Source organism: Elephantulus edwardii, unplaced genomic scaffold (assembly GCF_000299155.1).
Source record: "Elephantulus edwardii isolate Elephantulus edwardi_28Jun2011 unplaced genomic scaffold, EleEdw1.0 scaffold00189, whole genome shotgun sequence".
Lineage (NCBI taxonomy): Eukaryota > Metazoa > Chordata > Mammalia > Macroscelidea > Macroscelididae > Elephantulus > Elephantulus edwardii.
The window spans coordinates 2296038-2368126 of record NW_006399939.1 but is presented as its reverse complement, the minus strand read 5'-3'; the positions used below and the strand labels follow the sequence as shown (position 1 = coordinate 2368126).

Here is a 72089-nt window from a genome sequence, read left to right as displayed (position 1 = left end):
AAGAAAGTGGTGTACAGTAGGCACTCATTGAATGCGTGTTGGATTGCACTGAATGGCTTGCGCAGGTACATTGGCACAATAGGGGACTGAGCGTACGTGTTTAACTGCTGAAGATTTCATTAACTGTGGCAGTGTTAAATACAGCCAGTATTACTGAGGGGGGAGTGCTGACCTGAATACTACAAAACAGAGGGAAATCCCTCATCAACTCTAGTTAGTCTTGAAATACAGTCCGTGACTCCCCCTCCCCAACAGATTTTCTTTCATGATTCTATTTGGCTTACGCAGATATTACAAGGAGCACATCCTCTCCAGCCCACAGAGAGAACCTTCCTCTCAAGGCAATCGTCAGGCTAGGCTTAAATGTTGCCAATGGGATCCGAGGATGGATGAATTAGATGATATTAAGGAATCATTATTAATTGCACTAATTGTGATTTTGATATTATTTTCGCTGTATAAGGATACATTTTTGAATTATTAAATCAGTAGCTAAAGTCAGCACAGACTATCTGCAAAGGAAAAGCACAAAGATGTGATGATACTACAGAAATAACTACAAAGGAAGTGCTTTTTGTATTTTGTTTATTTGTTTTTATATGATGAGAAAAATTTGTATTTAGAATTAGCCAGCTGGACTCAGTTTAGATGATCCCAATTTTGTTGGCAACATCCAAATCATCATAGTCAGGAGCAAATTGAACATAGGCCTTCTTCTATCAGGCCTAATCAAAGTGTTAACCTTAGCCACATCAATGTCTTAGAGCTTCTTTACAGCTTGTTGATTTGGTGCTTGTTGGCCTTGACATTCACAGTGAACACAAGTGTGTTGTTATCTTCTATCTTCTTCATAGCTGACTCAGTGGCCAAGCTTGTTTCTCCTGGGGACGCTCTTCTGGGGGTATTTGGACTGCCTTCGGAGTCTCAGCGTCTTAGGCCACCGGAAGGTGGGTGACGTGCAGAACTTTTTTTTTCTTTCTTGGCTGTGGATGCCCTTCAGGGCGCCTTCTTGGCCTTTAACGCCTTTGCTTTCTTTGGCTTCAGTTTTGGAAGGAGCAGGGACTTCCTTATTCACTTCCGATACCATCTTCACAGAAAGGATTGAAAGTGCTTCTTTGCACAAACTATTTTAGATGTATTAACTCTAGTCATCACAATAACTGTTTTGACGTAAATATCATTACCCCCATTTTACAGATGAATAAACTGGCATTCAGAAGTGGTGGTGACTAGGCAATGTTTCTGCCTGCCTACTGGGAACAGACCCAAATTCTCCTCCAGGTAGCTCCCCTCAGAAAACACAAGCTGTTGTCATCGAGTGTATTCCAATTCAAGTGTATTCCTAATGGGTCCAATTGACCCATTAGGACAAGACAGAACTAACCCGGAGGGTTTCCAAGGCTATAAGCCTTCACATCCTTCTTCTGTGGAGCAGTTAGCGGATTCCTATCACCAGCCTTTCAGTAGCCACCAAGCTATCACCCCCCCACGACTCCTTTCTGAGGTTCAAAGCTGGGACTTTACTGTGCATCCTGTGAGCTTCCTCTGCTCCAGACAACAGAAGTTGGTTTGGGTTGCCTGCAACCAACAGAGAAATGAAACTCCCCATTCCCAGACGGCTCAGCTGGTAAGGGGCAGAGTGAGGATTTGAACCCAAGGCTGTCTAATGCCAAAGCCTCTGTGGCTTCAGGTGGAGTCAAGTTCATGAGATCTCCAAGTTTAGCTTTCATTTTTCCTGTCATCTGATTTCTCCGTGTAGCAATTTTACTTTTTACTTCAATGTCTCTCTACCTGTAGGGATGTAACAATACGTCATGGCGTTAACGTATCTATATTTCCACTTTGGGCACTGTGTTTAATTTAGTGATAGCTTTAATACATATTTCCCAAGACCAACAAGCTCTGGAGGATACAATTCACTGCTCTTCACACCAGCTCCTTATAAATAGAACAACACTGATGGGGAAGCATGAGAAGGTTATCTAGTCCAATCTCCTGCCTCAAAGAGATGCTGCCATAAAATCGATAGACTCAATCATGTGACTAGAACCACTTTTGCCGTTACTGTTACTACAAGTCTTCTGACTGCCATTGGCTTAATGGAGTGCCATGGGCTCTTTTAACCCAGACTAGAAAGTCCTACAAAGACAGGATGCAACAGGGAGCTTCTGTGGATGATGGAGGTGCACAGGTTCTGCAGCCAGAGTGACACAACTTTTACCAACTGTGTGACTTTAGCTTGGCAATCAGTTACATGCTCTGAACCTCCGTTTCCTCATCTGGAAAATGAAGATATTAATAATAACCTTGCCAACCACATAGGGTCTTGAGAAGATTCAATGGGAAGGCAAAATGAGGCAGCCAGTTACACTGTAGAAGCCAACAATGTTGTTAGTACTTCCCATCCTAAATAATTTAGGGCAGTCAATCGCTTATGCCTATTTTTAAAGATCTCCAAGGAAGGAGAAACCATAGCATCCCCTGGTAGCTGGTGCCATGTTTAACAACCCACTTAGATGATGTGTGAATATAGCACAGAGGCCCACATCCAAGGAGGCTGGGGAAGGCTGGGAGGCGTGCCAAGCAGCTTGCTGGACTGCCATCCATCCTATACCTTCCCCCGCCACTGCCTCCTAAATATATACATCAGCTTATCCATCCTTCACCGCCCAGCCTCCCCCTGGAACTCTTCTGGGATGATCCCCTGGTTTGAAATGCTTTTGTTCTTTTAACTGCTATAGCACCTGTTGACACTAACAATCTGGAGGCATTTACTGAAGATAGACTGGCATCATAATGAATTCATTATCCACTTAATTCAGTAAATATGGGTTGAATACCCTCAACATCCAGGCACTCTTCTAGGCACTGGGTAACAAGTAATTTTTAAAAATAAAAGCAACAGGCTTGGTCCTTGCCCTCATATTTTACCAAGGGGGAGGGAAGGTGTTCATCTACTGTATGCATCAGAAAAATAGAACAAAGCTAGAGAGTGGAGGTGGTAGCTATTCTGAAGAGGAGGGATGGCCTCACTGACGAGGTGACATTTGAGCAGAGACTAGTAGGAAGTGAGAGGACCGCCTGTGTGTGTCTGGTTTCTCTGGGAAATCCTAAATTCCTTGAGGTTAAGGAGGGGCAGGGGAGGGAGCTCTGGTAGCCTAGTGGCAAGAAGCTTCACTGTAGTCCCAGGGGCGCGCAGTTCTAATCCACCAAATACTCTGCTGGAGAAGGAGGGACAATCTCCTCCTGTACCAATCAGATCCAATTTGATGGCACACACACACAAAATAATAAAATTTTAAAAATTTTTTAAAAAGACGAGGCAGGGGAGGGTAGTGGTTAGAGGTGCAAGCTCTGGAGTTGGGGTGATCTAGACTCAAATCTTAGTCCTAACACACCCTAGTTATATGATGGGTCCCTAACTTCTCCCCTACCACACCCCAAGTCTAAATCTCCAGTTCTGGAAAATGAAAACAAAACGGTATTTCTCTGGCAGCAATGTTGTGAAGATTCAATGAGCTTATAAATGTGCAGCACCTGGCACCAGAGGAAGATTTCCTCTGAAGCTAATGAAGCTTCAAGGAAAGTTCCTTCAATATGCACAGGACCCTTCCAAGTCCTTCCGAGGGGCCTTAACAAAGAATTCACAGGATCGTGCCTTTTTGCAACATACCTCAAGTAAAACTTGTAAACAGCAGCCACGTAAGACCATGGTTTCTGTCCACGTGGACTTCCTGCCCGGGGTCAGATACACCATAACGTATGAGGACAGCCCTCCCCACAACAGCCCTCATGTGTAGTCAGGCCCCTCAGGTTCGGTCATTCACTAGAAGGATTCACCAAGAGCCATGGTATTTGTAATTCCAATTTATTACAGGGAAGGATACAGATTAAAATCAGCAAAGGGCAGAGTCTTCTTGAGGCAGAGTCTGAAAGCTCAAACATGAAGCCACCATTGTTTTCTCCCTCGGACTCCAGATATGACACCACCTGTGACCATATGCCCAGGGTATTGACCACCAGGGAAGTCCATGCAGGCAAGCTTCCAAATTGAGAGTTTCTATCGGAGTTCCCTTGTAGAGGCACAAATTGATTGATTGATTGATTGATTGATTGATTACCTCCATGAATGATCTCAGACCCTAAGTCACATGATGGGACATTCTCATATGGACATATCCCACTCTAAGACTGTCAGGTGTGATCCCACCCTAACCAAACATAGTCTCATTAGATGTCACACAGATTACCTTTGGATGCTGAGAGCAAAAGCTAGACCTCTGTATGGGCAAAGTTAAATTGTCTCCTTCACATTTCTTTCCCATCACAATGTGCCGTGTATCAAATGACACTAAAGGGGACGTGGGCATTTCATATTCTTCATTCTGTAATCTTCTTAAATCCAAAATATGCATTCAAAACTTTGACATACTCAAGGAAAAACAGCAATGTTCAATAAGACAGCAAACAAAAAATGCTAGGGATGGTGTGGAGAGGTGGGAACTCTGGTGGGAATGTAAAATGGTACAACCACATATGGAAGGCAATTTAGGGCTTCCTTAGAAAGTTGGGAATAGATATACCCTCTGGTATAGTAAGGCCACTATTGTTATTATGTGCTGTCGAGTTGGAACCTACTCCTAGATGACCCTCCAGTGGGTTTTCGAGGCTGTAAATCGCATGGGAGGACATTGTCTGTTCCACATAACAGGTGGTGAATTCAAACTGCCTAGCTTTGGGCTGCCCTGGGCGTGCTCACCAAGTTGTGCCAAGAAATCTGGAGAACAACTTCTTGGCCAACTGACTAGAAGAGATCTATATTTGTTCCCATTCCAAAGAAGGGTGATCCCACAGAGTGTGGAAACTATAGAACAATATCATTGATTTCACATGCAAGCAAGATTCTACTGAAGATTATCCAAAAATGACTGGAACAGTACATCAGCAGAGAACTGCCAGAAGTCCAGGCTGGGTTTAGAAGGGGTTGTGGTACTAGGGATATTGTAGCTAATGTTCTATGGATCTTAGCTGAAAGCAGGGAATACCAGAGGAATGTCTATCTGCATTTCATTGCAAAGGCATTTGGCTGTGTGGATCATAACAACCTGTGGCTGACTCTGAGAAGAATGGGAATCCCAGAACACTTGATCATGCCAATGCAAAACTTATGCTTGGACCAAGAGGCAGTCTTCAGAACAGAGCAGGGAAACACTGTTCATGGTTCAAAATTGGGAAGGGCGTACCCCAGGGATGTCCTGTCTTCATACCTTTTCAACCTGTATGCAGAACAGATTATCCTGGAGGCTGGGCTCTATGAGGACAAATGTATGTGGGGTCAGGATTGGAGGAAGATCTATCAACAATCTGTATTATGTAGATGACACAACCCTGCTTGCTGAAACTGAGGAAGACCTGAAGAGCTTGCTGAAGAGGGTCAAGGACTGCAGCCTTCAATATGGATTGAGGTTCAATGTCAAGAAGACAAAGATTCTCACCATTGGGCCAATTGGCAGCATCAGGATGGATGGTGAAGAGATTGAGATTTTTCACAGCTTTAGTCTGCTTGGCTCCACAGTCAACACTCTTGGCACCAGCAGACAGGAAATTAAAAGATGTATTGCGATGGGAAAGTCTGCTGTTAGGGATCTCTCCAAAGTACTGAAGAGTGATGGTGTCTCTGGAGACTAAGATGCATCTGATACAGGCCATGGTCTTTGCTATCATGGTCTATGCGTCAGAGACTTGGACAGTGACTAGGGAGGATGGAAGGAGAATGGATGCCTTTGAGCTGTGGTGCTGGAGAAGAGTATCGAATGTACCATGGACTGCCAAGAAAACAAACAGATTCATCCTGGAGAGGGTTAAACCTGGCTGCTCCTTGGAGGCAAGGATTCTGAGGTTTCGTCTGACATACTTTGGACATGTTGTAAGGAGGTACCAGTCCTTGGAGAAGGACATCATGCTTGGGAGGGTGGAGGGACAGCACAGGAGGGGAAGGCCCTCTATGAACTGGATTGATTCAGTGACTGGGGTGATCGGGATGGGTGTGTAAGAGGCAGTGCAATTGGCCCAGGACCGAGCAGAGTTTAGGGCTGTTGTACATAGGGTCGCTATGAGTTGCAAACGACTCGATGGCACATAACAACCACCTTTGGGCTGACAGTGCAACTCTTTACCACTAGGCTATCAGAGTTCCTTAGCAACCCATTGTTGTTGTTGACTGTCATTGAGTCAGAACCAACCCAGCGGGTTTTCAGAGGCAGTTTAATTGCACTGGAGGAGACTGCCCATCTTTCTCCCACAGAGCAGCTGTTGGAGGTGAACTACATTCCTTTGGATTGTAGCACTTTCTTACCACTAGGCCCCCAGTGCTTCCTAGCAATCCCACTGCTAGGTATATAATCCAAAGAAATAAGAACTGTGACACGAATTGACATACACACATCAGTGTTTATTGTAGCATCATTTGCAATAACAAAGAGTTGTAAACAACCCAAGTGTCCATTCATGGATGATAAGCTAATGAGACTATGGTGCATCTGCACAATGGAAATTATGTATCACTTAAAAATGATCAAGAATTTATGAAATCTGTACTCCTATGTTCATAGTAGCATTATTCACAATAGCAAGAATATGGAAATAGCCTAAATGCACATCAATCCGTGAATGGATTGAGAAATTATGGTGCATTCACACGATGGAATACTATATAGCCTTATGGAACAAAGATTTTGTGGAATACTATATAACCTGGGAAAATCTAGAGAGCATCATGCTGAGTGAACTAACTAGGTCTCATGAGGACAAATATGGCTTATGACCATTGTTCGAAAAATAAAAGGATTACTAGTAAGATGTATATAAATGTCCAAAAGGAGAAGGGAATGAGGTGAAGGGGGCAGAAAAGGAAGGGGAAGGGTGGAGATCACCAGGACAACAGAGTTTAATGGGGGAAGGAGAGGAGGGGAGGGAATAGGAAAGATTCAATTGGGACTTGAAAAGATGGTGTAATAGTAGCCGAGATCAATGGAAATTAATATTATTGTTGCTGCTGTTGTTGTTGTTGTGTACCATCAAGTCAGACCAGCCCATGTTGTTGTTGTTGTTGTTATGTGCCATTGAGTCACTTATGTCTCATAGCGACCCTATGTACAACAGCCCTAAACTCTGTTCTGTCCTGTGCCAATCCCACTGCCTCTGACACACCCATCCCAATTACCCCACTCACTGAATCAATCCACCTCATTGAGGGTCTTCCCCTCCTGCGCTGTCCCTCCACCCTCCCAAGCATGACGTCCTTCTCCAAGGACTGGTCCCTCCTTACAACATGTCCAAAGTATGTTAGATGGAGCCTCAGAATCCCTGCCTCCAAAGACCAACCCATAGCTGATCTTAAGCAGGTTTTCAGAAGCAATTAATTGCACAATTAATAAGTTCACCCTTCTCCTATGGAGCAGCTGAACTGCTTGTCTTTGGGATTGCAGTGTAATTTCTCGCTGCATATATGAATGGATGGATCTGAAGTGCTTGCTGCAGAAGGTCAAGGACTGCAGTCTTCAGTATGGATTGAAGCTCAACATAAAAAAAAACAAAAACAAACATTTTCACCACTGGGCCAATTAGCAGCATCAGTATAGATGGTGAAGAGATTGAGACAGTTAACAGTTTTAGTTTACTTGGCTCCACAGTCAAAACTCTTGGTAATAGCAGCCAGGAAATCAGGAGACAAATTGCATTGGGAAAGTCAGCTGTGAGGGACCTCTCAAAAGTACTGAACAGCAACGTCAGGCTGGAGACTAAGGTGCACCTGATCCAGGCTATAGTCTTTGCAATTACATGCTATGCATCGGAGGGTTGGACAGTGAATAGGAATGATAGAAAGAGAATTGATGCCTTTGAGCTGTGGTGCTGGAGAAGAGTGTTGAATATACCATGGACTGCTAGGAGAACAAACAGGTTTGTCCTGGAGAGGGTGAAGCCAGAATGCTCCTTGGAGTCAAGGATTCTGAAGCTTCATCTGACATACTTTGGGCATGTTGCAAGGAGGGACTGGTCCTTGGAGAGGGACATCATGTTTGGGAGACTGGAGGGACAGCACAGGAGAGGAAGACCCTGGATGAGATGGATTGATTTTGTGAGTGGAGTGGTGAGAATGAATGTGTCTGAGACAGCGAGGTTGGCACAGGATAGAACGGCATTTAGAGCGCTTATATATAGGGTCGCTATGAGTCGCAAGCGACTTAATGTCACATAACAATAAATGAATGATTGTAGGAAACACAATGTAAATGAGAGATTATATCAAACACCATGTATATTAACTAAACACAATGTAAATTAATTCTTCTATGAAAACCAATACAAATTAGAAAAACATAAATTTTAAAAAATGAATTAGTGAGATCCTGCTCAATGTGGATCAAGAGAATACTGACTATCCCAGGGACTGCCAAAAGAACAAACCAATGTATCTTAGAAAAAGAGCTGCCAGAACACTGCTTGAAGGCAAGGATGGCAAAGTGTCATTTTGCACACTTTGGCCAGGTTGATAGGAGAGGGTATTCCTTGGAAAAGGATATCATGCTTGGAAAAGTGGACGGTCAGTGAAAGAGAGGAAGACCCTCAGTGAGACAGACTGACACACACTGACTACAGCAATGGGCTCAAATGTGTCAGAGATGATGAGGATGGTACAGAATAGGACAGGGCCCAGATCCGTTCACAGAGTCCCTATGAGTTGTACTATCTCCTCCTTTGTGATTAACTGCCTCTGAAAATGCACCAGAGAGTCAGCTATGGGTAGATTCTGACTCTACAGTACACAAAATCAAACGTGAGTTGCAATAGGCTTGATGGCACCTAACAACAACAACATGTTGAATGGCATAAGTCACTAAATTAATGTAAATTCTGCCAAAGGGCAAAAACCAGTCACAAAAGGACAATTACAGTATATGACTGCTAATATAATTTTTTGAAAAGAGGGTGGGGAGCTCTGGTGGCCTAGTGGTGAGAAACTAGGCTGCAATCTCGAAGGCATGTGGTTCAAATCCACCAGCTGCTCTGCGGCAGAAAGAGGGACAATCTTCTCCTGGGTGATTAACTGCCTCTGAAAACTCTATCAGTCAGTTCTGACTCAATGGTACACAAAAAAGAGCTGAACAAGCTGTGGTATATTCACACAATGGACTACTACTATGCTGCATTGAAAAACAAGGAACTCATGCAATATTATTCAAAATGGGTGACCCTGGAGGACATTATGCTGAGAGAAGTATCTCAGTCACAAAAGGACAAATACTGCATGGTGCCACTGCTGTAAAATGGGACTGATATCAAGGTTGTGATAAGACTGAGAAAAACTGGATAAATTATGTATAGTGCATTGAAATAGATGACAGAGAGAATAATTTAAAAGCAATATATGATAGGTTATTATGGTTATCACAAAATTCCAGAATTAAGGTTGCATAGTGGAGTGTACTCAGGGCGGTGGGAAGGGTGTGGGGGGATTGTATACCAAAGAAAGAATTTTTCTTTTACTTTTAAAAGAGAGAAAAGAACTGGGGGAGGGAGGGAGGGCTGGGCAGGGAGAAAAATGCAACAATGAATCAATGGAAATCCAAAATCTCTGTATATGTTCATTAAAATTAATAAAATAATTTTTTTAAAAAAGCTAAAGAGGAGGCTCTGGTGGACTAGTGGCAAGAAGCTGTACTGCAATCCCAGAGGTGTGTGGTTTGAATCCACCAGTTGGCTTTGCTGGAGAAGGAGGGACAATCTCCTTCTGTGTACCAGTCAGATCTAATTTGATTGTACACACACACAACCCCCCACAAATAAATAAATAAATTACTGTGTTGCTTTTTAAAAAAAAAAAAAGCTAAGGAACGGTTGGCATGTAGATTGAATCATTCTTTGAGGGTTAATATGGTTGAGAAGGGAGGGAGAAGGAAGCAAAAATGAATAAATAGACAAGTTGGGTGAAGGGAAAGGCAATATACAATAAGTGAGATAAATTAATTACATTAATCAATTGTAATTAATGGATGAAACAAAATATCTATGGATGACTAGATGAAAAACCAATATGATTGTAAACTTTCACTCAAATAGAAGACATCAATACAGAAAAAGCTTGAATCTGCTCTTTCCATAGGAGCAACTCTCGAGGCTGTAATTGGGCCTCTGCTTCCTCCACGGTATCCAGCCGAGTGGCCAGCACAGAGCAGGTGCTCGGTAATTATCCTCACAATAAAAGAATGATGAAGACCGATAGCCTCAGAGAGCAAAACGCCAATCATCCGACACCCTCCCTTCCCTGAAAAAAAAAAAACAAAACAAAACAGCTATTGGCAGACTGTTAGTGCCGTCCCCTGTCCCCTTGATTCCTCCTCACACCGAAGCAGAGCAAGCATGCCTGGTCCTGTACCGTCCTCTCAGTCCCTGCTGTGCTCCAGCCTGTGGTCACCGCTGTGTCAATCCGTCTTGTTGAAGGTCTTCCTCTCTTCCTTGGACTCTCCACCTTCTCAAGCATCATGTCCTATTCCAAGGACTGGTGCCTCCTGACACTTCGTCCGAAGAATGTGAGACCGACCGAGAATGTGCCCCTTTAAGGAGCGCTCTGGCGGCGCTTATTCCAAACATAGATTTGTTTGTCATTTGCCAGGTCTGCGGTGTATTCAATATACCATGGAGATAGCTAACACACCGTGGTTTGCAATACGCTACTAAAGTAGGTACCTTTATTAGGAAAGGAATCCTGGTGGGACAACAGCTAAGCACTGAGCTGCTAACCAAAAAGTTAGCGGTTCAAACCCACTCTGTGACTTTTCAGGAGAAAAACTTTGCCTATCTTCTTGAGTAAAGCTTGAAAAACAGAAAGCCCATAAACCCTCTAGGGAGCAGGAAGCTGTTCTAATCTCTCACATTAGGACTGTTGAGGCTGTTAGGAGTCGAAAGCCGCTCAAATAGCTCCCAACAACATTGTTATTAGAGGAAAAAGAGCAGAGTTAGCACCTGACAAGCCAGATTCCAACTCTATGCAGTGGAGGGTGTTGGGTGCAGGTTGTCTGAGGAGCTCCCCACAGAGCTTAGAGCTGTGGACACGTGCTAGAAGAATCCACTGCTGTCCCAAGACCTGGACTTGGGGAGGAGCTGGAGGATGGGACAGCATGCTTCCTGCCTGGCTCCACAGCACGCCCTGAGGCTGGGCTGGGCTGTCAGCATAGAGCCAGCTCCAGAGACAGGCGGCTCTGTGGAAAAGCTCTCCACACCTGCATTCAGCCTGGGAACGAGGTTCTTCTCTCTCTTGAGGGTTGAAAACAGCTCCTGACCGTCCTCCAAAGGAAAACCTTCTCCCACTTGAAAGCAGTTATGAAATCACGTCTCAGTCATTTATTTCCCAGCCAAACGATGCCAGTTACTAATACCGAAGAGAAAGGTGGTGACTCATTGATGTTCCCAGTTCTGACGGCTGGTTGCCATAAATTCGCTGACCTTCCCTCTGCCTCTCATTTCTGAATCGGTGTCGGATTACCCAATAAACGAGGTAAACCCCGGCTTGCTTCTCTTACTGAATAATCTGTAGTGAACAAATGTCACATGTTTTCACCACATCAGACAGCCGGCTGCTAGGATAGGTCTCTCTCCCAACTCCACAAAGCCTTCCTAGAGAATCGCCCTTCAAATTTACAATCCCTGGGCCAGATCACATGCCCTGAAGCAAGGTAAGTACAAATTTAGGTGTGCTTACTTACTAATCCTTTGAGGGGAGCTCTGCGGTTATTGTCCACAGACACGCTGCTCAGGAGAAAGAGGAAGAGTTTCTCGTTGTGATTTTACAGCCTCAGCAACATGAGGCAGGGTCGCTCTGATTTGGAACTGACCTGACAGCAGTGAACTTTGAGTTTGAGATGTGGTGGAAGGAGCCATGGTGATACTGCTAACCGAAAGGACAGTGGTTCAAGCCCACTCAGCTCTCCAGTGAGAGAGTGAGGAGTCCACCTCCCATGAAGATTCACCACCCTGCAAACCGGATGTGACAGTTCTATGCTGCCCGATAGGGCCATTGTGGGTAGGAATCAATGACAACAGGCTTTGGTTTTAGATGAGGTAAAACCCGTGTGCATGCTCACTACAGATTTTAGGTCAGCTTGTTGTTAGGTAACCCAGCGCTTTCTGATCATTTTCCACAACCCTCTCCAGAAGTCATCCTGTTTGGTTTGAGAGCCTGTGTATGTGCTCATGTTTATTTCTACTATGCATTAATTAGATTAATCACATGAGTGCATGCTCATGTCTATTTTTTGCCTGCTCCAATCCTCATCCTGGCCCTTCTTTCCCCAAGGTGGTGTGGCTCTTTTCTTACACTCAATGGGCCTCCTGCTCTTTGATCTTTGTTCAAAGTCTTCAACAACAGCAGCCAGAAGCACATTAGCCTGACCGTCTCCACGAAGGGCACATCTGCCCAGAAGGAGCCCAGCCCCTGAGCCCTGAGCTCTCAAGACGTCAAAGCATCAGCCTTCGTCTGCCTTCCTGCTGCCCCTCAAAACGAGAGTGGGACCCTTGGGCCCATCAGGGTGCTTGCATCTGTGGTGGGAGGGAACTCGTCTGCGGTTGACTTTTAATCACTGTCATAATAGTTTGCAATTATGGCCCATCTGTGTTAGGACACAATATTACTCTGAAAGTGTGGCGGTGTCTTGGTGAGGGGCTACCTTAGAGCAATAATGTTTCCCTCATTTTCTAGAACAGCCTCAATGGCTGGGCATGCTGTTCTTTTTAATTGAGGCAGTTTGTTAAATGTGTAATTAATTGTGATTGAAATGTATAGTCTTGTAGATACTGTACTGGGGGGGGGGGGGCGGGAAGAAAGAAAAAGGTCCTTTGTCAGATGATGTGCCCTGATTTGGGATGCAGAAAACACAATCCTGGTAACACACCACATCCTCCAGTCAGGCAGTTTCTTCTCACAAGAAACGGGCTGTGAGAAAGGATGTGAAAATACTTTGTAAAGCGCTTTCACCAGACAGATGCAAGCACTTATCTTCATCATCATCATCTTCATTAACAACAATAATTGGATCTGGGGGATCTTTTCAAATGCAAATCTAATCATGTAGGGCCTTGAGACCCAGGGCTCCTACTGTTCCTAGTGTGGATCCTAGAGTCTGGGCTGCCGCCCACCCCTCACCGGTTCCCACTGACTCCACAGCGCGCGCACGCACACACACACACACACACACACACACGTGCTGACCTTCTCTCAGCTTCTTGAACTTACCACACTCCTTTTAGCCTCAAGCTTCGCGCATCCTCCTTTGTACATGGATGAACTTTGAAAACATGCTAAGCGAAGGAAATGAATCCCCAAAGCCACATATCATGTGACTCTAGTTACATCAAAGCTTCAGAACAAGCCAATCAATAGGAAAATAAAGCAGATTAGTAGCTATGATGAGTTAGAAAAGGAGCCGTGGTGGTGCTACGTGATAAGCTTTGAGCTGCTCACTTAAAGGACACAGTTTGAACTCAGCAGCCACATCAAGAAAGAAAAATAAGGCAGTCCACTTCGCCGAAGACTACAGGGCTGGAAACCCTACAGGGCAGTCCTGCCCTGCGGTAGGATTGATATGAGTCAGACTTGACTCGATAGAAGGGGATTTTTTGAGGAGCTGGGGAGAGGGAAGTAATGAAAATCTTCTGGAATTCAACAATAGCAGCGATGGTTGCACAACTTTGTAGATACAATAAAAACCCAATTGTATGTTTTAAAACCTCAAGCTCACTGCCACCCAGTTGATTCTGACTTGGCGACCCTGTAGGATGAGCAGATCTGATCACAGGGTTTCCAAGACTAAATCTTTGTGGAGACACTCTGCACATCTCTCTCATACAGAGCGGCTGATGGATTCAAACTGTCGACCTTTTTGTTAACAAACTGCTTTCCTTTAACCACTGCAACACCAGGTTTCCCTGTATACTTTAAATGCATGGATACTTTAAAATGTAGGGCCTATGTATTTTATTTTTGTGCCCCCTGGAGTCATTGTCACATGTAGGTCATAGTAAGGGAGGTGTGTTAGAACCTGGAGGCAATGAAGTGTTCCTCAGTGTTGTTGTGATTGTTAGGTGCCATTGAGTCAACTCAAAGGCATGGACTCTTCTGCTTTATTCGTTATTCAACTTCCAAATGCATTGGAAGCAATTGAAAGGACCATGGCTTGGATTAAGTACACTTTAATCTTTAAACTGACATCCTTTCTCTTTAGTGTTGTGGAGAGGGCCTTGACACAGGTTTTCCCAATGCAGTACGGCTTTTGATTTCTTGACTGCTGTTAACATAGGAGTTGGTTGTGGATCTAAGTAAAATAACAATTTTGACAACTTCAATATTTTCTCCACTTATCATGATGCTACCTGCTGGTTCAGTATGAGAATTTTTTTCCTTGAGATGAAATGCAACCATATAAAAGGCTGTAGTCTTTAATCTTCTGCAGCAAGTGTTTCAGGTCCTCTTCACTTTCTGCAAGCAAGGTTGTATCTTCTGCATAATTCAGGTTGTTAATGAGTCTACTCCAATAATAATGCCACAATCTTCTTCATATATCCCAGCTTCTCAAATTATTTGTTCAGCATGTTATTATATGCCATCAAGTCGCCTGCGACTGAGAATGATCTTATGTGTGTCAATCCATCTCATTCGAGGTCTTCTTCTCCTACGTTGTCCCTCCACTCTTCTAAGCATGATGACTTTCTCCAAGGTCTGGTCTCTCCTGGCCATGTGCCCAAAGTATGTGAGATGGAGCTTCGAAATCCTTGCCTAAAAAATTCATCATCATCATCATCATCATCATCGCCTCCAAGGATACACTTGGTTTCACACTTTCCAAGACAGACCTATTTGTTCTCCTGTAAGTCCAATAGTCAGTAAGTCCAAAAGTCAATACTTTTCTCCAGCACCACAACTCAAAGGCATCAATTCTTCTTCTGTCAACTCTAGTCATTGTCCAGCTCCTTGACACATAGTAAGTACTTCTGTAGACCATGGCCTGGATCAGACGCACCTTGGTCTCTAGACTGACATCAGTGCACTTTAGCACTTTGGAGAGATCCTTGACAGAGAATTTTCCCAATGCAATTAATCTTTTGATTTTCATGACTTCTGGTGCCAAGAGTGTTGATTGTGGAGCCAAGAAAGCTGTAACTATTTTTTTTTTCAAACGTAACTGTTAAAAACCTCAATCTCTTCTCCATCTATCATGGTCCTGCAAATTGGCCCAGTGGCGAGAATTTTTGTCTTCTTGATGTTGAGCTTCAATCTATATTGAAGAGTACAGTCTTTGACCTTTTGTAGCGAGTGCTTCAAGTCATTCTCAGTTTTGACAAGCAATTTTGTGTCTTCTGCAAATGGCAGGTTGTTGATGAGTCTTGCTCCAATTCTGATGCCACATTCCTCCTCATAAAACCCAGCCTCCCAAATGATCTGTTCCACATACAGTTTGAAAAGATATGAAGACAGGACACATCCATGACACACTCCTTTCCTGATTTATACAGTAGGGAGAAAGAACACAACCCTGATATACACTTTGCCCGATTTTAAACCATTCAGTATTTCTTAATAAATGTTAATAAAAGAGAGAGAAAATACAAGAGTGTACTTGCAGTCGTCTTATACTAAAAAAAAAAATAAATCTAAAAACCCATAACAAACACAAACCCACTACCCTGAAATTGATTCTGGCTCAATGACTCTTCTGGTTTCCATTTCCAAGGTTGTGTTGTGACTGTAAATCTTTCCCAAGATGTGGCAAGTGGATTCAAACCACCAACCTTGTGTTTTTCAGCCCTGCACGTTATGTACTATGCTATCAGTTGGAAAATCAGAAAGGCAAATGAATGAGAAAATATCCCATTGCAGTGCCATGACCTAGAAGGCAGCCAATGTAAACAGTTCATGGTATTATCATCTTGTTTGGGTTTTTGCTGTGTTTATGTTTTCTGTGCAGGTTAGTATTCTGCTGCTTTTATTTTCAACTGTGACTTTAAAGTTATCCTAAGGATCTTTTAAAATTAACTTTCTTACCTAATTACAACAGTTATTTATGGTAGAAAATTTAGAAAATACAGAAAATTACAAAGAAGAAAATTAAAATCATCCATAATCCTACTCGTTAGGAGTAATCACAACTGACATTCTAGTGTATTTTATGTTGTCTTTTGTCCTATGAGTAAATATAATTTTTAACAGCCGTATGATAGACCAGCTAGTATCATAGATTATCTCTATTGTTGTCTAGTTAGGTTAGTCCTGATTTTTCTCTATATAAATAATGATTTAATAAATATCTTTGCACATGAAGCTTTTTCCTAAATGAGGTTATTTCCTTAGCATCTCAGAAATGGAGTTATTGGGTCAAAGACTGAATATAGTTAAGCTCTTTTTGTGTAACTTTAAATTATGTTCTAAAAGTGTTCAACAAATTGCATTCTCATTAGCAGTCAATAAGATTTCCTGTTTCAGAGGATCCACATCAACATTGAGAATCATTCTGTAAAATCTTTGGTTTTAAAAATCGTATTTGAAATAGAGTTTTAGGGTTGTTGGGGGTTTTTTTAAGCCAAGGAGAAGTAGCCCTGGTGGTTAAGTGTGTTATAGACTGAGCCACTTAACGAAAGGCCAGTGGTTCTAACCCACCAGCCAGTCTGAAGAGGATAGATAAGATAGTCTCCTTCCATAGAGATTTACAATTACAGAAATCCAGTAGAGAATTCACATGCGTCACAGTTGGTAGACGGCAATAGTTTAAACCAGGGAGAAGCGTGGTGAGTTTTGGTTTTATGGATGACAAAGCTAGTCTAAAGAGAGATGAAGGAGTGATGACCATGTTTATTTTTTTTATGACCATGTTTATTGCTGTGCTGTTCATGAGAGCAAAGGGATGGAAGCAAACCAAGTGCCCATCAACAAATGAATGGATAGAGAAGTTGTGGTATATTCCCAGAATGGAATACTACACTGCACTGAAAAACAAGGAACTCATAAAATGTTATGCAAAATGGGTGACTCTGGAGGACATTATGCTGAGTGAATTATCTCAGTCACAAAATGATAAATACTGCATAATGTCCTTGTTATAAAGCAGGACTGACAGGGGTGTTGGGGGGAAACTAAGGGGGGGAAAAAAGAGGGGATAATGAACACTGCATTGAAACAGATAAGGGAAAGAATGATTTAAAAGGAGTATATGATTAGGTAGTATTTGCATGACAACAGTCCAGAATAAGAGTTGCATAGCAAAGTGGACTTGGGGACGGGGGAGGGGGAAATTGTGTAACAATGAAAGAATCTTTTTTTTTTTTTGGTGAGAAAAATTTATTACATTTAGAATTAGCCCGCTGGACTCAGTTTAGATGATCCCAATTTTGTTGGCAACATCCAAAGCATCATAATCAGGAGCAAGTAGAACATAGGCCTTCTTCTCTCCACTAGGCCTAATCAAAGTGTTGACCTTAGCCACATCAATGTCATAGAGCTTCTTTACAGCTTGTTTAATTTGGTGCTTATTGGCCTTGACATCCACAATGAACTCAAGTGTGTTGTTATCTTCTATCTTCTTCATAGCTGACTCAGTGGTCAGGGGAAATTTGATGATGGCATAGTGGTCAAGCTTGTTTCTCCTGGGAGCGCTCTTCCGGGGGTATTTGGGCTGCCGTCGGAGTCTCAGCGTCTTAGGCCGCCAGAACGTGGGTGACGTGCGGATCTTCTTTTTTTTTTGGCTGTGGACGCCCTTCAGGACTGCCTTCTTGGCCTTCAATGCCTTTGCTTTGGCTTCAGTTTTGGGAGGGGCAGGGGCTTCCTTCTTCGCTTTCGGCGCCATCTTCGTAGAAAGGCGAAAGAATCTTTTTAAAGAACAAAATGAACTGGAGGACTAGGGAGGCAAGTGTGCAGCAATGAATGAACGGAAATCCAAGTTTTCTGTAAACTTGCATTAAAGTATTAATAAAAAATAAAAACATTTTAAAAAGACAGAAACTGTACAAAAAGAACCCTGGTGACCTAGGGGTTACATATTCAGCTGCTAATACCAGGGCTGGTGGTTCTAAACGTGAAACACGGCAAAAGGGAAGGCCTGGAGATATGCTTCTATAAAGATCACAGCCCAGAGGAGAACTCTCTGAGGCAGTTCCTCTCTGTCACATAGGGTCACTGTGAGCCAGTCATGCCTACAACAATACCAGGGAAAAGACAGCACACCCTGGCAGTGACAAGGCAAATAAATTCAAAAGATAGACCTAAGAAAGGATCAGTCACATTTGTGACTGATGAGATGCCGGCAAGGAGGAGGCCTGAGTGTCGAGGCTGCATCCAAAGGGCCTGACTTTCCAAGTGGAGTGAAGAGCTTACACAGCATTAGCCAAGACAGGGACAACGGAAGGAGGAGCAGGTTTTTGTGGAAAATAAAGCTTCCTGTTTGTGCCATGTTGCTTTGAGTGCTTTCCAGAGTTCCAGGTGGAGATATCAAAATACCCACTAACAACACGAGCCTAGAGCTTGGGAGAGAGACTGGCACTGCTTTGGGATTTCTCAGGCAAATGGTAACATAAGAGATCACTCAGGGATAAAGAATAAACTGTGGGAAATCCTACAGTGAACCAGCAGAAAGGGAAATAGGTGAAGGAGAAAGAGCTGCGTGGGACAGAGAAGACTCACCAGATACCAGGGCCCTACAGCCAGGATGGTAGAGAAGTCCATGGAGGGATAGTGGTCACCAGTGCCAAATATGTCCACTGCTTCACAGCCATGCAGACAGACCCAGGAAGGCCACTAGGAGAAGTCCCTGGACAGGAAGGCCAGGAGGCAGTACAGGAGGTCCTGTTTCAGAAGCTAAGAAGGAAATAGAATGAGGAAGATAATAAGAGAGTGTAGGATTACCCTAGGGAGTTCTGGTGGCCTAGTGGCAAGAAGCAGTGCTGCAATCCTGAAGGGGCGCAGTTTGAATCCACCAGATGCTCTGTGATAGAAGGATGAGCAATCTCCTCCTCTGAAAAGCCTGCTGGAGGGTCAGCTACGGGTCGGTTCTGACTCAATGACAACAACAGAGCTATCCTGCAGAAATTTGTGGGGTGATGGGAAGGTGAGAGAGAAGACATTAGCCTCAACGGAGAGTGATTCTTCTCATCCACGTCAATCATGGCAAAAACAAGTCAGCGATTCCTCTTTTTATTACTCATGTGTGCGCGTGTGGTGCAGCCCAAAGGAGGATTAGTCCAGGGACACCATATGCTATCTTTATGGAGCAATGTTAAATTCATCCCTGGATGATTCCAGAATCGATTGTTTCAAATCTATTTTGGAAAAAGTGCAGCCAGAGTGCTCCTGAGAGGCAAGCATGGTGAAAGTTCATCTCATGTATTTTGAAATATTATCATGAGAGAGCCAGTGCCTGGAGGAGGACATTTTGCTTGGAGAAGTGGTGGGTCAGTTGGCGAAGGAGATGAAGATTCTTAAGGGGATGGTTTGACTTACAGAGATGGACTTGAGCAGAGTGAAGATTGTTAGGATGGGGTAGGACCAGGCAAGGTTTCCATCTGTTGTACATGAGGTCTCTATAAATTGGAATCAAATCAGTGGAACCTAACAACAGCAATAACTCCTAAACAATAGCCTTACACAACAAGGGTTTGTTTGGCACTTCTTCAAAAAGTAGAACATAGAAATTCCATATGACCCAGCTATTCCACTACTTGGAGTATACCCTGAGAAAATTAGAACTGAGGCACAGAGAGTTGTACACCAATGTTCATAGCAATGTTACTCACCATCGCAAGAACAACAAAACAGCCCAAATGTCCAACCGCAAACGAATTAATTGAGAAATTATGGTACATTCACACAATGGAATACTATGCAGCATGCAGGAACAATGATTTTGTAAATTATTACCTAAGTTGGGAGGGACTACAGAGCACTATGCTGAGTGAACTAACTCAGTCCCACAAGGACAAATATTGTATAAAACCATTATTGGAGAATAAGTAAAAGAATCCAAAGGGTGGGGGGAAGCAGAGAAATGAGGATGTGCAGGGGGAGGGGGAAATTAATCATGGAGTTGTACAATTTGATGGATGGAGGGGGTGAGGGAAATTAGAAGAATCTGTTCTCAAAAACAATGTATTTTAATTTTGTAAATAAACTAGAATTTAAAAAGTCAACTTTGGGAGGGGGAAGGGAGGGAGAGGGGTTAAAATGTTGCAACAATGAATGAATGAAAATCTAACTTTACTTTGAACTTTTGTTAAAATCACGATTAAAATAAAAAATTTTATTTAAAAAGATAAAACACCTCCAAGGGTTTATTGTTGTTGTTGTTTGTTAGGTGCTATAGAGGGGGCTATGACTCACAGCAACCCTATGACCAACGGATTTGAACCTTGTCCTATCCTGTGTCTTCCTTACGTTCTCTGAAAGGCTCCAGCCCATGTCAGAGTCTCTATGTCACTTCATCTTGTTGAGGGTCTTCCTCTCTTTCTAAGATCCTCTACCATTCCTGGCACGATACAATTGATTAATTACATTAATAACTTTTTTTTTCTTTTTCTCATTGCGTACCATAGAATCAGATCTGACAGGCACAGGAGGGGATTGCCCCTTCTTCTTCAGTAGAGCATCTGGTGGATTCGAACCACTAATTACGCTAATAAATTATAATTAATGTTATAAAACAAAACATTTCCAAATGATTGGCCGAAAATGCAATGTGATTTGTAAACTTTCATTCAAATAAATAGAGAGGAGACTGCTGCCTCTCGATTTGTTACTTTCATATGTCTTCTCTTGGCCTGAGAAGGAATGGCTCTTTTAAAGCATTACTGTTCTCCTTTTCTGCACAGGATCGTTGTTAAGTCTTGGTTAATGCAATGCTTCCATGACTATGGTCATGTGATTTTTGCGCTTCTCAGGTTGTGCACTGAGATACGTTTGTATTTCTCTGTGTGTGTGTGTGTGTGTGTGTGTGTGTGTGTGTGTTTTATTTCTTTGTGTATGCTGTGTGTGTTTATCCTGAAGTGGATTTGTTGTTGTTAGTGGCAATCAAGTCAGCTGTGACTCATCACAACCTCATATGTGATGGAACGTGCTCGGTCCTGCACCAATATTTGCAGGATTGTTGATGTGCTGGAGTCCATTATTGCCGCTTCTTTGCTCCTCACAAAGGGTTTCCTTTATTTCGGTAGACTATTAACTCACCAAACTCAATGCCTCTTCTGGAGATTCTGGAATCTAGAGTTGTTGTTGTTGTTGTTGTTGTTATGTGCCGTTGAGTCGTTTGTGACTCATAGCGACCCTATGCACAACAGCCCTAAACCCTGCTCTATCCTGCGCCAACCGCACTGCCTCTGACACACCCATCCCGATTACCCCAGTCACCAAATCAATCCATCTCATAGAGGGTCTTCCCCTCCTGCGCTGTCCCTCCACCCTCCCAAGCATGATGTCCCTCTCCAAGGACCCGTCCCTCCTGGCAACATGTCCAAAGTATGTCAGACGAAGCCCCAGAATCCTTGCCTCCAAGGAGTAGCTTGGTTTAATCCTCTCTACAATGAATCTGTTTGTTTTCCTGGCAGTCCATGGCGCATTCAATACTCTTCTCCAGCACCACAGCTCAAAGGCATCAAACCTATGAATCTAGAGTACATGAAACAAAGTCTAATCCTCCTCACTTCTGAGGAGCATATGGGTATATTTCTTCTAAGTCTGGAGTTAATAATTAGCTCTTTATTCCCCCTCATCTGCTTAGTATTCTGGATACTGTTGTATCTGCTGCCAAGGATGTCTTTAAAGTGCTAACAAGCAAGGATGTAAATATAGAGACCAAAGTGCACTTGCCCAAAACCATGGTATTTCCGTCACTCCCTGTGGACAGGAATAAGGAAGACTGAAGTAGAATCCATGCCTTTGAGTCATGATGTTGGTGAAGAGTACTGAATAGCCCACAGAATGCCAAAAGAACAAACAAATCTGTGTTAGAGGAAATGCAACCAGGATGCTCTTTAGAGGCAAGGAAGGTGGAACTTTGCCTCACATTATTTGGGGATGTTGTCAGGAGAAAAAGTCCTGGGAAAAAATGACACCATGCTGGGAAAACTCAGAAAAAGGTTCTCAAGGAGACAGAATGGCATAGTGATTATAACAACATAGTGGAAATTCTGAGGATGGAACAGGATAGGGCAAGAACCTGCTCGTGTGAACCGATTGTTCATTGGGTTGTTATGAGTTGCAGTTGACTTGATGGCGCCTTCCAAGAATGGCATTCTGAATGCCTAATGATACCTTTTTCTTGCACTTTCTTACAGCTTTCTAATACTTTCACACACAAAGCAATTCATACAAACTGTCCATTAAGTTTTTCCTCAAAGAGCTCCCTCCTGGAACTCTCAGTCCCTCCCTTTCAATCTGAGCTGGCTGCATCCGTTTCCTGTCATACTCTTGTATTGGAACCCCTGTTTGCTAGATCTTATATCACTGTCTTTCTCGGTTCATTCTAAGAAAATGGGAAGCATACATTTTGAGAAATTGCATGCTTAAAAATGTCTTTATTTCCTTCTAACACTTAATTGATAATTGAGCTGAATAGAGAATTCTGGGTTGGAATCATTTTCCCTCAGGATTTTGATACCTTGCTCTATTTTCTTTAGCTTCTGATGTTTTTATGGCATAGTCTGATTGCTGATCCTTTGCAAAAACCTGCTTTTTTGTCTCACAGGAAGCTTTCAGGATCTTTTCTTTATCCCTGGGGTCCTGAAATTTCACAATGATGTATCTTCTGTCTATTGCCTTCCAGTCAGTTCCTACTCACAGGAAGCCTATAGGACAAAGTAGAATGGCCCTACAGGGCTTCCAGGACTGCAGTCTTCACAGAAGCAGACTGCCACTCTCTCCTGAGAAGCAGCAAGTGGATTTGAACTGGCAATCTCACAGATAACAGCCAAGAGACTAACCACTGCATCATCAGGCCTCATTGTTGATGTACCTTGGTGGGGTGTTGTTGTTGTTGTTGTTGTTGTTACTATTATCATCACAATCATCATTCATTGTGCTTAGAGCTCAATGGACTCTTTCAAACTGGAACCCATGTCCTTTAGTTCTGAGGAAATTGTTCATTTTTTTTACTACATACTTTTATCCTCTTGCATCTCTGGTCTCTCCTTAAATAACACAGAAAGAAGAGGTAGAATTAGTGAGCTGTACTCTTTTATATAGAGAGGTCAGGGTAAGTCTCTCGGAGGAGAAACATTGAAGACATTCAGACATCTTCCCATCCTCCCAAGGAAGATTATTACACTTTTCTTTTGTTCCCTGTGTTGTCTTTTCTGCTTATCTGTTTTCTTTCCCTGCCTTTTCAGTCTCTAATGTTGGAGGTTTGCCTCACGTGTCTGGGCTGAACAGTCACACTAAGCTAACAGGTGGCCTTTTTGAGTAAATGGAGCTCAACAACTGGTCACCAGGCACCATGTTGAATTTTCCAATAGAGAACTCCTTGTTGGAGGATTGCTTAGTTTCTCCAGAGAAGAATCTCCCAATCTCTGTCTGGAGGTGACGGAGGACAAATCACCATCATCCATTCATCGAGGATTTCATTTCATTCTCTCCACTCTGCTTTCCATCATTGCCTCTAGTTCCTGGACCTTCCCAAAACTCTGCAGGGCAAACCCGTTGGCTTCTTCTCAGCATCTTCCTCTGCAGGCCCTGTAGTTCCCGATCTCTCTATCCCATGCCTTGTCTACTGATATCCTTTTGTCCATCTTCTTTATCCTTATCATTTAAATAAAAAAATAATGAGATTTTAAGGAGGGAGCTCTGGTGGCCTAGTGGCAAGAAGCTGCACTCCCAAAGCGTGAGGTTCAAATCCCCCAAATGCTCTGCTGGAGAATGAGGGGCAAGCAATCTCCTCCTGTGCCAGACAGATCTGATTTGATAGTCCACAACAACAACAACAAAAATGGGATTTTAAGAAACTGTATATCTAAAAATCAACTCACCATGTTTATCTAGAACATCAGAGACCCTGTGAGAAATTCCAGTGAATATATCCATTTGAGAAACTTTTTTAAAAGAAAAACTCCTGCAGAATATTCCTCCTCAGTGAGACAATCTTGCAATTTTATGAGTGAAGCAAATTCAGACATCATCAAACTACTCCCACCACTTCATTTGGTGGATCTAGAAACGGAAACCCTGATAGTAGAAGCACTTGCCCAGAGCCACCGTGAGTGACAGGGCTGTCAGACGTCCCTGCATTCCCCACTTGTAATCCGGTGCCTTTCCCCTAACATCCCGCCTTCCCAGAAAGTTCCCTCAGGCAGGAGAAAGATTTTCCTTTTGATGGGGCTTCCAAAGCAAATGTCTTTTTGCCCTCTGGGCCCATCTGACCCTGATCAGTCCCATCTGGAGATGATCCTTGACAATGAACTAAACAGGGTTTCCTGGCATATTAAGCAGAGATCATTTCTTGAAGGACAGTGACAAGATAACAAGTCATCTTTTAAAACAAACCTCAAGTCAGGCTACCAATTAGCATCTAAATGTATTTAAACAGAAATAAGTTTAATTGTCTAATTAATTTTTCACCAATTAGGTCCATTTTTACATGTTGCATTTTACACTGCCTTGGCAATGAAAGTAATTGGATCAGTTTATAACCATTTTCCACTTCCTGGTTTGCTAAGTAGTTCAATGCTATTGTCTGCAGAAGATATAAATCGCCCCTAACTGGTGTCACTGCAACTTTATGAAGTTCATAAAATATTTCTACTAATGAGGGGAGGAGCTCTAGTGGTAAGGAGTTGTGTTGCCAACCCAAAGGCAGGTGGTTTGAATCCCCTCATTGCTTTTCGGTGGGGGGCGGGGGGGGCAATCTCCCCCTAAGCAATTTACAATTTCTAAAAACCCATAGAAAGATCAGCTATGATTCAATTTCTGGTCCACCACAGAGATTAACTGACTAAATGCGGGGAGAGAAGTCACTGCAAAGGGTGAGGAAAAAAACCCAAACAGATGAGGGATGATAGAGGAGATAGTTTCTATGATAGGCAGCCTCCAGGTCTTTCTCTGATCACTTACTCTGGGGAAAGCTTGGTCAGGAGCAGCCCTCTGTGAGAAGCTGAGGCCAGCTGCTAATAGCCATGTGAATGAGTTTGAAAGGCAAGCCTCCAACCCTAGAAGAGTCTTCAAAGACTGCAGTCCTGACTATGAGTTCAGGATGCTACAACTGTGTGAGAGGATAACTATTCACTGTTTTAAACTATTATGCACACTTAATATCCAGGGAAACAACAGTCAAGAAATCCAAGTATTGCAATTGCCACATTTTCTATGAAAGGACTTTCTCAAAACGCTAAGAGCAAGGAGGTTACCTTAAAGACTAAGGTGCGCTCACCTCATGCCATGGTATTTTTCATTGTTTCAAACATATGTGAAAGTTGAACAATGAATAAGAAAGACAGACGAATAATCAATGCCTTTGAATTGTGGTGTTATAAGGAATATTGAACACACTATGGATGGTCAAAAGAGCAAAAGAAACTTGTCCTGGAAGAGATGCAGCCAGAGGGCTCCTCCAAAGGAAGGAGGGTGAGACTTCACCAAACATTCTTTTGCCATCTTGTCAGGAAGGGAGAAGTCTCTGGGAAAGGGCATCATGCTTAGAAAAGTGGAGTGTCAGAGAAAAAGAAGTAGATCTTCAATGAGATGGTGACACAGTGATTGCAACAATGGCATGGAGCATAGCAGAGACTGGCACAGAATTGGGCAAAGTTTTGTTCTGTTGTATGCAGAGTCACTGAGCCAACTCTATGGCCCCTAAAAATAGGCTTTAGGGTCAGTTAATACACAGCAGCACTGGGGAGACCTACATATGACAGAAGAATTTGATACCTTTGAGTTGTAGTGCTGGAGAAGAGTACTGAACACACCATGGACTGCCAAGGGAACTAAGAGGTCTGTTTTGGAGAGGGTGAAACTAAGCTGCTTTTTGGAGGCAAGGATTTTGAGGCTCTGTCTCACATACTTTGGGCATGTGACCAGGAGGGACCAGTCCTTGGAGAAGGTCATCATACTTGGAAAGGTGGAGGGACAGCCCAGGAGAGGAAGACCCCAGATGAGATAGATTGATACAATAAGTGGGATAATGAGGGTACATAGCTATTGTGTATAGGGTCACTATGAGTTTCAGGAGACTCAATGGCACATAACAACAACAACAACAACATAGGAGTCCTACATATAAGGAAGTCCTAAATATGAAGAAGTTTGCAAATTTGTTCGCTTTGCTAAGAAAATTAGAAGAGCAAAGTTTGTATGATTCTCACATGAGTTCCCCAGGGTCAGGACTGAGACCTACAGTCAATATCAGCGGTACTCAACTTGACGACATTTATGAGGAGAAATGTGGCATCAGGGTTGGAGGAAGACTCACCAACAGCCTACGTTATGCAGATGACACAATATCTTGCTTGCAGAGACTGAGGAGGACATGAAGCACTTGCTGCAGAAGGTCAAGGGCTTTAGTCCTCAATATGGATTGAAGCTCAACATCAAGAAGACAAAGATTTTCACCACTGGGCCAATTGGTAGCACTTTGGTAGATGGAGAAGAGATTGAGTTGTCAATAGTTACAACTTGCTCAGCTCCACAATCAACACTCTTGGCACCAGCAGTCAGGAAATCAAAAGATTAATTGCATTGGGGAAAATCTGCAGTCAGAGACCTCTCAAGAGTGCTAAGAAGCAATGAAGTTAATCTAGAGACTAAGGTGGGCCTGATTCAGGCCATAGTCTTTGTAATTACTTGCTATGCATCAAAGAGCTGGACAACGACTAACAATGACAGAAAAACTTATGCCTTTGAGTTGTGATGCTGGAAAAGAGTATTGAACATACCATGGACCACCAAGAGAACAAACAGGTCTGTCTTGGAGAGAGTGAAACCAACTTTCCCCTTGGTGGCTAAGATTTTGAAGCTCCATCTTACACACTTTGGAAAAATGGCCAGGAGGAACTAGTCCTCAGAGAAGGATGTCATGCTCAGAAGGGTGAAAAGACAGAACATGAGAGGCAGATCCCTGATGAGACTGATTGACATAGTAACTGGGGTAATGGGGTTAGGTGTGTTGGAGTCAGTGGGACTGGCTCAGAACAGGGCAGGCTTCAAAGCTGTTGTACATAGGATCGCTATGAGTCACTGGTGAACTTGACAGCACATAACAACAACAATTTCACTTAATTCCTTTCAAATGAAACAACTCAAGTGAGTATAGCCAATAAATTGGAAAGCCATGCCAGTAGCATTAGACATGGTTTATTTTAAGATTTATTATAACATTGCTCAGCCACACATCAATCTTGGACCAACCTTAAACAAACCCTACGCCTTTAAGAACTGATGGGTTTAAATTGCTTTCTTAATTAACGTGTGGGAAGTTTGCAAACCTGTTAGTTTTGCTAAGGAAATTAGAAGAACAAACTTTGCATGACTGGCACATGAGATCTCTGGAGTCAGGACCAAGACCCACAGTCCCCTGAGTTAAAACAGCCCAAGCACGACTCTCTCCCACAGTCCTCTTCTTGCATGAGCCAAACTCGTTAATGGCACCACCAGCCTCCATCCTACCTAACTGGAAGCCTCTGGAATTGTCCGCTCTTCACCCCCACCCCTCATCACCAGATCCCTTGATTGCTATTTAGAACCATTTCTAAATCCACGTTTTCAATCCTCCTGTTCTTGTTTTAGTTCAAACTCTTCTCTCTCGAGTTTAAGCATTCATCAGATATTGATTGGCAGTCTGTGAGGGTTCAGAGGCTGAGCTCCAAGATGACAGTACAGTGGTGAACCAGACTGACAAGCCCTAGCCTCATGGAGGTAACAGTCTGCCTTATTCAGCTCTATGAAAACTACCTTAAGTATATGATTTAAAGCAGACTGCCTTAGCCCAAATCTTGGATTTCCCATCTACTGTGTAACCTTGGACAGTTTACATAACTTCTCTGTGTCTCTATTTCCCACTTGAGAAACAAGGATAATAATAGTACCTACTGCATGAAGATTGGAGTCCCTTGGGGGATGCAAACAGTTAACAAGCTCATCTTCTAACCTACAGTTTGGAGGTTCAAGTTCACTCAGAGGAACTTTGGAAGAAAGGCCTGGTGGCCTACTTTAAAAAAAAAAATCAACCACCAAAGACTCTGGAGAGTTTTCCTCCGCCAAAGGTGCGATTACCATGGGATGGAGTTGACCCAACAGTAACTGGTTTGAGTTCCCATGGATTTAAAAAAAAAAAAAAATCTAATGGCTACCTAGTGAGCTTTGTGGTCTAGTGGCAAGAAGCTGTGCTGCAAATCACAAAGGCACACAGTTCAAATCCACTAGCTGCTTCAGGGAGAAGGATGGGCAATCTCCTCCTGTGTGATTTACTGCTTCTGAAAACCCAATAGAGGGTCAGCTATGAGTCGGCTGCAACTCAAGGGCACACGACGACAACAACGACAATGGCTATCTAGTCAGAATCGACCAAAGCTGCTCCTCCATTGGGCTTCCAAGGCTGAAATTGCACAGAAGATTGTCCATCCTTCTCCCAAGGTGCCGCTGGTGAGTTCTGTCCTCAGACGCTCAGCGTTTGGGTTAGCAGGGCGACTTCCTGTGGGCTGTGCCTTCAGAGGCCCCTTCACATGATAGAGAAAGTTTTTTTTTTAAAAAGTAACATGCTGGGTTCCGGTCCCGTGGTGGACTCGGTCGGCAGCAGTGGCTATGGAGGAGCCCAAGATGCAACTCAAGGGGAAGAAAGACACAGACAAATTCACCGAGAGCGTGTATGTGCTGGCCAACGAGCCTTCGGTGGCCCTGTCCCGGCTGCAGGAGCATGCTTCGCTCCCTGCCTGAGCTGGCCCAGCACAGGCTGACATGCAGCGGTGGGAGGAACAGAACAAAAGGGCCATCTACACAGTGGAGCATGCTTGCAGCGCAGTGAAGAACCTTGTGGACAGCAGTGTCTATTTCCACAGCGTCGAGGGGCTGCTCAGACAGACTATCAGCATCCGGGACCACACGAAAGCCTCCGCTGCCCGGGGCCACAACCCCAAGAAGCCACCCCCACCCTCTCAGCCTGATTCCAGAAGAGACAAAAGGTGCCTGGCCTCCCCCACCAGGACTGAACAAGTATAAGAAGGATTTGATTGGCTGGAGAATTAGGGGCAAGCTTCCTGAGAATATGGTATGGGTCCCTGGATCCAACTGTACCTGATACTGGCCAGTCGCTTTTATGAGCCCATAAATTACCATTTTTGCAGAAAGAAAAAAAAGTAACATGCTGAGAAGAGTGTTCAGCGATTAGAACAACTTAGAAGAGTGTCTGTCCTTAAAACTTGTTAGTTAAATTTGTGTCTTCTAGGGTGCAAGCCCCCATGATACATCTTCAAGGATATTGTACGGCTAAGCACGATTAATAACAGTGCATCTAAATTCCAAAATCAGTCTCCATAATAGTCTATGGTTTCCTACTGCCAAAGGGGCCCTTTTAGAGTAGTGAGAGAAGATCTTCACCCTGAAACCCACAGCGTCCCTTTTCAGCAGGAAGTAGCTAAGAGAATACGCCATCCCCTTTTCCTTATGAATCAGGGTGAAGACTCTCTCAGGGAGGAGTGATAGGGAATGGCAAAGGACACACTCACAAAGGAGATTAATCAGAACTGACTTTGACAAGCACTGTGGCAATTGGACAATTAAAACAGACATTCGGATGGCGGGGGAAGAAGAACAAACTGGGGAGGAGGGTAGAGAGAATGGTGCAGCAATGAAGGAATGAAAACCCCAAATCCCTGTAAATGTTCATTAAAATTAATAAAATTTAATAATAAAAAAAGAGTGTCTATCTTAGTTATGCCATTTGATCTATTCGCTGTTTCCCCCAAAACTTGTCTCATTCTACAGCATTCCAGCACTGACTCCCCTTCCTTGACCCATGTCCTCCCACTAACATCACCACTAAGCCACACTTTGGTGTGATTCATCTGTCTTCGGTCCACCGCCCTCACCACTCTGAACCTAACTTCATCTCTGTACCAACACAAACCAGGCACAGTAGTGAGAGCACAAGATCCCTTGTGACCCAGCAGTTAAGTGTTCAGCTAATAACCAAAACGCAGACAGTTTAAACTCAACAGCTGCTCTACAAAAGAAAGACAAACCTGTCTGCTTCCAGGAAGATAACAGTTCTACTCTCTCCTGCAAGGTCACCATGTGTCAGGACATGATTGACTTGAAAAAATGCTCCCTTCCCACCCTGTGCTCTATTCCTATTAAGTTAGCCCTGTTCATCCCACCCTTCTGCCTGGCAAACTTCGACCCAAACTTCAAGGCTTCAAGACTTCTACTCAAAGCTCAGTTCAATGTCACTTTCCCAGTAAAAAACTTTCCTGGCTTTTTACAGACCTCACTACTTCCTTCTGGACCGCTATCTTCCTGCTGGACCGGGAACTCTCACCAAGCAGTGGCTTCAACTTTTAACACCTTTGGTCCTCAATGCTTTACAAAGTGTTCAAAAAATAAATGTTGACTAGACATTGTTATATGATTTCCTTGTGAAAATAAAGGATTCTTGTCAATTAATGTATGTCATCAATTCTAATAGTGACTCTATTTGACAGAGAAGAATCACCCCAGAGGACTTCCTATGTAATCTTTACAGAAGCAAATTGCCAGGCTCTTTCTTCTTCAGAGCCCCTAGGTGGGTCTGAACTGCCAACCTGTCTGTTAGCAACCATTAGCCACTGCACCCTCAAGGCTCTCAAAGCCTTGTTGTTGTTATTGTTGTACACCATCAAACCGGAACCAACTCATAGCTGACCCTCCAGCAGGTTTTCAGAGGTAATGGGAGGAGATTGCCCATCCTACTCCCAGAAGACTTCTTAAACACTTTTATTACAGTACTTTTTATCTTAGCACTATTTGTTACACAGAAAATTTGGAAGAAACATAAAGAACTAATATTTTGAAGACAGACAAATGATGGTTTGTCTTCATAATTGGGCAGTATGCTGTCATTAAAATAATCTTGTGGAAATATGCTGCTGACATTAAAAAAATGTTCTCAGTATACATTGCAAGGGAAAGAAGCAGGTTTCAAAAGAGTACTATGTACAGAATGATCCCATTTTGTGATAAAAATATAAATGTTTATGTATGCATAAAAAGGGTGTGGAAAGGCCTAGTGGTTGTCTCTGGGTGGGCGGAATTTGCATGTTTCTTTTTCTTCCTTATGCTTATAAGTATTTTGTGATTTTTCTATAATGAGCATAAATTACTTTTGTAGTAAGAAAAAAATTTTTTTAAACTACTAAAAATTGTTTTTCTGATTGCAGTGCATTTTCATTGTGGAAAAATTGAAAGTCCAAAAACTATAAAAAAAAAAGACAATTATGCATGTTGCTCTTTATCAAGAGAATCTGTTAACATTTTAGTAGATTGCTTTCTAGTCTTTTTTCTCCTCAAATAAATGTATAGATTTGTTTTAACTGGTTGTGAGCATGTAAAATGTAAGTAATCTATAATTTAATGTCTTGCCCTTTTTTTATTACAGGGTGAGCATTTCTAAAAGTTATTGCAAATTCTCTGTAAATATTAAAGGAGTAGAAAAATCAGTTATCCAAGGGGAGAAAATATCAGAAAATTAAAAAGAGGGCTAATGGCTTCCCAAACATAACACAAAGCGCTTTGAAGATTTTCCTGGGCCCTAGAGAGAGGCCTTAGAGCATATAAAGTAAGTTAAACTATTCCGTATTAACTACTCTAATTGTAAAATTTTTGAAAGGATTTTTATAATTTTGCTATTGAATTTGGCAGATAGGGCTCATTTTATTTACAACTGGCAAACAACTCATTTACTTTACAATGGGCCATCATTTCTCAGCAATTATTGTATGCATTTCAGAACTCTAGCAAGAGGAGAAAAATCCAGCCTACGAATTGTTTTCAAATGTAAAGAAGCACTAGCTTGAACAAATGAGGGCATAAATGCAACGCTGCATTTTCCAGGGGTTTAACGAAACTTTTCTTGATTGCTGCACTTTTCTTATCTTGGAACCAGTAACTTCCCCCCACCCCCACCCCGCCCCGAGATCTCAAACTTTTTCCTATGCCCTTAAAAAGTGCCCAGCCCTAGGCTTCTGGATCCACCTCATGTCCTGGAGGAGACCCTCTTGAAGTCCTGGGCCTCTGGGTGTTCATAAGCATCTGAAAATCAGATACTCCCTGCAAGAGCAGAAACCACTGCAAAGCTCAGCAACAGGGAATTCAATTCATTCAACAGAGTTGAGTGCTCCGTGTCAACTCCAAACAGGAAGACAGTGGAAACGCTTGGTGGTCAAGTGTTGTTGTTACTGTTGTTATTAGCTGCCATGGTGCCTGCCCTTCCCCTATGGCCCATGGACAACCAAACAAAGTGCTGTCCAGTCCTGCACCATCCCTATCAAATGGCTGCAAATCAAACCATTATGATCCATAAGATTTACACTTGCTGGCTTTTCGGGAGTAGATTGCCAGGTCTCTTCATTCAGAAGCTACACTGACACCTGTGCATGGGCAACAGGAGCCTGTGTTGACAGATGTGGGGGTGGCTGTTCATGAGGCAAGTACCAGGATTCAAACTTGGGTCTCCCTCATGGAAGGTGAGAATTCTACCACTGAACCACCACTGACTCACGCTGCTCAAGTGATAGTGGTGTTGCTATGGTATACAGTTGACTACAGCTCAAAGCAACCCTGTGAACAACAGAGCTGAAACGTGGCCTATCCTGTGCCACCTTCAGCTCTGATATGCTCAAGCCCACTGCCACAGTCACTGTGCCACTCCATCTTGTTGAGGGTTTTCCTCTTTCTCTGACCCTTTTACCTTTCTTAGCATGACGTCTTTTTCCAAGGGCTGCCCCTTCCTCACCACATGTCAAAGTATGTGAGGTGCAGAGTCCCCTTCCTCCCCTCTACAACACCCTGGTGGTATTCCTAGGACAGACTTGTTTATTCTTTTGACAACTATGGACTATTCCATACTCTTCTCCAACACCACAATTTAAAGGCATCAATGCTTATTCATTGTCAAACTCTCAGATATATAGTAAGGAATAGTAAAGACTATAGCTTAGATCAGGTGCACGTTGGTCTTTAAACTGACATCATTGTCCTCTAACACTTTGGAGAGGTCCTTGACAGAAGATCTTAACTGCTGTTACCATGCGTATTGATTGTGGATCCATGTAAAATTAAATCATTGGCAACTTCAATCTTTTCCCCATCTATCTTGAAGTTGCCTATTGGTCCAGGGGTAAGGATTGATGCTGAGATGCAATCCATATTGAAGGATGTATCAACATCTCTGATCTTTTGCAGAAAGGGTTTTAGATCATCTTTACCCTCAATAGGCAAGGTTGTGTCATCTACACACTGTAGGTTATTGATGTGTCTTCCTTCAATCCTGTGCCACATTCTTCCCCATTCTGAGGGTGCTAATGGCCTTGTGACGAGGAATTGTGCTGTCAATCCAAAGGCACATGGTTCAAATCCACCAGCTTCTTCACAGGATCCAAAGGGGAACTGTTCTATCATGTGATTTACAGCCCCTGCAAAACAACCAGAGGGATAGCTCTCAGTCAGTCCCAGCTCATCAGCACATAACAATAACAGTCTGCTCGAGTACAGTAGGTAAACAGAGGCAAAAGAGGAAGTGGCAAGGTGGGAATGGAAGAGGAGCAAGCTAGAGGAGAAAGGGAAGGCATGAAGGACAGGAAAAGAGAAAGAAGAAACCAGAAAAATTCACTTATGACTCAATGGCACTTAACAACAACAACAGCATGGAGAGAGGTCAGTTGGTCTAGTGGACAGAAAGTGATGCTGCCACGCCAAATGTGGCTGACTCTAATCCGTGGCCCTCACGCCTGTTTTTTATTGGTTCTGTTCAAACATTCTTCTAGGTCATATAGCCTTGGTCTGTCCACTTGCTGTGCAGAGGTAACTCATGGTTGCTGCAAAGCTGAACACTGTGACACTGATGTGTCAAATGCGCTAATGGTTACCCATGGTGGACAGTGTTTGGTAGAGCTCCCCGAATTAAACAAGCTTGGAAGCAGGAGTGGCATCCACTTCTGAAATAGCTTGCCTATGGAAACTCTATGAACCTGGAGAAAGGATGAAAATTATACAAATGTTCAGGTCTTTCATTCATAGGGTCACTATGAGTCGCCTACAACTCGATGGCACTTAACAACAACAACTATTGTTGAGACCATTCCACCTCATAATCACCCTCTAGTGGCTTTCCAAGGCTGTAAACCTCAATGAAAAGAGACTGACCATCTTTCCTGTGGAGCAGCTGGTGCACATGAGCTGCTGGCCTTTCCGTTAACAGACTGAGACACTACGCACTATACCATCTGGGACAAAAAGTCTCGTTACTTTGCTAATTATGCGCCCGGCACTCCGATGAGAGCTTTACACACCGTCTCTCTCGGTCTTCACAGTAACCCTTGGTTGTTAGATGCTGTCCAGTCTACCAAGATGCACAGAAACCCTGTGAACAACAGACCTGAACCTTGCACTATCCTGCCCTGTCCTCATGGTCTCTGCCGTGCTCAAGTACATTGCTGCGGTCACTGTGTCAGTCCAACTCCTTGAGAATCTTACTCTCTTTCTCTGACTCTCCTCCTTTCCCAACATAGTGTCTTTTTCCAAACTGTGTGAAACAAAATTTGCCATCCCTGTCTCTTGGGAGATAAGAAATAGGGGTTTAGGAAATAGGGATTATTGGCCTCCCCACTATACAGATAAGTTAAGTAATTGGTCCAAGGTGACACAGCTAGAAAGTGGCAGAGCTGGCCCAAGACTGAACCCAGAGCTAATTCATTAATCTCCTTTATGGGCAATCTCCTCCTGTGTCATTAACTGCTTCTGAAAACCCTCCGGAGAGTCAGCTATGGGTCAGTTCTGTCTCTATGGAACACAATAGTAACAACAACATATCATAGAGCTTCCCAAAGACATTGTCTATCTTTCCTCCTTGTCATAGAAAAAATAAACTGAAAATAGTTAGAGGTCAGTGCGTGTTCCCTGTCTCTACCCATCTCCCATGTCCCTGCCTGTCCCACAGGTAAGCCTTTGTTTCTCTCTCCCTGCTAAGCCAGGCTCTCCCATCTGCTTTTTCCATCCCCATGTCCCTTATGGCCACTCTACCTGGCACAGAAAATGTGCTCAGTAAATATTTGCCAATTGAGAAGGAAAGTTGGAGATGAGGCCATGGAGGTAACTTGCCTCTACTTACCCAGTAAGGTAATGGCAAATCCAGACGAGGATCCTGTCCAGTGCTTCTTGCAATGGACGGCCCTGAATCTGAACTGAGCTCTCTCAGCAGCCCCTCCAAGGAGGAAATAGGTGAGTTCTCCTCTCCCAGAGATTCACAGGTGTGGAAAGCTGATGGAGGGTCATTAGGAATCAGAACCGACCCAACAGCTGAGGGTTGGGTTTAGTTTTTTGTTTTCACTGACAGCACCTCATTTCATCCTTGTAAAAACCAAGTGATCATGATTCTATGCCCTCAGGTTCCAGACTGTCAATAAGCCACCACAGCTCTGTGTAACAATAACACAGAAGAATAACACTATCAACTATCAACATTGACTGGAAGATGCATCCTGGCTGCAAGGTATGCTGGGATGTGAAAGAATTGTCTGCTCTTAGCCACACTGTGTACATGCAGGAACTTCAGAGGAATAGAATGCTTTGTCCTGGTCATGTGCCCACCAAGGGCCAGATCTTTGTTATTCAAACCAGCTCTGGGAGATGCTGGACTCCCTCTACAACTGCACCTCTGAGCACGGGGATTAGATGGGTTTTGTTTGCTTCTTTAAATAAGGATCCTCCATATCTGGTGGCACAGCTCTGGAGTCTAAATGTTCTGTCTGAGAGTGGAAACACAGTCTCTCTACTTCACAGTCATTTTCCCACCTCCTAAAACTGTCTCCATCACCCGTCTGTCAGTTTGCTGTACTGAGATGGCTTTTGAGTTGCTCTGGTGTTGGAAGTCAGACCACTAGTATTTTGGGGTTTTTTTAGTTTTTTGTTTTTATTGGGTTTTTTTCCTTTAAATTTATTATTCATTTCAGTAAAAATTTACAGAGACTTAGGATTTTCATTCATTCATTGTTGCACTTTTCTCTCCTCCCAACCCTCCCCCCTAGTACCCTTCCCTCTTGGAAAAATAAAAGAAAAATTCTTTTATTGTTTTACAAACCCTCCCCCAGGTCCACTCCACCATGTAGCCTTCTCTCTAGACTCTTTTCATGACAAAACTACCTAATCACATATCCCTTTTAAACAGTTTTCTCCCTCATCTGTTTCAATGCAGTATATATTCTTGAACCCATCTTTTTCAGTCTCCCCCCAACCCCGATTTCAGTCCTATTTTACAACAGTGGCACCATGCAGTATTTGTCCTTTTGTGACTGAAATACTTCACTCAGCATAATGTCCTCCAGGGTCACCCATTTTGAATAATATTGCATGAGTTCCTTGTTTTTCAATGCAGCATAGTATTCCATTGTGTGAATATACCACAGCTTCTCCATCCATTCATTTGTTGCTGGACATTTAGGTTGTTTCCAGCTCCTAGCTATTGTGAGCAAAGTCGCAATAAACATGGGTGTGCATATATCTGCTTAGATGTCAGTTATGGTCTCTTTGGGGTATATTCCCAGTAGTTGAATTGCTGGGTCAAATGGTATCTCTATTTGCAACTTTTTGAGAAAGCGCCATACCGCTTCCACAGTGGTTGCACCATTTTACACTCCCACCAACAGTGAATAAGGGTTCCAGTTTCTCCACAACCTCACCAGCATTTGTTGCTTGCTGTTCTGTTAAATTTTGCTCTTCTGTCTGGGGTGAGATGATATCTCATAGTTGTTTTGATTTGCATCTCTCTCTTCATGTGCTCGTTAGCCATCTGAATGTCTTCTTTGGTGAAGTGTCTGTTCATATCCTGTGCCCATTTTTCTATTGCATTATTTACCTTTATCTTGTTATTGTGCTCAAGTATTTTATAAATTCTGGATATAAGTACCTTATTTGATATGTCATTACCAAATAGTTTTTCGCAGTCGGTGGCTTCCCTTTTTTACCCTGTTGGAGAAGTTTTTGGATGTGCATAGGGATTTGATTCTTAGAAGATCCCATTCATCTATTTTATCTACTCCTGGTTGTAGGGCCACTAGTATTTTGAATACCAGTAAGGTCACCCATGGTGGACAGTACAGTTTCCAGACTAAGCCAGGCTAAAGAGGACAGACTAGTGACCCATTTCCTCAACTCATCATTTAAAAGCCTACAGATCACAAGTGAATATTATCTGATAGAGATGAGTCTTGTCGCTTGGAAGGCATATGAAGAACAGAGGCCACATCAATGGATCATCCATTGTTGGAAGATGGTCCCAGACTCAGCAACATTTTATTCTATTGTATCTCCGATTGCTGTGAATTGGAACCAAGTCAACAACCCACAACAATGTGTCTGGTACGAAGTAAACCCTTAGGCAATACCTAACAGATGGATGGGAGTGAACTTCACTACAAGCTACCTGAAAATCTAGAAAACACAGGTCCATGTTAGATATTCACCAACAGTGGATGTCTCTGTGTTATTAACCCTGGGCTAGATGAGAGAGAGGTGAGAGTAGGCTATAAGGCCACATAGTTAGAAGGGGCATGAAAGACACAGGAAGGGACTCGAATTCCAGTTTCACTGCTAAATCTTTGACCTGGAACAAGTTATTTCATCTCCTGAGTCTCTGCTTCCTCTTGGTAAGTCAGGGTTAATGCAATACTACCTACTTTATAAGATTGTGGGAAGATTCAGTGAGGAAACAAAAATGAAGAATCACACACAATGTCCAGCACATAGGTGTTCAATCAATCCCAGTCACATGTACAGAAAAAGAGTCTGCTATGCCTGGCCTCAGGTAAGACCAAGCAGGGCATTTGGGGGTTGAGTGACAGGAATCTTTGGCCTCCGACTGGTGCACAAAAAAAGAGATGAAGAGTTTGGAAGTAACTATAGACACTGTCATGGACTGGATTGTGTTCTTCAGAAATATCTGTTGAAATTCCCACATGCACTGCCTACCTGAGACCTTGTTTGGGAATGAGGTCTTTGAAGATGCTATCAGTTAGGTTCACATGAGCTCATGCTGTAGGAGAGATAGATCTTAATCCAGGATGAGTGGTGTCCTTAAAAAAAAAAAGAAAGAAAGAAGAAGAGACACAGATAGAGAAAAGAAATCCATGTGAAGACAGAGCTTGGCATTCTGTGGTCACATGCCAAGAATATTACTGGTGACCAGCTGTCACCAGATTCTCAGAGAGAGGCATGAAACAACAGATTCTCCCTTGAAACCTTCAGAAGAAAGCTATATGGTGGTTCCTTGACTTCCTACTCCTAAAGGAGCTCTGGTGGCTTAGAGGATAAGAAGATGTGCTACCAACCCAATACCAAGTGGTTCAAATCCATCAGCTGCTGCAAAGAAGCAGCTGTGCTATGCAGCAATAACCTGCACTAAGCAGATGACACAACCTTGCTTGCTGGAAATGAGGAGGACTTGAAGCACTTGTTGCAGAAGATCAAAGAATAGCTTTCAATATGGACTGCTTCTCAATGTCAAGAAAACAAAGATTCTTACCACTGGACCTATAGGCAACATCATGATAGATGTAGAAGAGATTGAAACTGTCAACAACTTCATCTTGTTTGGACCCACGATTAACACCCTTGGTACCAGCAGTAGCAAATAAGGAGACTTACTATACTGAGAATGTCTGCAGTTAGGGACCTCTCCAAATTCTTGAGGAGTAATGATGTCAATTTGAGGACTAAGGTGTATCTAATTCAGGCCATAGTCTTTCCAATCACTTGCTATGAATCCGAGAGCTGGACAATGAATAAGGATGACAGAAGAATTGATGTCTTTGAGCTGTGGTGTTGGAGAAGAGCGCTGAACATCCAATGGACGGTCAAAAGAATAAATAAATATGCCTTGGAGAGGGTGCAGCCAGAGTGCTCTCTGGAGGCCAGGATGATGAGGCTTCCCCTCACATACTTCAGGCAAGTTGCTAGGAGGAGGTATTCCTTGGAGAGGGACATGATGCTCAGAAAGGTAGAGGGTTAGTAAAGGAAAGGAAGACCCTGAACAGGTGGGTTGACATGGTGACTGCTGCAATTGACTCTAATGTGTCAGAAGTGTAAGGATGGCACAGGATAGGACATATCTGTCATCCACAGGGTTGCTATGGGTCACATTCTACTTGATGGCACCTAACAACAACAACAAGCTCCTAAGGAGAAAAATAAGCAATCTCCTCCTGAAGGTCAACTATGAGGCATTTTCCCACTTAACAACACACAACAGTAGCCTTTACATACATTCTGTACTATACTTTCTTGCTGTAACCAAAGCAAACAAACCCAGACACCAAGCTAATTACAAGTAACATAAGCATTGACCTCAGCCAACCTGGACAAAAATGTGTCAAAGCCTGGGTAGAATGGATGATTTTTCTAGGAAAACAAGGCGGGGGAAACAGTAGCTAATTCCAGAAGAGTTTAGAAGGCCTCAAAACCAAAGCATAACATTTCAACTACCTTAGAAGAAATGGGGACTATTTTCAAAGAGTTCTACTTAGAAAAGTGTCAGGTCCAGATGGTTTCCTGGGTGAATTCTACCTGCTATTTAAATTGTTCCAGAGCATAGTGAAAGCAGGAAAATGTCCAAATTCTTTTTATGAAGCCAGCATAGAGCTGTATGAATCCTGACAAAGAGAGCTGAATAAAAGAAAGCCTCAGAAAGAGACGCGGGAAGCTACTTCTCTGCTAAGTCTGTAAACGCTGGAAGCATTTCCCGTGGCGTCAGGAGGAAAATAAGGATTTCCACTAACACCATCATTATTTAACATTGTTCTGCAAGGGCTGGCTACACAACCACCTGACTATAAGAAACAAGAAGTTTGAAAACAGGAAAAGGAGAATGCAAAATTATTGTGCATTTTGAATGCTATAAATCTGGAAAACTCAAGATAACTCTGCCAAGAGTAAAACAATGCACTATTGTTGTTGCTGTTGTTTTTGTTGTTTACATGGTATCGAGTCAAAACTGACTCATACCTGATCCTTCAGAAGGTTTTCAGAGGCAGCAAATCACACAAGAAGAGATTGTCCATCTTTCTACCTCGAAGCAGCTGGTGGATTCAAACAGCTTGCCTTTGGCTTGGCAGTGCAACTCCTTACCCAGTAGGCCACCAGTCCTCAATAAAATGACTGGCTTTATGATTGATATATAGATATTAGTCACTTTCTAAAATGTAATTTGCAACTATTTAGAAAATGGGGAGGGGAGAATTTCACACAGAAAATAAGTAATAATGGAAAGCAAATTTAGGAAAAGAAATATGCTAGCCCTCTAAGAATGCTTTAAAATGAAAGTGAAATGCAAGTGAGGGTCTTTATAATCTAAACAAATATAAAGGACACTCTATTTTTTTTAGTAGGAGCACGAACTATTATAAAAAGGGAAGCTCTTATAAAATACATAGTTACAGTAATTTCAATTTTAAAAACACACTAAAAGGATTGTCTTTGAAAGAAGGTGGGCTAATCCTAAAGCTCTCCTTGGAAAAATAAACATGCAAGAAGAGCTAGAAAACAAATCTGGGGAGAAAAAGAAAAGGCAATGAGGATTGCCTCTTTCCAGACTTTAAGACATATCTTAGATGTGACACAAAAACCCCCACAGATGACCAAGGGGGGGGGAATACATAAACTGGACTTCGTAAACATTTAAAAGCTAACTCACAGAATGGGGGAAAGTATATCTAAAACATGTCTCTCAGAAGGGACCGTAACCATCATACAGAAGGAAAACACCAGAACTCTTATAAGTCAACCACAATAAAAAAGACACGTAATCTGATTTTTCAAGTGGAAAAAGTTGATCTACTTAGCATATCTATTTCTTCAAAGAACATATAAAAATGGCCAAAATAACACAAGACAAATGTTCAACATTATTAAAACAAGGAGACTTTACACCCACTTACTTGTTGCTGTTGTTGCACTCCGGCTGTACCTCTTCTAAGACAGATGTCTTAAATATTTATGCATGCATTCCTTGAAGTGTTTATGTGTTCGTGATCATGCTGTTGTTATGTGCTGTAAAGTCAGAACCCACACAAAGGTGAACTTCCAACAGGTTTTCAGAGGCTGTAAATTGCAAGGAAGGAAGGAAGGAAGGCAGGCAGGCAAATATATTCGTTGTAGGTATATAAACTGATACCATCTCCTTGGGGTGAAATTTAATAATGAAGCTCTGGTGGATTAGTGGTAAGGAGTTACACTCTCAACCCAAAGGCACCTGCTTCAAATCCACCATTTGCTCCAAGGAGAGGGATGGGCAATCTCTTCCTGGACGATTAACTGCTTCTGAAAACCCACTGGATGGTCAGCTATGTGAAGGTCTGACTCAGTGGTTCACAACAACATGTCAAACTTTAAATTCTATACGTTTTTGCCTAAGTGGTCCATTTCTAAGAATTTATCTTACATAGACACTTCCAGATAAAAGTATTATTAGGTGTTATTGTCATGACAGGAGTCCAGAACGAAGGCTGCATAGTGCAGTGGACTTGGGGGAAGGGATTATATAACAATGAAAGAATTTTTCTTTTACTTTTCAAAGAGAAGAGTGAACTGAGGGGGAGGGGTGGGCATGGAGAAAAGTGCAACAATGAATGAATGGAAATCCAAAGTCTGTAAATTTTCATTAAAATTAATAATAATTTAAAAAAAGAAAATAAGTAGAAAGTTGCTGGGGAGAACAGTCTTGAAATTAAAGGACAAAACTATACATTAAATTTTTCTAAACTGGAAAAAAATTACTTTTATACGTGGATGTTCAGAAGCTCTGTTTGTAATTGCAAAAAGCAGGAAGCAATCTATGGTGGGCAGAATAACCAATCGGCCAGCTGTCCTTGACTCATAGTGACCTATGTGTTAAGAGAGCAATGCACCATAGCAGCTTCTAAGGCACATTGTTTGGGAAGTAGATGACCAGACCTTTCTTTAAAGGACCCTTTGGGTAGACTCTAACCTCCAATCTTTGGGGTTAGCAGTCAAATGTGTTAATCATTTGCACCACTTAGACTCTGGTAGGCAAAGTAAGAGCCCCAAAGATGTTTCCTTCCAAATTTCTTGTTGTTACATGTCTCCAAGTTGGAATTGATTCTTACCTGGCCCTACCACAGGTTTAAATGATGCAAGAGATTTCCTATGTTTCTCCTGCAGAGCTGCTGGTGAATTTGAACCACATGCCTTTGAGTTGGCAGCACATCTTGCCACGAGGCCCCCAGAGCTCCCTTATCATCCAATCCTAGAACCTGTAATATGTTACATTACTTGCCAAAGGAGAATTAAAATGACAGATGCAGTGTAGTTTACTAGTCAGAAGATCTTAAGATAGATTATCTCCAATATAATCATCAAGGACCTCAAAAATGGGTACAGGAAGCAGAAAATGTGATGGAGTTCAGAGTTAAGTGACATGATGTAAGAACTCAACCCATTCTTGCCGACCCTGAAAATGAAGGGGCTCCAAACTGAGGAATGTTGACAGTTCCTAAAGACTTCCCTAAAGATGCCAGATACCAATAACCTGCCAATATCTTGACTTTGGTGCGTGGTGACAGTTGAACCTCTGGTCTACAGAACTGTAAGGTCATAAAGTATATTGTTGTAAGCTGCTAAGTATGGGTTCAGTTGTTGTTGCAGCTATAGAAAACTAATACAAACTAAATGCCCATCTGGAGAGAACCAGCAAAATGCATGGAGGTGTAGTACCTCACAGCTTCATAAAATAACGGGATTGCTCTATGGATATGGAAGTAGTTTCAAGACATCCAGTTAGGTGGAAACAAAGGCAAAGTATGAGAAGTATGTGCATGTCACCTGTCTAAAACAGGAGGCACGGTTAAAAATCCACATACCCACTAAACCCATTGTCCTCGAGTCAATTCCAATTTGTAGTGATCCTGTGGGACAAAGCAGAACTGTTCACAAGGTGGTTGTTGTTTTTATTTTATTTTGTTTTGTTTTATTTTATTTTATTTCCCTTGTTGTGTACTGTTAAATCAGATCCAACTGGCACAGGAGGAGCTTCCCCTCCTTCTCCAACAGAGCATCTGGTGGATTCAAACTGTGCACCTTCAGGATTGCAGAACAGCTTCTTGCCACTAGGCCACCAGAGCTCACTGCCCATAAGGTTTTGAAGGCTGTAAAACTTTATGAAGCAAAGTATGTCATCTTTCTCCAGCAGAGCAGATGATGGGTCCGAACAGTATACCTTTTCACTAGTGAGCAGATGTGTGCCACCAAGCTTCTAAAAATCCACATAGATGCTACAGTAATGCACAAAGTGTTTCTGGAAGGATTCACCAGAGCCTATGTAGACACGCCTTGAAGATATTGCAGGTTCAGCTCCAGAAAGCCACATTAAAGCAAGTCACCCAGGGCATATGGAAGTTAACTTTACACTAAGTCAATTAAGTGTGAAATAGCATTATGAAAAAATTTGAAATATTATGAGAATTACTAAAAGGTGGCAGAAACACAAAGCAAGCCCAGGCTGTGGAGAAAATGGTGCCAATAGACTTGTTCAATGCACCAGGTTGACATGAACCTTCAATTTATAAAAAAAAAACCCACATTGTGTGCAAAGCACAATAAAGCAAAGCGTAATAAAATGAGACATGCCTATAACATTTCCTGTCTCCAGAGGAGAATTAGGTCAAGGGGTCTAGCTGGGAGGGGCACCCAATTTCAGTGTATCCCATTTGATTTTCCCATCATTACATTCCATTCCCAGGGCTGCTATCACAAAACACCACAAACTGTGAGGCTTATGAGAACAGAAGTTCTCAGAGCTCTGGAGGTTAGAGGTCTGACTTTAGGTTGTCTGAGAGCTGTGTTCTCTAAATTTTTAGAAAATCCTCTTCTATCTCTCTCAGCTTTTGGCATAGTCAGTAGCAAGTTGTGCTGCTGAACCAAACACTACATCTTTCCAGAGATTTGGACCCATTTCTCTCTGTTAGCTCCTGGTAGTCCTAGGGATTCCTTAACTTGTAACTGCATCTTCACATAACCATCCTCTCTCTCTACTCTCTCTCTCTCTCTGGACCCTACTTAGACCGGGTTAGGACCCATCCTACTCCAGTATGACATGATATTAACTGATATTAATTCCCAGTTCCCATCAAGTCGACTTCCACCCGTGAAGACCCTGGACATGCAGAGTAGGTCTGTGTTCCATAGCATTTCAAATATCTGATTATTTTTTCATAAGTCGTTTGCCAGGTCTTTCTTCTGAGGCACCTCTACATAAATGGAACTTCCAAATTTTCGGTTGGCAGCCAAGGACATTAACAATTTTTACTACTCAGAGACTTCTGTTTAACTCATAGCATCTTCAAAGATCCTATTTCCAGACAAAATCACATTAACTGGTGTCAGGAATCAGGATGTCAACATAAATTTGGGAGAATTCAGTTCAGTCCCTAACAACCATATGTAAGTATTTAATCAGAAAGAAAATGAAGGGAAAACAGAAAGAGTGAGCTCTGTTGTCTTAAACGAATGTGTGATGTTTTGTCTTTTTAATAAGCATTGATGGCAATTAAGCATGCTCTTTCACATATTTTTCTAGTTTAATCTTCATAATAATCCTGATGTTGTTGTTAGGGGCTGTTCAGTCAATCGCTCTTCGGTTCCTTGTGACTTCTATGTGACGGAGCAGAACTTCCCCATAAGATTTTCAAGGCTCTGATCTTTATAAGAGGGAGCTCCGGCGGCCAACACAAAGGCAAGCAGTTCAAATCCATCATCTGCTCTTCAAGAGAAAGATGGGCAATCCCTTCTCGTGTGATTTACAGCCTCTGAAAAACTGCCGGAGGGTCAGTCATGAGAAGATGTCTGACTTGGTGTCACACAATGAAAACCGTAACAATCTTTATGGGAAAGGAGCCCTGTTGGCATTGTCCTTGTACCTGACTAAAGTCAGCAGCTTAGAATCCACCAGCTGCTCTGTAGCAGAACGATGGCCAGTCTCCTCATGGAAAGCTTTATAGTCTCAGAAACCCAATGCAGGGCCAGGATCGACTCAACAGCAAGGGGTAGTCTTTATGGGAAAAGATCTCTAGGTCTTTCTCCATAGAGAAGCCAGGTAGATTTAAACTAACAACCTTTCGGTTAATCAAGCTCTTAATCATTGCACCAATAAGACTTAACAACCCTGACAGGTCTGTGCTGTTATGTCCACACACAGCTGTGGTGCAGAGGCTCAGGGAGTCTTACTGCCCCACACTGCACAGCCGAGAAGTCTTGAAGATTTTAAATCCAGCCTCTGAGCTCTGCCCCCAACACCACCTGCAGACATTGTTGCTGGTTCTAAGGCTGCAGCCAGAGCCAGCTTAATTCAAAAGAGCTACCACACGGAGAAGCCAAGCAGGAAAGTCAGACTCTCCATTCCTCTTCTGGTCCCCTTCCCAGCGCTCGGAATTGAGGAGGTCAGCTTCCCAGAGGCCCAGGCCCTGCCGTGGTTGTTTCTGATGTTCAGCCCACCTTCTCCGGTTACAGCTCTCAGCAAAGTTCCCCTCGGCTGGTTAGCAGTGGGGCTTTCTGAGGAGAGGCCTGCCTGGCGGTCACTGTGACTCTAATTGTTCTCTCTGATGGGTTCACATTGCAGTGGGCCCAGTGCAGCCACCTGCTTTTCTCCTGCATTGATGAAACCCTAGAGGTGACAGGGGCCTCCGCATAGTGTTACCTCTGGACTGGATAAGGCAGCCCTGAGATTGATCATTCTCGTAAAGCCCCGGGCCGAAGATGAAGGGGGTCTTTGAACAACACCAGGCCTTGCCCTCTCCCAGGCTTTCCCCCCCACATCTGTCAGTGACTTATAGCTCTGGGCAAACAAATCCACCTTCCAGGCCCCAGTCTAGTCAAGCGGAGCTCATATTCCTTGGGCTGCCTGGAATCGCATGGTCAGGCCATTTACCTCTCAGAGAGCTTTGCTTCAAAATCGTCCCAACTCTTTCATGTTGAAGATCTCAAATGAGTAATGAATTTATTTTCTCCACCAGAAAAAGCCAGAGTGATTATCTTCATTGTCTAAGTCGATCAAAGGTCACACAATCAGTGGCAGATGTAGGAAACAGATGTAAGAATTCTGCCTTTGTCCCTGTCTGTAGTTGCCAAGTCCCACCTCACCTATCGCTGACAGACCTCCTCCCTGCTCTCTGACTTTGGGCCAAAGCCCTGGCATTGGCTTTTATATGCTTCCACTTAAAGTTTTGAATTCAATGGCTGGTTCATGTGCTTTTGATATGTCTGGAATGTATAAAAGAAATAGAAAAGAATGCTATTTGATGCTTTTCAGAAATCACGTTGGGACTGAACTGTATATTGTGGGTCAAATGTCAATAAAGGAAAGGAGGTGAGGGAGCTCTCTCTCAATAGATTTTCAGGAAGTTAAGCAGAGTGTAAGGCAGCCCTGGAGGCCTAGTGGCAAGGAACTGCATGCCTTCAGATTGGCAGTGTTTCTCTAGACGGACAATCTCGTCCTGTGCAGTTTACTACCTCTGAAAAGCCACTGAAGGGTCAGCTACGGGTCGGTTCTGATTCGAGGGTGCTTAACAACAGCAAGCAGAGTGTAGTCACCAATATCATGACAATGATGATGATGATTGCGGGACTAAGTCACCACGTGTTCTCTTAGCAGCTACTTTGTGCCATTTATACGTGTATCACTTGATTTGCACAAACACTCTAACAAAAAAGAAGAGGAAAGTCAGTCAACAAACAGCCCCATCCTGACTTCTGACTACCCAATGGGCGCAGAGCAGAACTACTCTCCTAGGTTTTCAAGGCTGTGGGCCTACTGAGTGCTGATTTCCAGGCCTTTCTTCCGAGGTGCTTCTGCAGAGGTTTGAGTGGGTTTCCAAACATTAACTTCTGGGTTAGTAGTCAAGTGGCGCTTAGCCGTTTGTGCCGTTCAGGAACTCGCGCACACACACAGAGACCACTATGACTCACAACAACCCCATCCTGCACCATCTTCGTGCTCTTCGATGTCCTTGAGCCTGTTGTTACGGTCACTGTGTCAATCCACCGTGCGGAGGGTCTTCCTCTCTCTTTCTGACCTTCCACCTTTCCTGGCATAATGTCTTTTCATAGATAAATATGAGCTCAGAGAGAGGAGATGGATTGAGGAGAAAAGAAAGCAAAAGCTCAGAGGAAAAAAGGAAATTTATTCGGCAAAAACGATTGAATGTGAACTCTGTGACAGAGATGCTGGGAGAGGAGGAAGATACCAAGATGAATGAAATATCACCAGATTCTTGCTGTCTGGAAGCTGACATCTTACAATGTGCAGAATTCAGCACACAGGAACCCTGTGAGGGGGTGAGGGTGGAGACTGAGAAGGTAAACATATAAAAAGGCAAATAGTTTCGATCCAGTGCAGTACAGGAATACTATTGGAGCTCCCAGTGTGTATGCAGCACTATACTAGGTGCCAGGGATGGTCTCTTTACTCATGGAGCTGATAGTCTGGCAGTGGTGGTGGTTGTTGTTCTTATTGTAGTTAGACGCCATCTTGTCAAGTATGACTCATAGCGACCCTGTGAACAACAGGCCTGGACCTTGTCCTATCTGGTGCCGTCCTCATCATCTCTGAGACACTCGAGTCCATCGCTGCAGTTACTTTGTCAATCCACCTGGTTGAGGGTCCTCCTCTCTTTTGCTGTTCTTCCATCTTTCCAAGTATGATGTCCCTCTCCAAGGAATAACTACTGCTAGAAACATGCCCAAGTATGTGAGATGAAGCTTGAGTAAGGATGACAGAAGAATTGATGCCTTTGAACTGTGGTATTGAAGAATAGTACTGAATATCCCATGGACTACCAGAAGAAAAAACAGAAATGTCTTGGAGAAAGTGAATCCCGAATGTTTCTTGGAGGCAGAGAAAGTCTAATGGGAAAGTCAAATATTAATCCCTTAAGAACACTGATTTAAAATTGCAATCAAGTGTAGTGAAAGACACCTTAAATTAAGTGAAGAGATGAGCCACACCCCGAAAGAGGATTAGTCTCCAAAGCACATAAAGAATTCCTGCACATATGAGTTGTGCTGCTAACTCAAAGGCAAGCAGTTCAAATCCACTTACAACTCCATTGGAGAAAGAAAAACAATCTTCTCTTATGGGATCAAGAGCCTCTCAAAACCCACTGGAGGGTCAGCTATGACTTGGTTCCAAGTCAACAGCAATGGGACTAAATGAGCGATCACAACGAGAGACAAATGAACTCCAACTCTCATTGCCGTCAAGTCAGGACCCACTCATAGCTGGCCCTCCAGGTGTAAGTAGCATAGGAGGAAAGTGCCCCCTTTCTGCCTCAGAGTGCCTTGTGAATTTCAATCAGCAGGGACATGTCCCTTTTGGATTAGCAAGGCAAACCCCTATGAACTATGCCGCTCTGGCTCCACTGTCAAATAAACCAACCTGGTTTCTGAAAAAGAGAAAAGGCAAATAAATAAACAGATGAAAACAAACTCAACTTCACTCATCAACAAGGAATCGTTAATGAAATTATGGAAGTAACAGGTCACGCCCTTCAGACTGGCAACAGTTTTAGTCTAGCATTACTAAGTGTAGTTGAGAAGACCAGGCATGTGAACTATCCTGTATTAATACTGAAGTTTAAATTGGTACAACCACTTTGAAAAACCATGTAGCCTTGTCAAGTAAAGCTTGATAAGCTTTGCATGAGCCAAAACTAATAACTCTGTTCCCAAGCATCTATCCAGAAGGCTCACTTGTATATGAGGGGACAAGTATGAAAAATATATATTAGTGGTAGCATTGTTTCTCAGAGGAAAAAAAACATTTCCTTTTCTTTATTCATCGTTGCATTATCTGGTCCTTCTTCCTTTCTCCTCCCGCAGCCCACTCCGCAATGCACTCCTTGTTCCAGATTGTTTTCATACATAAAATGCATAATAATATATTCCTTTTGGACAGTTTTTCTCATCTGTTCTAATGCAGTGTTCATTATCTATTGACCCTTTCCCCTCCCTCGCCCCTCATGTCTGTCCTATTTTATAACAATGGTGCTATGCAGTATTTGTCCTTTTCTAACTGAGATATTTCACTTAGCATAATGTCCTCAAGATTCCCTTATAAATTGTATAATGTTTTACTATTTTGTTGTTTTTTCAATGATGCATAGTATTCCATTGTGTAGATATACCACAGTTTCTCTACCCATTCTTTTGTTGATGGGCACCTGAGTTGCTTCCATCTCTTAGGTTGTTTCCAACTCTTTGCTATTGTGAATAATGCAGCAATAAAAAGGGGTTTGCATATATCTGTTTGAGTCATGTCTCTGCTTTCTTTAGAGTATATTCCCAGTAGTGAAATTGCTGGGGCAAATGTTATTTCTTTTTTTTTTCCTTTTATTATACTAGTTTATTTACAAAATTCTAATACATTGTTTTTCAGACCAGATTCTTTCAATTTCCCTCACCTCATCCCCCCCCAATTTGTATTCCTATTTCCAGCTTTTTGAGAAAGCACCAGACCACCTTCCATAGTGGTTGTATTATTTTATATTCCCACGAGCAATGAGTAAGAGTTCCAATGTCTCCACAACTTCACCAGTATTTGTTGTTTGCTGCCCTGATGAACTTTGCTATTGTTGCTGGGGTGAGATGATATCTCATTAGGTGTTTTTGTGTTTTTGTTGTTTTTATTTGCGATAGCTGGGCATTTTTAACATTTCTTCATGTGTTTGTTTTCCATCCAGATGCCCTCTTTTGTGAGGTGCCTATTCATATCCTACACGCATTTTGTGATTTGGTTGTTTACTTTTTTCCTTGTTGAGGTGCTGGAGTAGTCTATAAATTTTATGTAGAAGTCCCTCATCATATATGTCATTTCCAACTATTTTTTCCCAATCTGTGAGCTTCCTTTTTACTCTGTTGGAAAATATTTTTAATGTACATAGCTATTTGATTCTTAGAAGCTCCCATTCATCTATTTTATTTTCTTCTGGTTGTGGGATTGGGGGGAATTTCAAAATGTGAAAAGAAACTGAATTCCCTCTAGACAGAGATGAGTAGATAAGGTGCTGTGACTTTTTATAGTGGAACCTTAGTCAGCAATGAAAAGGTATGATGATCTAGAGGAAAAGTAGAGGGTCCGCAAAAGAGAGGAAGACTCAACAAGGTGGATTGGCTCAGTGGCTGCAGCATTCGGTCTAAGCACAGCAGAGACTGTGGGGTCGCACAGAATCCAGCAAGATCTCATTGTTCTATTGTAACATAATCTGGCTTATATTGGAGCCATCTAAAAGACACCTAACCACAAGAGCTACATGTTCCAGTGTGGGTGCACCTAAAAAACATAGTGCTCAGATGGCCAACAGACACATGAAGAAATGTTCAAAATCACCTTCAATAAGAGAGATGCAAATCAAAACCACAATGAGATACCCTCTCACTCAAGCAGCAGTGGCAAAATTTAACAGGACAGCAAATAATAAATATTGGAGAGGCTGTGACAAGATAGAAACTCTTATACATTGCTGGTGGGATTGTAAAATGGTACAGCCATTCTGCAAGGCAGTATGGTACTTCATTTAAAAAGCCTGAAAAAGGAAATTCCATATGACCGAGCTATTCCACTGCTTGGAATATACCCTGAGAAAATGAGACTTGTATACCAATGTTCATAGCAGTGCAAATGTCCAACCACAATCAAATGGATTGAGAAATTATGGTACATTCACACAATGGAATACTACACAGTGCACAGGAGCAATGATTTTGTAAATTACTACCTAACTTGAGATGGACTGGAGAGCTTTATGCTAAATGAATTAACTCAGTCCTATAAGGACAAATACTGTATAAGACCATTATTGTAGATTGAGTATGAGGATCCAAAGGGGGTGTAAGGTGGGACCAAAGGGTTGAGGAGGGGCAAGGGCAAGGGTTAATCAAATGGCAAAGATCCAGTGTGATAAACAATGTATAGGAACTTTGCTAATAAACCAATATAAAATAAAAAATTCATAAAAAGTAAAATTAGAAAATCAAACCAAGCATAAAAAAAATATTTTCAAAAACCTATAGTGCTGAGTAAAAAGGCAAGTTTTAGTCTGTGCCAGGACATTTGGAAGACAGCTACCTGGCTACCTGACTAGAAGAAATCCATATTTGACTGCCACCCAAGCAGATATATACACACCCTTGTTTATTGCTGCTTTATTCACAATAGCAGAGTTGGAAACAACCCAAGTGCCCATCAACAAACAAATGGATAAAGAAGCTGTGATATAGTCTCACAGTGGAATATTATGCAGCACTGAAAACCAAAGAACTCATGAAATATTCTACAAAATGGGTGACCATGGAGGACATTATACTAAGTGAAATATCTCAGTCACAAGAAGACAAATACTGCATAATGAACAGGACTGACATGGGGGTTGAGGGGAACTAAGAAAAGAGGGGATAATGTACATATCATTGAAACAGACAAGGGAGAGAATGGTATAAAAGGAGTATATGATTAGGAATTATTGGCATGACAGGAATACAGAATAAGAGCTTCATAGTAAAGTGGTCTGGGGGGAGGGGAATGTAAAACAATGAAAGAACTTTTTTTTCCAAAGAAAAAAGCAATCTTGGAGGTGGGGAGGAAGGGAGAAAATATGAAACAATGAATGAATGGAAATCCAAGTTCTTTATAAACTTTCATTAAAATCTAAATAAAAAAGAAATCCAATATTTGTTCTCATTCCCAAGGAATGTGATCCAACAGATTGTGAAAATTATCAAACACTATTATTAATATTATATGCAATAAAATATTGCTGAAGATTCATCCAAAAATAACTAAGACAGCACATTAGCAGAGAACTGCCAGAAGTTCAATATGGGTTTAGAAGAATACATGGTACCAGGGATCTAACTGCTGATGTCAGATGGATCTCGGCTGAAAGCAGAGAATACCAGAAGAATATCTATTTGTGTTTTATTGACTGTGCAAAGGCATTTGACTGTATGAATCATAAAATTCTATGGCTAAGCTTAAGAAGGATGGAGATTCCAGAACACTTCTGTAGTCTGAACAGAGGACTGGAACATTGAAGAGTTTTAAATCAGGAAAGGAGTGTGGCAGTGCTATATCTTTTAACCATAGCTATTCAATCTGAACACTAAAAAAATCATTAGAGATGACAGACTTTATAAAGAAGAATATGGCATCAGGATTGGAGGAAAACTCATCAACAACCTGCATTATGCCAATAGCACAATCTTGCTTGCTGAAGGTGAGGACCTGAGGTGCTAGCTGCAGAGAATCAAGGACTACAGCCTTCAATATGGAAGACATCTCAACATCAATAAAACAAAAATCCTCACTACTGGGCCAATGGCCAATATTATGAAATTGTGAATGATTTTGTCTTGCTTGGATCCACAGTCAACACCCTTGTACCAAAAGTAAGGAGATTAGAAGACATATAGTATTGGGAAAGACTATAGCCTGAATCAGATGCACCTTAGTCCTCAAATTTATATCATTACTCCCCAATAATTTGGAGAGGTCCCTAACTGCAGATTTTCCCAGTGAAGTGAGTGTTCTTATTTCCTGAGTGTTTGTACTAAGGGTTTTAATTGTGGATCCATGAAATAAGAAGTTATTGACAGTTTCAATCTCTTCTTCATTCATCATGATGTTGCCTATCAGTCCAGTGGTAAAAATTGTTCTTTTTTAGACACTGAGATTCAATCCATACTGAAGCAGGCCATAGACTTTTTGATCACTTGTTATGTATCTGTGAGCCAGACAATGAATAAGGATGACAGGAGAAGAACTGATGCCTTTAAGCTGTGGTGTTGGAGAAGAGTTCTGAACATCCCATGGATGGTTAAAAGAACTAATAAATATGTCTTGGAGAAGTTGCAGCAGGAGTGCTCTTTGGAGGCAAGAATGATGAGGCTTTGCCTTACATATTTTGGGCATGTTGATATTCATTGAAGAGGGACATGATGCTAGGAACAGTGGAGGGTAGGCAAAAGAGAGGAAGACACCCTTCACCAGGTGGATTGAGACACTGACTGCCACAATGGGCTCTTGTGTGTCTGGAGGTGTGAGGATGGCACAGGATAGAACAGGGTTCAGATCTTCTGTTCATAGTGTTGCCATGAGTCATACTTGACTCGATGGCACCTAACAACAACAATATAATATTGAGAAAGCTTCTTGTCAAAGTCGGCTGAAAAGAATGGGGTCAGTTTGAAGAGGAAGGTGCACCTGATTCAAGCCACAGTCTTTCCAACCATTTGCTATGCATCTGAGAGCTGGACAGTGAATAAGGATGACAGGAGAATAATCAATGCCTTTCAGCGGTAGTGTTGGAGAAGAGTGTTAAATATTCCAGGGGATGCCAAAAGAATAATTTCTTGGAGAAAGTGCAACCAGAATGTTCCTTGGAAGCAAAGATGGCAAAGTGTCTCATATATTTTGGACATGTTTTTAGGAGACATCGTCCCTTGGAAAGGGGCATCATGTTTGGAAAAGTGGAGGGAGAATGAAGGAGAGCATACCCTCAACAACATGGATTGACACAATGTCTGTGGCAATGGGCTCAAGTGTGTTTGGGGATCATAAGGATGACACAGGGTCTGTTGTTCATAGGGTCACTATGAGTCATACTCAACTCGACAGCACTTGACAACAGTAAAAACACCACCAATGTACATAAGGAGCTCTGGTGGCCTACTGGTAAGGAGTTGTGCTGCCAACCCAAAGGCACGTGGTTTGAATTCAGCTGCATGGCAGGAGAAAAATGGGCAATCTCCATCCATGTGACTTACTTCCTCTGAAATTCACTGGATTATCAGTTGTAAGTCAATTCTGACTTGATAAGAAATAATATATTTTTCATAAATACACACACACAGGGTGTTCTGGTGGCCTGGTGGGTAAGGAGTTATGTTGCCAACTCAAAGGCAAGTGGTTCAAATGCTCAAAGGCAGAGAGGGGCAATCACCTCTCATGCTATTTGCAACCTCTGAAAACCAGCAGGTCAGCTACGAGTCAATTCTGATTCAGTGACTGTGAGGTGAGGGGTATAAATGACATTTCTTGATTATTTTAAATGTGCCAGAGAATTCTGTAAAGTGTTTACAGGCAAAAGTGTATGTAAAGGGGCAAAGGGGTGGGAATATCATGGCAAAGATAAATCCCAAACATAGGACAGTGGTTATCTTAGGGGAAGAAACAGGAATTAAATTAGAGGGATTCTACCTAGATTTGCGAAGTTTTGTGTCTTAACAAAAAAGATCTGGGAAAAAATATGACAAACACTGAGTTTTGACAAATGGGAGCAGCATAGGGGTCGGTACCAACTAAATAAGTGTTAATATTTTTCTCCGTAGGTTTGTTTATAGAACTCTGGTGGCTCACTATATAATAAAACTCAGCTACTAATTAACACATTAATGGTTCATACCAGTGATTCCACAGGGAAAAGATGTGATGTTGTTGTTGTTGTTATGTGCTGTCAAGTCGCTTGCTTCTCATAGCGACCCTAAGTACAACAGCCCTAAACCCTGCTCTATCCTGTGCCAATCGCACTCCTTCCAACACATCCACCCTGATTACCCCAGTCACTGAATCAGTCCACCTCATAGAGGGTCTTCCCCTCCTGTGCTGTCCTTCCACCCTCCCAAGAATGATGTCTCTCTCCAAGGACCTCTCCCTTCTTACAACATGTCCAAAGTATGTCAGACAAAGCCCCAGAATCCTTGCCTCCAAGGAGCAGCCTGGATTAACCCTCTCCACGATGAATCTGTTTTCTTGGCAGTCCACGGTCCAGTCAATACTCTTCTCCAGCACCACAGCTCAAAGGCATCAATTCTCCTTCTATCCTCCCTAGTCGTGGTCCAACTCTGATGCATAAAGATTTTCGGCCTTCAAAATCCTACAGGGTAATTCTGCTCCTCCCTATAGGGTCGCTGTGTTAGACCTGAGTGATGGATTTAGGTTTGGTTTTTCTTAATCCATGGAAGATTTTACTGAGTCAGTGAGGGGTCAGGCACATGTTTTGAATCCACCAGCTGCTCTGCAGGAGAAAGATGGGCAATCTCTGCCCAAGCAATTTACTGCCTCTGGAAATCTGCTGCACGGTCACCAATAGGTTGATTCTGACTCAATGGTATTTAAGAACAATGATAATGAGGAGTCAGGAAAAGCTTCTGCTTGGACTGACAGCTGAAGGTTGAATAGATAAGGAAGGAGAGAAGGTGTTCTAAGCAGAAAGAACAGTAAGCGCAAAGGCCCTGGGGTAGAAGGCCTGCAGCAGCTGGGTTGAGTACAGACCATGCCTGGTCTCAAAGACCAATTTAAAGACTTTCCTCTCTTCATCAAAAGCATCAGGGATGGAGAGATTTTGGAGCCCAGGACTAACTTGTCTGTCATGTTAGATGTCCCTGGAAGGTGCCATTAGTTAATGCTGTCACCAACTAATAGAAAAGTTGAGAGTTCAAGCCCACCCAGAGGTATCTTGGAAGAAAGGCCTGGAAATCTACTTCACAAAAAATCAGCCACTAGGCAGCAGGTTGTCAAGAGTGAAAACTGACTCTATAGGCAGCTGCTTTTTGAAGAGGAGGCATTCTTCGGCATTCTTTTAGATATTTTAATGTTATTTTAATGAAAGTGCTCAAAGAAAATTTAGTTTCTCATTCAACAATTTATACACCTTTTGTTTCATGACCTTAGTTACAATCCTTGCACTGTAGCAGACCTCTTCCCCCTTCTTCCCTGAGTTCCCCTTTTGCACTCACCCATCTTTCCAGCACTTTCTCGCCATCTAGGAGCAAATGCTGCCCTTTCTGTCCTGTAAGAGGCATTGTTCGAGGAGTGTCTTCCTCACAGGTGTTATTGTTCACTTTATAGACCTGTCTATTGTTTGCCTGAAAGGTGATCCATCCCGGAAAAGAGAGGGTTGAGGAAGACATTCTTAAAGAGGTCATTCACATTCTGAGTTTTGCAGAATTAGTAAGAAAAACCAGTTAAAAAGGAAGTGGGGGTAGGAGTGAGTATAAATTACCTGATTAGAGACCTGGACTAGCTCATCAGGTGTGAGATAGGAAATGGCAGACCAAGTGTCTGCAGCGGGCTGTGGGTAGTTGACTCTGACCACGTGGGGAGGGGTTCGTGAGGCAAGAATGCAGACTACCGGGCCGTGAGAGGAATATATCACCAGCCAGATGGATGAAGCCAAAAGGGGAGGGCTGAAATCAGGATGTAGAGGTGGGGTGAGGAGTGCCTGGAAAGGTATTTAGGAGGAAAGAAGCCGAGATGATGGGGTGGGTGGCGGCGAGTTCGAAGTAGTGCAGAGCAGGCCAAGTGGAACTGTTCCCCAGCGGTGACTTGGGCGCGGCTGCAACTCAGGTCAGAGCCTGGAGCTGCAGGGAGCTTGGGGGCGGCGGCGACTCCTCCAGCTGGTTATTAACTATACTGGGAGTATGTGAGTTGGTTCCGAGGCAGGTGGAGCGGGAAGAAACTGAGCCTGGAAGGCAAGACCAATGGCGTCGACAAGGTGGAGAGAGAAGAACAGGCCCGGGAGGCTGAAGGGCCGCGAGGAGGTCAGGCTCGCGCCGCGCAGAGCGGGCACCTGGCACGGAGCAGGCGGTGGCATCTCCAGCCTCCCTCATGGAGCGGCAGGGGAACCCCGATTGGACCCCGCACAGGCCTACCGGGAGGGCCGAGCCAGGCCTGTATCATCCCGCGGCTCTCGGGTCGCCAGGGTAGTGGCGGCCCGGGAGGGGCCGGGACGCCTCAAGCGCGCTGGGCCTCCAAGTCCCGCCGCGCCCCTAGCGCGGTTTCTCCCCTCCGTCTTAGGTCTCCGGGTCCGGCCGCGCCCCCAGCACCGCCCCGCCCCTCCGTCTTAGGTCTCCGGGTCCGGCCGCGCCCCCAGCACCATCCCTCCCCGTCCTGCTGGGTCTCCCGGCCCAGCCACGCCCCCAGCCCCGCCCTCCAGGCCTCGGGTCCGGCCGCGCCCCCAGCACCGCCCCGGGCCGGCGACGTCACTGCGGCTCTGCCGCTTGCTAATGGAGTGCCCCGCGCTGGCGCAGGCTTCCTTCGGGAGGTCCCGGCCCTAGAGGCCACGGCCGCGTCCTTGGCCCTCCTCCCGAGGAGTCTCGCTTTGCCAAACTCGGGGAGGCCAGCTGCCCTTCGGCTAGTGCTTAGGACGCGAACGCACGGTAATTTCACAATGCCCGGAAAGAGCCGGACCCACGAAAGAGACTAATTATAGCGGCCAGCTAGAGCTCTGCTCGGCGCTTTCCAGAACAATGATAACGACAACAAACATTATAGCCACCATTTATTGGGCGCTTACTCTGTGTCAGGCACTGCTCTAAGCGATTTGCAGGCAACAACCCTCGCAGGTAAGTGCTGTTGTTATCAACCCTGTTTCGCGGGAAGCTGGGGCACAGAGAGGTTAAGCACCTTGCCCAAGGTCACACAGCTAGCAGATGTCAGTTCCAGAATTCCAACCCAGTCTGTCAAATCCCTTGTAATCCTCATGGAAAACGCACTGAAGTCCGGATTATTTTCTCCATTTTAAAGGTGAGGAGGTAAGAGCACATGGAAATTGAGAACCTTGCCCAAGGTCACCTGGCTGGAAAATGAAGCAGAAAAGCAAGCGCAGGGTTCCTCTCTGTCCGCAATCTCGACCATAGGCGATGCCACCTCCGACGGCCCAGTAAGCTTTGGCCCTGGTTCCAAAAGACCTGCAGAAGTTGGGGTGGGTTGTGCGACCTTCAGTTCCCGGGTGAATGAGGTGCTCGTGAGCATCGTCCCTTTTTCAGCCCGCAGGCATCGGGTTTCCGGGAATCCGGTCGGGATTGCTGCGCGGTCTTTAGGATGGGGTGGAGGCAGAGGCAGCGGGAGGAATCCCGACCCCACCTGCAGAGCTGCAGACTCGGCACCGGGTTGGCCGCCTGCCCCGCACGGCCGGCAGAGGGCGCTGCCGCACGCGCTTCAGGTCCCACAACCATCTGAGTCCCAAAGCCCAAGCCTTTTTTCCTGGAGGCTGGAACCCTGCTTGTCCCTGATTCTGCTTTCCCGAACCACTTTTTCCCATCTTCTGTGTTCCTGTCACCCACCTTCAGCCTTTTAGGCTTTCGAAGTCCCTGCACAGCTAGTTTAGTACCTTCCTGCATTGAGACAGGACAGTAACACCTTGCACAATGACACAGGTATAACATTGATTCTCATCTCATAAGAGGGCCCAGGTGTTTGCAAGTCACATTTGCCATGTCTGCCTTTCTGGTGGACTCGTTAGTGATTGAAAAATGTAGAGAAATCATCCACTTGGAATTGATAACTAATTTTGTTATTATCTCCAAAAAGAGAGAGAAGCATTGCTTAAGGAAGAAGCAGATTAAAGGCTCCATCATCGTAATCTTTATGGTGTATTAAGTGGTCGTTTTGTGCCAGGCATTGTGCTGAGTCGTTGATGTGACTCATTAATCCTCATGAGAGCCCTGAATGGCTGACAGACAAGGTCACAAGACTGCTCAGTGGCAGAGCTGGGAGGGTTTGATTTTAAAGCGCTGCTCCTATCCTCCGACATTTGCAAGCTCACATGACTGAACAGAAGTCAGGGACAATGTAAAAATGAGCCCACGTCCCTTCCCAGAGTGCTTAGAAATATCACATAGGAGTTGGGGGCTTGCTTGCATAGTGTGTGGTGATCAAGGAATTGGTGGTTGGAGCCTACCAACAACTCCTGAGGAGAAAATTGAGGCAGTCTATTTCTGTCAAGATTTACAGCCTCAGGAACATTATGGGTCATTCTACTTGTCCTACATGGTCAGTATGGGTCAGAATCAATTTGAGGGCCATGAGTTAGGTGTTGTTTTTTCATATATATGGATATCCATCTCAATTTGGTCTCAGTCTCTCAAAGAGAAAAACAAAACCTAAAGATGCAATGAAAGGAGAAGGGGGGCTTGCAAGCTGCTGCTTGGAAGAACATCTGAGAGGCCCAGTCACTTTCTGTGTCTGGGCTCTGAGGAAATAAAGGTGGTTCTAGGAAAATCTGAAAAGTCTGAGAGAGAAGAAGAAAAAAAAATCCCTTCTGTGGTTTGTACTTGAACCAAGCCTCATTTTTGCTATTTGTGTTTTATTTTAAAATTAATGTGGCTCTCTCCACCCTTTAAATTGGCACCTAAATGGCAAAAACAGAAGGAGGACCGGCTATGAATTTAAAATGTGGTGGGTTTCTGAGGAAGGAGGTGCATGGCTTGAAGTGGAAATGAGCATTAAATGAGGTGCCTTAAACATTTCAAAGGCAGGCTTTCCACAAGGAATTTAGATCATAAGCCTTTCTTAGCACAGGAGTTTCATCTGGGTCTGGGTTCAGTATGGTGTCTAGATTCTCTGAGCAGTATGGGGAACGTATCACAGTATGTCTGCATCGTCTAGCCATCTGCCACCACCTTCGCTTATGGTTTTAAAGTATGGCTGGGCAGGGGGGCCCAGTCTTCTAGCATTCAGTCACACACTTTCCCTCAGACCCCTTGCTTTTCCAGAAATTTACTCTGGGAATTCAGTCAAGATTGAGGCAGTAGTTGTTGAGGTCACTAAAAAAGAAAAGCAAAAACCTACTGCTGTCAACTCAATTCTAACTCATAGTAACTAGATAGGACCGAGTAGATCTGCCCCCATAAATTCCCAAAGCTGTCTTTCAGGGGATCAGATGACTGCATCTTTCTCCTTCAGAGCAGCTGATGGCTTCGAATCACCAACTTCAAGGTTAATGGACAAATGCTTAACCACTCCACCACTAACTTGATGTTACTCAAAAATTCATTGCCAATGAGTTAGAGCCAACTCATTGCTGACTTTTCCAGCAGGTTTTTGTGAGGCTGCAAATGACATGAGAGGAGATCGCCCATCTTTCTCAAGCAGAGAGCTGGTGAATTTGAATTGCCAGACAGGTGCCAGCCATCTTTAGCACAATTCTGTTGACTGTGCCACCAGAGATCCTTCTTGATGTCACTAAAAAAAAAAACAACTCAAATTCATTGGCATTGGGTTGGAACTAACACATAGCAGACCTGCCAGCAGGTTTTCAGAGGCTGTAAATCGCACAGGAGGAGTGTGCCCATCTTTCTCCCATGGAGCAGATGGTGTATTTGAACCACTTACTTTTGCACTGGCAGCACAACGCCTTACCCCTTAGGCCACCAGGTTTGATTCAGTAGAAAAGCTGCTCTGCTCTGGTATTACATACCAGAAAGTTTTCCAAACAGGGAAACAAAGGCAGAAGGGAAGCTCAGAAGAATAGTCACCAGTTTTCATGGTATTGAACTTTAGTATGATGACCAACATGCCATAATTCTTAAACCACTCACTTCTCCAGCTGGGGGCTGATTATCAGGCAGAGCTGTTGTTATTGTTATGTGCCATTGAGTCGCCTGTGACTCATAGCGACTCTATGCCAATCAGCTCTAAAAGCTGCCCTATCCTGCCCCAATTTCATCATCTCTGACAGACTCCCTAAGACCACACACTTGACCCCAGGATCCCACTTTCCAGTGTCTACTAAACTGTCCCTCCTGGAGAAGGTTTGAGACGTACTAGAAACACTTACCTGCTAATTAAATTAGAAGATCCCTTGGAACCCACCAGCTACTCTGCAGGAGCAAGATGTGGCAATCCGTAAAGATTTACCGTCTTGTAAACTCTAAAGGGCAGTTCTACACCATCCTATGGGGTCGCGATGAGTCAGAACTGACTTGATGGCACCCAACAGAAACAATACCCTCAGAAGCACCACCCAAGAATGTCCCCACTCCCGTTCTTTGCAGCCACTCCTTAGCACCTTTTTTTTTTTCTGGTTGTCATTCCTTCTGCTCATAAGCACACTGTTGACTGTGACCAAAATAGCTTGAGCCATATTTATGAAGCATCTCTTCCAATAAAAATCCCTTAGTGACATAATACTCCATTGTTCAAAGGGAATTGCTGGCTTAAACAAACAAGAGTGACTGTCTGGCAAGGAACACATCGGCTGATCCTTAAGAGTCTTTTGGGTCATTTTTAAAAAATTGAATCTGAGGATTGAATGATTCATAAGAATGAGGGCAGGGAGGAACACTCGGCCTGTTTTAGCTCTCAAGATTCTTGAAATGGAATAGATTTGCACCATCAACACCCGAGAAAAGGCTGAATGCTGCAGGTGAATTGCCAGCTTTCATCTTTCTGGAAAATCCATTAATACTGAATGGTCTTGGTCTTGACTCACTCCAAACAAAAAAAAAAAAAAAATTAGGGCTTTCGTTCTTCTGGAATATTACACACACACACACCCCAAGACTGTCCCTGTCAACCTAGATAAAGTATTGTTTTCTTTCCCCTGGAGGAAGTGGCCCAGCTACAAAGAGTGAGGAAGAGGAAGGATAGTTTTCCACTAGTCTGAGCCACAGAGCCTGTCCACCCTAAGGAGGTTAATCCATGTACTGGGTTTCCTTGGCTAATGTCCAATTTCTATTAACCTGGGGGTCTGAGATATGCCCAAAAAAACAAGCCTGTTTATGTAGGACGAACGACGTGTGTGCACCCACCCTTAAGTTCCACGTGGCCGGGGTTACCCCCAGCTGACGCGCTGTGTGTCCAGCTGCTGGGGGTGAAGAAATTTGGAATCACTTCCACCGCTGTTGGGTCTTCTCCAAGCCCTTTTGGGAACCGGCAACAGTGCTTGTCTGGGGAAATTAGTTTTGCACTTTCACAGAGTGAGAAATTCCTCAGGGGCATTCTTGTACTTGGGAAGTGAAATCCATCCCAGCTCATTCCTGCAGGGGCCCTTGCCGTGCACTCAGTCCAGCCTGGGGCTGTGGAGTGGGGGCAGGAGCCGTGGAATTGTGCCAATTTCACCTGTGGCCAAAGCTTTCTCTCGACTGGGGCAAGCGGGAGGTTTCAGGGGCTCGTGTTACCGGCGTGTAAACACTCTGACTGACGGCCAACGCTCCCAAATTACCACAGGGAATCTCAAACCCTTCCTATCTTCCTAGAAACCCCGGCCTCCCGCCCGGCTGCGTGCAGTCTGATGCAACAGTTTGCAACACAGCTCCGGGAGCCGAGCCCCGCGGCCGGGCGCCGGACATGCGCGCATGCGCGAGCCAAGGCCCCGCCCCGCCGGCCGCCGAGAAGCTTTGCACCAGATGTGCTGGGGGGGCGGGGCGCGGTGCGCAGGCGGGGAGACCTTTGGCAGCCCGCGAGGCGCGATCTGAGCTTAATTAAACTTCTCCCGAGGCATTGGCTGACTGATTGACCCAGTGATCCAAAAAAATCAGAGAGGCCCTGATCGCGCGAGGAGAGTGCAGTTGGGGAGTTAGCTTTCGTTTCCAGAGCTGGGCCTCTGGCTTTGTCTTCCCTTACCCAAGCCCTCCAGTCCACGAGGGTCTTGCTTCCCCGCTTCCGCAAAGCCCTCTGTTGGGGAAGAGGAGGAAGACGAGGTTGCGCCTTGGTCAACCTTCCCGGCCTCATTTCCCCAATCAGAAGATCTTACCAACAGGAGGCAAACTGTTAAGCCTAGAGCAGTTCGAACTCACATAGAGGTGCTTGGGGGTGGGGTTGGGGGGGAAGGCCTAGCGATCTGTTTCCAAAAAATCACAACCATTGACACACCTGGATTCACAATGAGTAGCAATTAACTGACGAGCAACTAATATCAATAAACAACATCATAGGCCATTTCCCCCATACTTTAATCAATTCTAGTCTTCATGCCAGTTTCCAAACACCTCCGCCTATATTTTCTATTGACTTTATTTTCTCTTATTAGCTTTGCTATTTCTTTCACTTGAAATGGAACCCTGTGCTGCCTTGCCCCAAGCAAGAGCATGCAAGAACTTGCAGTACTGTTGTGCTAGTCATATCTTTTAAAACAGTGGAAAACAAATTTGTTGACTAGAAGCTGCACCACAATCCCGAAGGCGTGTAGTTTGAGGCCACCAGCTGGTCCGTGGGAGAAGGATGGGTAATCTCCTGCGTTGCTGGAAACCTGCTTGGAGGGTCAGGTGTGGGTCAGTTCCGACTCTACAGTAGACAACCACAACATTAAAGTAAAAATTGTGCTTATGGTAGCTGAAATTATCTGGGCTGCCACCTTTGGAGAAAAACTGCAGCGGTTATAGCTGCTAGAGTAGATGGCAATGATCATTCAAAGCACTTCACAAATCCTCAGTCACTGACTCAGTGAGAGAGAAGAAGACCCTCAGTGAGATGGATTGACACAGTAACAATGGGCTAGAACATATTAGAGGTTGTGAGCCTGGTGTAGAATAGGGCAAGGCTCAGATCCGTTGTTCACAGGGTCACTTGTAGTCAGCTTGATGGTACCTAACAACGACAACAAATCATTAAATCCTTCTGACAGCCATAGGAGGTGAGTGTTTCATGTTGTTGTTATTAGGTGCTGTGAACTGGGCTCCAACTCATGATGGCCTTCTGGGTAATAGAATAAAACATTGCTCAGTCGTGCACCACCCTTACGGTAGTAGATGTATTTGAATCCATTGTGGCAGCCACTGTGCCACACATCTCTTGTTGTCCCTCCTTTTTTGCTGACCATGATTCCCTCCTTCAGGGATCAATTGGTTCTATGTTACAGAAGAGGAAAGTGAGGCACAGAGAGGTTAAGTAATTTGCCTAAGAGCACAGAGCCGGGATGCAGACTCCACCAGTTTGACTCCAGGAGCCTACATTGCTGACCTACCCCTCCCTAAGAGGACCCAAGGATTTGTCTAATTCCTACTCTTCTTTAAAAATCATGCTTGATATCAGGTTGTCCTGGAGTCCAAAGCACAGGATAGTGACTAAACAGGAGTTAAAGTCAGGTCAGCATATTCAAATACGAGGTCTGTCACTGCTTATTGTGTGATCTGAGCCTTTTCTGTTTTCTCATCTGGACCCAGGGCACAGTAATGCTTTCACCAGCCCTTCATGAGAAAACTCGGCACTTTTTCTCCCACGTTTCAACGTCTCATCCTCAGGAAGGCTCTGCTTTCCCTTTGCAGGTTGTGATCAGGGCCCCTCCAAATTCTGGCATTTGGGATTTACTTGGATTATGATTGTTGTTGTTGTTGTTTTTAGGTTTGCTTGAGTCAATTATGTCTCGTAACAACCCTATGAACAGTTCTGAACCCTGCCTTATCCAGTGCCATCTTTATCATCTCTGACACACCATTGCTGCAGTTACTGTATCAGTCCATCTTGTCAAGGGTCGCCCTCTTCTTCTCTGACCCTCCACCTTTCCAAGTATGATGCCCCATTCCAAGAAACAGCCCCACCTAACAACATGCCCAAAGTATGTGAGACAAAGCTTCACCATCCTTGCCTCTTAGGAGCACACAGCTTGCACTTTCTCCAGGACCTGTTTGTTCTTTTAGCTGTCTCTACTCTTGTTGAGCAACACAACTCAAAGGCATCAATTCTTCTTTTGTTATCCTTATTCACTGTCCAGCTCTCAGTTACATAGCAGATGATTCAAAAACAGTAGCCTGAATCATGTGCACCTTATTCTTTAAACTGACATCATTGCTCTTGAGTTCTTTAGAGAGATCCCTTACTACGGACTTTCCCAGTGCAGTGTTTCCTAACTAATCTCTTGACAGTCAGTACCAAGGGTGTTGATTGTGGATCTAAGATGAAATTGTTGACAACTTTAATCTCTTCTCTACCTATCATGTTGCTTATTGGTCCAGTGGTGAGGATTTTTGTCTTCTTGAGTTGCGCTGCAATCCATATTGAAGGCTGTAGTCCTTGATCTTCTGCAGTAAGCACTTCAAGTCCTCCTTGCTTTCAGCAAGCAAGGTTGTGTCACCTGCATAACACAGGTTGTTGATGAGTCTTCCTCTGATCCTGAAGCCATATTCTTCATAAAGCCTAGCTTCTTGAATAATTTGCTCAGCATACAAATGAAATAGGTATAGCAAAAGGATCCAACCCTAACACATACCTTTCTTAATTTTAAACCATGTAGTGTTCCCTTGCTCCATGCAGACAACAGCTTCTTGGTCTAGATATTAGTATGGGCATACCTAAGTGTTTTGAGATTTCCCTTCTTCTCAGTGTTAGCCATACTTTGTTGTGATCCACACACTCAATTAATGCCTTTGCACAGTCAATAAAACAAATAGACATCTTTCTAAAATTTTCTGCTTTCAGCCAGGATCCCCTGGGCTACTAACTAGAGATCAGAAGTTTGAACCATCAGACACTTCAAGGGAGAAAAATTTAACTGTTTCCCTAAATATTTGCAATATTGGAGACCCTAAAGAGAAGGTCTACTCTTTCTTTGCAACGCTTCTGTATGTGGGAAGAAATGTCGTATCAGTAGGTTTTCAACTGTGGAAGTTAGAGGCAAGGATGGTGGAACTTTATCTCACATCCTTTGGGCCTGTTGTCAGGAGGCATCAGTCCTTGGGAACAGACATCATGCTTGGAAAAGCAGAAAGTCAATGAGAGGGAGGAAGACCTTCAAGAAGACAGTGTGACATGGTGACTGCAGCAGTGAGCTCGGGCATAACAGATATTGTGAAGGTGACGTCTGTTCACGGTGTCACTGTGATTTGCAGTTGACTTGAATGCACCTCACAACACAACACTAAAATCTTTCTTGGCACATGAGCACGTTGGGTCCTAGACAAAGAAGTCTTTCCATTTCCAGCCTCAGAGCGATAGATCCAAGCATACAGCAGGCAGAGGACCCACTAGCTTCCCACACTGTCGGTCACAAAAGGCCTCCATCACACAGGGAGCATTCTATAACTAGAGCCCTGCAGACACCTTTACCCAGAAGATTCTGACTTGGAAAGCCTACCGCAGGGTTAGTTTAGTTGGTGACATGTAACAGAAACACTCTCTAGAGTAAGCAGCTATGCTGTAGAATACTTTTCAGTCCTTTCTTCTAATGTGCCTCTGGGTGAACTCCAAACTCTATTCATTTGGTTAGCAGCCAAGTGCATTAACTGAGCCACTCAAACTTTTCTCCAAAGTCATCTGGAGATTCTGCATTGGATACTATTTACTCTCCTATAGTTAAACCAAGAAGCTATTGTCTGAATAGAGTAAGGAAACACTGCGTGGTTTCAGGTCATGAAAGGTGCACATCACGGCTGTATCACGTCTCTATTCCTGTTCAATACTAAGCAAATCATTTGAGAAGCTTTATGAGCTATATGAAGCTTTAAAGACTTTATAAAGAAGAATGAGGCATCAAGATTGAAGAAAACTCTTCAACAACCTGTTAAACAGATAACCTTGCTTGCTGAAAGTAAGGAGGAATTAAAGTACTTGTAGAAGATCAAAGACTACAGCTTTCAATATGGATTGCATCTCAACATTGAGAAGAAAAATAATCCTAACCACTAGGCTAATAGATAATATCATGCTAGATAAAGAAAAGACTGAAATGGTCAACAATTTCACCTTACTTAGATCTACAATCAACCCCCTTGGTATCAGCAATCAGGACATCAGGAGATGCATTGCACTGGGCAGGGCTCTGTAAAGGAACTTCCCAAATTACTGAGGAGCATTGATGTCAATTTAAAGAATAAGGTGCACCTCATTCAGGCCATGGTCTTTTCCATCACTAGATATTTACCTGAGAGCTAAATAACAACTAAGAAAGACAAAAGAAGAGTTGATGCCTTTGAGCTGTGGTGTTGGAGGAGAATATTGAATATTACATGTACTGCCAAAAGAACAAACAGATATGTCTTAGAGAAAGTATAGCCAGCGTGCTCTTTTGAGGCAAGGATAATGGAGCTTTGTCTCACATACTTTGAGCATGTTGTTAGGAGAGGCTATTCCTTGGAAAGGGGAATCATGCTTGGAAAGGTGGAGGGTCAGCAAAAGAGAAGACCCTCAATGAGATGACCTGACAGTGACTGCAGCAATGGGTTCAAGTATGTCAGAGATGATGAAGATGGCACAGGATAGGACAGCGCTCAGATCCATTCTTCACAGGGTTGCTCAGAGTCATATTCAACTCAAGGGAACCTAACAACACGTCAACTCTTCAAGGAGCTCTGGTTGCACTGCAGTTAAGATTCAGATGCTAACCAAAATGTCTACAATTCCAACTGACCAGTTGTTCCACAAGAGAAAAATTATAATATTTCATTCCATAAAGATTACACCCAGTGAAATAGTGCTATTCTGTCCTATATGGTCACAATCGTCAGAATCCTCTCAAAAGTCATAGGCTTGGTTTTAGGGTTTTATCTACTCTCCTCCATTATCCATGAGAACACTTAGAAATACTACACATCAGCATGGGAAACTACATTTCCCAGACTGCCTTTCTCACTTGGAGGGAGTGCAAAAATCCTATGTCAGACCATGTGGCTCATATTTTGGGGTTGGAAAGTCTGGTCACTAACTTGGATCAAGATTGTCATGTCCATGAACTAAGTCTTGTGGCCCCAAGCATACATGAATTTCCCAGGCCTCGATTACTAGGGGTTGGGGGTAGATTATTACAGCAAGCAAAACCTACAATTAGAGGCACAAATGAAGACTTCTAGAAGATCACTGACCCCTGCCCAGTGGATATATATGTTCTCTGCAATAGCCCTTACCACCACCACCAGCAGCAGCCCTGCCCTCCCTCCACTTCCTATTCCTTCCTCTTCTACCAGATTCTTCTCCTAATTGCACCATGGTGTCACCACTCCTGGGTACCCTCCCCCACGCCCACACCCACTCTTTAACTGTTTAGTATAAAAACCAGCCCACCAGACTGAGGTTTTCTTAGACCCAAATGTTATTTTCAGAAGGAGCCGTTGAGGTTGGGGAGTAATTGTAGCGTTGAGTCCCTGCAAGCCAAGCTGAAAATAATCAGCGAGGCAGATGGGGTGGGAAGAGTGTGGTGGCCACTTCTACCAAAGAGTGAGAGAAACCCAAGGGTATGAGTCAGAGAGAGCTCAGTGCCAGGCAGGGCTTATGGCTGGGAGTTCAGTTAAGGGGAAACTGCCCGTCAGCTTGGGGACTTTTTGACTGAAGCCCAACCCAAGGTAGTTCCTGTATGCACATCACAAGTCCATTTTCCTCAAGACAGCCACCAACTTCGCTCTTCCTCTGATAGGCCATAGTAACCAGTAGGCTAAATTGTAACTTAGCCATGCCAGTCGGCTGGTCCATCTTTAGAGTACAATTTCTCAACTTTGACCCTAGTGGTTTGTTGTAGGGAGCTGTCCCGTGCATCATAGGATGTTAACAGAATCTTCAGCTTCAACTCCATAGATGCCAGTAGCAGCCTCCCTTCCTGCTCATGACGATGAAAAATGTCTCCATGCATGCCAGAATCCCTTGGGAAGCAAAATCATACCCTGCTTGAGAACTGCTGGTCTAGAGCAATTCAAGCCTACAAGAAGGGTCATTGCCTTCTGTCACACCTGAATGGATCCATATAAAAGTGACTTCATTGCCTATGTCACACTTGAATGGACCTATATAAAAACTAGGCACCAACTCCTATATCCAATGACAGCTAATGAAGGACTAACACCTGTATAAATGCCTACTATGTGCCAGACACTAACTATACTAGGTGTTGGGAATGAAACACTGAATAAGACAAGTTTCTTGTTTCTGTAAGATCCTGCTGTCATACAGAAATAGCTTATTGAGGTAAGAAGTCACTGAACAACTGTGAGAGGTGAAGTGCTAAAGTATACAAGGAGGTATCTCACCAGGATCAATGAGAAAAGAACTGATCTTGGAGGAAATAGAAATGCTTTTAGAACAATCAGTAATTGGTGACTTGAGGCTGATGGAACTTCCATAAAATAGGACTGAATGTTCTAAAATGTTGAGGTACAAAAGAATGTACATTCTTAAGGAACCCAGGGGATACTGTCACGACCAGACTCATGGAAGAGGGGAGTCATTCTTTCCTCTCACCCCTCAAAGTGCTTTCCCTCCTTCTTCCTCTGGGTTTCTAGAGCATGCATGTAAACTTCAGATCATATTTAACCATATTTAAACCCCCCTTATCCTCACACAACCCTCCTCAGCCACTCGATAACCAAGTGCTACCACCAAATTTCGGTCACACTGTCTCTTTGTCTCCATTCCCACCACACAGCCCTGGTGCAGGCTTTCTTCATTACTCAGCTGAATTTGTGAAATAGCTTCCTAGGGAGTCATCCTCCAGTCTCTACCTCCAAGAGAGCATAGATCCAGTCATCTCTCTCCCTGGCTGAAAAGAAAAAAAAAAAAAAACACAACAAAAACCTTGTGTGGCTTCCAAAGGGCTGTCAGACAGGCCACCTCCCTCCCCCCCCCCAAGGCCTTCAGGGGCCATCATTAACTGATCACAAAGTCCCTACAGCCTCCCACTGTCTAGCCATGCCCGTGGGTGTCCACACCTCCATGCCTTTGCTGTTCTCTTCGTCTACAATGCCCTTCCCCAACCCAAACTATTTGGAAACATTCTTTCAGACCCAACCAAAATGAAATCATTATACTCTTCTATGAAAACCTTTCTGATGACAATGGCAAGATCTGCAACCAATCGTGGAGATGGTGCAACACTGGGAAGCATTTCATTCCTTTGTGTGGGGCTCTCAGTGAGACAGGAGCAGGCTCTACCGCCACCAACAATATCCTCTTCTAAGATGCCTTCTGTGAATTCTTCTGTTTTATTGGGGTTTGTATATTTGTCACATTTATTTCAGCAACCTGTCTAAGTCTGCATCTTTCCACAGAGTCTGAAGACCTCAAGGGCCAGTAATATAGTGGACATTAGCCATTTCCCCTTCCAGATTCTTAAGGGAGCTCTGGCAGCATAGTCTGTCTGTAGAGTTGTGCTGCTAATCAAAGGTCCACCTCTCTCTGGTGGTTCAAATCCAATACTGACTCTAAGGGAGTTGTTGTTATGTGCCGTCGAGTCACTTGCGACTCATAGCGATCCTATGTACAACAGCCCTAAACTCTGCTCTGTCCTGTGCCAATCGCACCGTCTCCGAAACGCCCACCCCAATTACCCCAGTCACTGACTGAATCAATCCACCTCATAGGGGGCCTTCCCCTTCTGCGCTGTCCCTCCACCCTACCAAGCATGATGTCCCTTTCCAAGGACCGGTCCCTCCTTGCAACATGTCTAAAGTATGTTAGACAGAGCCTTAGAATCCTTGCCTCCAAGGAGCAGCCCAGTTTGCCCTTTCCAGGATGAATCTGTTTGTTTTCCTAGCAGTCCATGGTATTCTCAATCTCTTTTCCAGCACCACAGCTCAAAGGCATCAATTCTCCTTCTATCCTCCTTAGTCATTGTCCAACTCTCTGATGCATAACAAGTGATAGCAAAGACCATGGCCTGTATCAAATGCACCTTAATCTCCAAAGAGACAACATTGCTCTTCAGTACCTTGGAGAAATCACTAACAGCAGACTTTCCCATCACAATACTTCTAATTTCCTGGCTACTGGTGCCAAGAGTGTTGACTATGAAGCCAAGCAAACTGAAGCTGTGAACAATCTCAATCTCTTCACCATCCATCCTGATGCTGCCAATTGGTCCAGTAGTGAGAATCTTTGTCTTCTTGACATTGAGCCTCAATCCATATTGGAGGCTGCAGTCCTTGACCCTCTGTAGCAAGCATTTCAGGTCCTCCTCAGTTTCAGCAAGCAGGGTTGTGTCATCTGCATATCTAAGGAGTAAGATAGGCAATCTCGTCTTGTGTGATTTACAGCCTGAGAAATCCAGTGGAGGGTCAGCTATCAGTGGAGTTGTCCTGACTCCAAAGCAATGAAAGTTTAAAAGAATTGAAGTAATTGGATCCAAATATGTAGAAGATGATAGGATGGTGCAGGATAGGACACAGTTCAGGTCTATTCTTCATGGGATCACCATGAATCATACTTGGATCGATGGCACTTAGCAAGAGAACTCAAGGGAATGAAAGGTGCAGTGTATCATATAATGGGCAAGCTGAGCTGCTGTAACAAACACACCCAGAGCACAGAGGCTTAGTTAGGTAGGTCCATGGTCTTCCCACCAATCTGAGCAGGAACTGGTTCAGGAACCTGGCTGTAACTGAGCCAGCGCATGGCTGAGACTGCTCTGCTTCACTTATATCTATATTCCCCTTTGGTAAAACCAACCAAGACAAATGCTTGGAGACGATTTTGGCACCTCATGTGGTTCAGAGCAGAAGCCACCATGTAGGCTTTTCTGTGACTATTTTTATAGATCACCAAGCCGATCTTCTAAGCAAGTTTTAAAACCCCACTGCCACCAAATCTGTACAGGAAAAGATTGCTCATTTTTCTCTCCCAGGGTACCTGGTAACTTTAAACCTGGCCTTTCAGTTAGGAGCCAACACATCATGCACCAGGGAACATTGTCCTAATAATCACTTGCTCACTGACTGCCGTCAAGTTGGAACAGACTCATAGCTGACCCTCCAGTGGGTTTTCGGAAGCAGTAAATGGCATGGGAGGAGATTACCCATCTTTCTCTCGTGAAGCAGCTGGTGGATTTGAACTGCTTGCTTTTGAGTTGACAGTGCACTTTTTACCCGCTGATTTTTGCTGCCCAAGAGTATTTGTGCCACCAACCAGGGACTCGTAAGTCAATTGTTGACTCATAGAATCAGGCTTATGGCAACCCCAGGTGTGTCCGGGCAGAACTGTGTACCACAGGGTTTTCTATGACTGCTTTCTCTGAAGTAGATCACCAGGTCTTTCTCCCGAGGTACTTCCGGTATAAACTCATACCACACCCCCAACCTCTCAGTTAACAGGTAAGCCCTTAACTATTTGCATCATGCGGGTATTTTTTATTAATACCTTCCCCTT

At 43.6% G+C, this 72089-nt stretch overlaps 1 pseudogene; it reads left to right on the top strand.

Annotated features, from left to right (window-relative positions):
- The first annotated feature begins 28810 nt into the window (after positions 1 to 28810).
- Positions 28811 to 58324, top strand: LOC102868590 (annotated as a pseudogene).
- Positions 58325 to 72089: the final 13765 nt, after the last annotated feature.